Genomic DNA, 72,089 nt, shown 5'->3' on the forward strand with positions numbered 1-72,089 from the left:
TAATTCTCAATTTTATGTGGAAAAACAAAAGACCCAGGATAACCAAAACAACCCTGTTCAACAAGGTAACATCTGGAGGCATCACCATCCCTACCTTCAAACTCTATCATAGAGCTGTAGTCCTGAAAACATCTTGGTATTGGCACAAAAATATACAAGTAGACCAATGGAATCAAATTGAAAACCCTGTTATTAACCCACACACATATGAACAATGGACTTTTGACAAAAAAGCTAAAATTATACAATGGAAAAAAGAATGAATCTTCAACAAATATTGCTGGCATAACTGGATGCTGGCATGTAGAAGACTGTGGATAGATCCATGTCTATCCCCATGCACAAAACTTAAGTCCAAATGGATTAAAGATCTCAACATAAATCCAGTCACACTTAACCTCTTAGAAGAGAAAGTGGGGGCACCCTTGAACGAATCGATACAAGAGATTGCTTCCTGAAATAAAACCAGCAGCACAGACACTGAGATAGACAATTAAGAAATGGGACCTCCTGAAACTGAGAAGCTTGTGCAAGGCAAAGGACACAGTCAATAAGACAAAAAGACAACCCACAGAATGGGAAAAGATATTCATTAACCCCATCAGACAGAGGGCTGATTTCCAAAATCCAAAAAGAACAAAAGAAGCAAGTCTCCAAAGCACCAAAGGATCCAATTAAAAAGTGGTCTACAGAACTAAATAGAGGATTCTCAATAGAGGAGTTTAACATGGCTGAGAGACAATTGAGAAAGTGCTCAACATCCCTAGCAATCAGGGAATTGCAAATCAAAACAACTCTGAGATACATCTTACTCCTGTCAGAATGACTAAAATAAAAAACACCAATGACAGTTTATGCTGGAATTTGCGGAGAAAGGGGACCACTCCTCCACTGCTGGTTGGAGTGCCAACTCGTACAGCCACTATGGAAATCAGTATGGAGATTCCTCAGGAAAATAGAAATCAGTCTACCACAAGACGCAGCAATTCCACTCTTAGGCATATATCCAAAAGATGCACATTCATACAACAAGGATGTCTGTTCCACTATGTTTATAGCAGCACAATTTGTAACAGCCAGAACCTGGAAGCAACCTAGATGTCACTCAACTGAAGAGTGGATAGAGAAAATCTGGTACATTTACACAATGGAGTATTACTCAGTGGGAAAAAAACAATGGAATCTTGAAATTTGTAGGCAAATAGATGGAACTAGAAGAAACTATCCTGAGTGAGGTAACCCAGTCACAAAAAGACAAACACGGTATGTACTCATTCATATATGGAATTTAGATGTGAATCAGGGGAGTGCCAGCCTTCAATCCCACTGTCAGAGAATCTGGGATTCAGGAAGGACCGTAAAAGAGATATGCCTGGTACCCCCAGAGAAGGTAGAATGGGGCAAGATCTCCTGAGCAGATTGGGAGCATGGGGGGGAGAGGTAGCCAGGAAAAAGAGACGGAGAGAAGAGAAGGGAGAGGAAGACATGGGGAACAGATAGGTTGTGTTGGGGGAAGAGTAGAGGAGAGCAGGATGAGAGATACCATAATAGAAGGAGTCATTCTGGATTTGGCAGGATATCTGGCACTAGTGAGATTTCCAGAGGTCTACAATAATTACCCCAACTGGCAAATTTAGCAATAGTGGAGAGATTACCTTAAGTGCCCCACCCTGATAATAATTTTGACAACTACCTTATATACCATCCTAGAACCTCCATCCAGTGACAGACAGAAACAGAGGCAGACACCCACAGTGAAACACTGAACTGAACTCCTGGAACCCTGTGACAGAGAGGGAGGAGTGATGAGCAAAGGGGTCAAGACTGGACTGGTGAAATCCAGAGAAACAGCTGACCTGAACAAGGGGGAGATCTTGGACCCCAGACTGATGGCTGAGAGGTCAGCATGGGACTGATCCAGAACACCTGAATGTGGGTGTAAGTGAGGAGGCCTAGGCAATCTATGGGGCTTTGGGTAGTAGATCAGTATTTATCCCTGGCACACAAATGGGCTTTGGGTGCCCATCCCACAATGAGGGATACTCTCTCAATCTGGATACTTGAGGGAGGGCTTAGGCCCTCCCCGGAACGAAATGACAGACTCTGGAGATCCCCCATGGAGGGCCTTACCCTCCCTGGGGTATGGAGTGGGGATTGGGCAGAGGGCTGGGAGGGCTGTTGTGGGGGAGCGGGTTTGGAGGGGAGGAAGAGGAGCTGAGACTGGCATGGAAAGCAAGCTTGTTTCTAATTTAAATATATAATAAAAAGGTGTTTCAGAAAAAAGAAAGACACAGACAGAGGTAAGGAAAGAGAGAGAGGTACCAAGACAGCAAAAAGGGAGAAGAGTCAGAGAAACACACAAGAAGACTTCAGAGAGAAAGAGAGAAGCAGAGGTGATGGAGATACAGGCATGTTCTGAGAGACAGCTCCGTCCCAGTAGTTCATTTTTTCCATATAAGAACATTCTCAAAAAATAACAGCTTAAGTGATCTCTTGAACCTTGGTCACATAGGAAAACGCAATAACCCATCCGTATTACCAAAAAATTGTCATTAAATAGGCAAACACATGTACATGTACAATTAATACAAAACTCACATGATAAGCCTATAGCATGAATCTTCCTAGGAATCCTCTCCAGAAATTTGCCTCTTAGATCCTCCCTTTCTACCCTCTCTCAACTTCATTAGAACCAAATTAAACTTGAAATATTTAAAGAGCTTATGGTGACAGCTCTAAGTAAAGAGGAGACATTAGGGTGATTGTATGAGGATCAGAGTCCCTGCATCTTCTGTAATGGAACTGACAAGTGCTCACAGTGAGAAATCAGGCCCTGAGGGACCAATTAGGAAGAGCCACACTAGCTTCTGGAGCAAGAGTGGCTGGGGAAACCAAGCCTCTTCTCAGGCAACGCAGCACACACTTGGTAGGACCTGTGACTGAAGGGTTGGCTTTGTGCCCTGCTACCCAGGGACTTGCTGTCTGCCAGCATCACCAGTAGCAGCAAAAGTTAAAGGGAGCACTCGGGCAGATGAGATGTCTGTGCCTGAGCCAGTTATCTCCCCAAATCACAATTTCTTCTGGTCTAAAAGAGTCCCTCATTCCAGATAGAAGCAACTGAGAGGCCAAGGCTAGAGCAGGTTCTCAGCCCTGTTGGCTGTCCTCTGCACAGTTTGTGACTGGCCACCACACAGTTTTATCTGCTCTAAATGGATCATGTCCTCAGGCTGGTGTAGCTGTCAGAATTCTGCTCTTTGTGTCCACTTTCCTCAGGCAGTGAACAAGAACAAATGTCACCTAAGCATGATAACATCTCATCCCAGACCTGAAGTCATCCTGCCCTGAGCAAATGGTACTGCACTAGTGGTCACGTGACTTCCGTGTCTCTTCAGGGTCTCAAACCATTTTATGTTGCAACATGGCTAACTGGTTCTTCTATTGTCATGACAAACTACTGGCCTTGAGTGAACATTTGGACTCTGGTCAGGTTACCTATACCGCTTGAGTCTGGATCTTCACATAAACTCATTTTGCCTCAGTAATCAGATTCATGCCTTAACTGTAGATGGAGGTTTCTGTCCTGCCCACTAAAGATGTGAAAAGTGTAATATGTTTAAAAGACATTTAAAGATAATGCAAATTAGAATAGAAACTCATCAAGAAAAGATACATAATGGAGTATTTTCTCTGAATTTGTTAAATGCTAATGAACTAGAGATTGTTAATGAACTTATTGCCTATATACATTGCATATACTTAATGTACGTGCTATATATAGTTTTTATTTTATTAATTGTAATGATTTTTTAATTGTAGACAAAAAAGTGCATATATGATGACATCTTGCTTGTACAAATAAAGCCTGTCTGAAGGTCAGAGAATGGAGCTTGCTACTAGTTAAGCATAGTGATGGGGGTGGCCTTCTGTATATATGTTATTCTTATTGGTTGATGAATAAAACACTGTTTGACCAATAACCAGAGGCAGGAAGATAGGCATGACTAGGAGACAAAGAGAATTCTGGGAAAGATAGGCAGAGAGAAACCACGAAAGGATGCCATGTAGCTGCCAAAGAAGAGACAGGTCTGGACATTCTCTGATAAGCCAAGACCACATGGAAATACATAGATTAATAGAATTGGGTTAATAATTAAGACAGAGTTAGCCAATAAGAAGCCCTAGATATTGGCCAACAGTTCAATAATTAACATAAGTCTTTGTGTGTTTATTTGGGACTAAAGGGCAGCGGGACATGGCAGGCCAAGAAACTCCAGCACCAGCATAGCTGTCTGGAGGTCTGTACAGACAGACAGGATGTGAGATATCTGGGTGGAAACAGGATATAACTAGGGAGAAACAGGAACTCACTCTCTTGTCTGCTGATACGCTAAGGAGGTAAGGTGTGGTGGTGGCTTACTCCTTCTTCTCTCTGATCTCTCAGCATTTTTTTCTATATCTGACTCTGGATTTTTATTAATTAGACCAGTTAAGGACTCCACTTACATTTAACTGTCTTTTCTTGGATTCATGGGCACAATCACATCTCACTGAGCTGCTAATAGGAATAAGGACTGGTGTGTTAGTCCATCATTTCCACCGTCCTGCCCCCAGACCTTCCCTGCTTCTGCCTAATCCACATTCTCTACATTACCAACTATCAGTAACATGAATACATTGGATTCTGTGCCCCAACCTGTGTCCTGTCATCTATGCAGCCATGGCCCTGAACCAGGTCCCAAAGAAGCCTCAGGGAACAGTGTTGTACTTACCTCCGCCAGGTCTTCCCCACCGTACAAACCAGCATGAGGCATGGCCAGCACAGTGTAAGAGAGGCTGCATGAGTGCTGCAAGAGCTCTAGCCATTCCTTCCCAACACTCCAGCCTCCTCCTATAGCTGTGATTGAGGCTAGGACTTCAACCCCCAATACCGTGTCACTGTATGTTGAGACAAGATGCCTTGTCAGGTTCTAACCACTTCACCAAAAACCATCAACTATTTTTAACAAGACCCCAGTGCATAAGCCCATTGGGGAATTTTTTTTGTATTCATGTCATCTTCTTTTCTTTTTATTGGACAATCTCTGTCCATTCTATTTATAGGAAACCATTTGGGCATTGGCTTTTCATGACACAGTTGCATGAATGAGAGAGAAGACAGGAGATGGATTATTTAGAGTCAGCCCTAATCAATGTGAGAAGGAGATGCATCAGAAATCAGCCTTCCCTTTTCTCCTCAGCTCTCTGTGCCCAAGATGTGCCATCACCATGTCTGGGTTTTGGTTTCAAACCCACAGTTCAAACAAAACCTACTACAGTAAAAATGAAATCCACCTCTAGGTGGAGACATGTCCCTGTCACCTCCCTTGAGTATCAGTCCAGTTTGGCAGATCAAGGACCTTGCTGGGTGGGGATGATGGGGGAGTCACCCCTAGAAAGGTGGGTTAACTTAAGATAATATCCTTTCACTTTTTATGACTCTCTCCCCTAGCACAGTCCATAGGAGCTGCCATGAGGCTTGCCTGGGTCTGCCTGCCTTTCTGAGTCCTGACCCCGAGAGACAGAGCTATTCCCTTTGCTTTTTTCTGTCTTCTTCTTTCAGGTGCTTGACAGAACATAAAGACTCCCTTAAACTCCCTAGCACTTTCAGTGTTTCTCACCTCTCCTTCTCTCTCCCTCCCTCCCTCTCTTCCTCTCTCTCCCTCCCTCTCCCCAGCCCTGCTGCCCACCTCGAGGCTGTCTGCTGCCCCATGACAGGCCTTCCTTCAGGCTGATTTTCATACAATGATCATTTCCCCCTCTTTTCTTCATTCTTTACCTCCATGGAAGTCACAGATTTAGAGCCTCTTGCCCCGATTTTTTTAATTCCCTAACAATTTAGACCTTCTTCCTTTCTTTTTAAACATCCCTCTAGCCATATGGCTGGCCTACATGGTTTCTTTTGTTTGTTTGGTTGGTTGGTTGGTTGGTTGGTTGGTTTATTTCTAACAGAATGGCTCCATCCCACCTTCCCTTTTCCATTCTTTTCCAGGGAAGCTGCAAGATTTACAAATGACCTGAACCTGGGGTTTTTCTTTTAAGTTCTAGTAAGTTGGTCTTACATTTCCCTGTGGGTCAGTTCTTAAGTTAACATATTAATAAGACTTGGAACCCAAGAAGGGACCCAAATTTTCCCCATATTATATGATGACTTCACTCAGACTCTCCACAATTTCTTTACTGGCCTTTAATTATTAATCAGCTAAGAAAAATGAACCCAGAAAGCATCAAGCCTTTCATACACTTCAGAACCTAAAGAATAGCGACACCCCAAAACTCACACTATCCTCTGTGAAAACATTTTATTTATCCAGAATATACTTTGCCTCTTGAATAAGATCACTCACGTGACCCAATAAGATGGTAAAGGCCAGTTTTGAGCCTCCTAATCACATCACTATTGCTATGGTTGGAGATGCAATGTGAGAGAAAGTAAACAAGGTCTCCTGCAGTATAGCTTGACACATCCATTGCCACCCTGAAGCAGGGTGGCTTTGGTGGCCAGTTGGAGAGCTTAGTCTACAGTAATGGCAATGAAATGAACAGAACAATAGAGCATGGAGAGAGATCTGTGATGAAAGGGTTACTGACATTCTCCACTGAAGAAGAGAGATCACAAGTACTACTCTTGCCTGTCTATCTGTACAAAATCTTACAAATACTAAGGTATACAGATACTAAAATTGGCTGGGGGTGCTATTTTGATTAGTGCAGCTGCCTATAAAATCATGAATTCACCAAGTTTGACTTGACAGAAACTTTTTTGGTCTGTCAACCCTTTGAATATTTGGAATACGTAGGTGATGCTTTAACAGTTTCTTCAGAAATGTCACACCACATCTTCTGTAGCATATATTCAGTCCAGTCTACCACCATATTGCCCTCAAAATAGTCGAACTTGTCTGGTCTCAGAAACTAAAGAAGATCAGGTCTGTTAGTACTCGTGTGGGAGAGCCTACTATATAGAACAATGCATATAGTCTTGTCTTAAGGATATTACATTACATGTCATATACAGAAGAACAAAGATAAAGTAAGGTTTCTTATTAGGACAAAAAATAACAGTAAAAAGCAACAACTTTTGAGTACTGGAAGAAAAACTTGTCACCCAGATTTCTATACATAGCAAAATACCTTTCAAAAATGAAGATAAAATAGCCACAGGAAATACTGTCAGAATATCTAAATTAACCTCTGCACATTTTTTCAGGTTGCAGAAAAAACATAACCAGACTACAATAGCATAGCCATACATGTTGCATATAAAAATATGTACTTAAAATACAGAGAAACAATTATATTGAAAGTAAAATAATGAAAAATACAACACAATAACAGTCAGATAAAAGCTGGAGTAACTAACTCTTTTCATACTAGACAGTGTTAATCTCAGAGCAAAAGTTAGCAGCATGAATAAAGAAACTTATTTCATGATTTAAAAAGGGGGTTATAGCCTGGCGGTGGTGGCGCACACCTTTAATCCCAGCACTTGGGAGGCAGAGGCAGGTGGATCTCTGTGATTTTGAGGCCAGACTGGTCTGACAGCCTCCAAAACAATACAGAGAAACCCTGTCTTATAAAATCAAAAAGGGGGGGGTTTACAATAGAGCTAAAAACAGTCATTGTGACAGAAAAACCCACCTAGGAGTAGAACTTTTAATCACACAAAGGAAACATATAACTACAAGAAAGAGTAAACTAGTTTATTACAGTGGGATGTTTCAGTCCTCTCAGTAATAAACAGAACAAGGAGACAGACATCAGTGAGGACTAACAGCCTCCAGACCAGTGAGACCTTAACAGTGTAGGAGCCCCCACCCAACCACCGCAGAATGGTTTTGAGATGCTTCGGAACTTTTATCCCATACTAGGCCATAATACAAATCTCAACGAGTTTAAATGATATGATGTAAGGTGCAGAATTAAAGTCAATTGTAAGTGCCAGCGCTTATTTACTAAGCCAGGGTCTCCTGATAAGGTCAGTCAGAAATGAAAACCATGTGAGGATGGAGGAGTCTCAGCAAGACCAAGGGTGAGACAAGTTATAAAGACCAATCAAGCAATATTAGACTCTTCATTTCCTCATCAGAAACACAATACGCTGGTGGTTTCTAGGAAGAGTACAAGTGTGGTTGCAAGTTGTACAGGGTGTCTAAGACTAATTTTTCTATCAAGCTTCTATATGTTTTGCTGAATTCTAAGAAACAGAGAGACAGAAGGCAGCTTGAGTGCTTCACTGCCTGAGGGAGTGTCTTGGTTTCTCAGGAACTGAAAGACACACAGTGCCCCAGGAGTCACAGACTCTAATCTGATACACCTGTGACACAGACTTCTCAAGGCTGCTAGGCCAGACCAGCTCCATGATTCCTTGCAATCAGTGACAGAGACAGCTGGGAAATACCTAGGTATTTAGAAATAAGTCACACATAAAATAAGAAATCTGACGGGTGTTAGTAAAACTGAAAATAGAGCAGAAGCGTGGAGTTGTAGTCAGGAGGCAGTTTTCGGGCTGCCCCTCTATAGTAAAGAAAAACAGTGTGCAGACCAACCCCAAAGCCAAACATCACCCTGAGAGCAGCAAGGAACCTGTCAGGAGATATACAGGTGTTAGAAATTATTGAGCTTCAAATTCAGAGCCTCTTTCTATCAGTGGATGTAGGTGGTGGTAAAAAAAAAAAAAGCAATCAGAAATCCAATTCAGCGTTGCTTTGTGTGTGAAGGGGAAAACCTGGATGAAAACTTCATTACAAAACTCAGCAGGCACACACCTTGAAGTCCCTTCTATGCCATCACAGGCACTTACCAGAAAGAAAGAAAATCATGGAAGAGGACTTGTACACAGTTATTTACGGAAGCTGCATAATAAAATGTGTTACACCAAAAATAGAAAGGAACAAAGTACTGGTTACATATGAGAACAGGAATGAATCTTCAAAATACTGTTGTGGAGCTCAGAAGTTAGGAGCGCTTGTTTCTCTTACAGTTGATCTCAGTTCTATATACCCCCACAGTGGCTTCCAACCATTCGCATCTCCATTCCATGGGATCCAACATCCTCTTTTGACCTCAAAGGGCAACAGGCATGTTTGTAGTACACATGCATACATGAAGGCAAAGCAATCATGATCATAGAATAAAATTAATACATCAGAAACACTGTACTGTGAAAGAGGACAATGTAAAAGTGTGTGCTGTGTGATTCCATTTGTACAAAATTCTATAACACTCAAGACTCACCTATAACTAAAATATCAGAACAGTGATGACCTCCAGAGAGGTCAGTGATGACCTCTAGCCTGACAGGTTGAGCATCCCTGCGTGAAGCATCCTAGCTTGAAGGCTACCATCTCCACTCTCCATAGATGCTTGGGTTTCACAGCTCTCTCTCTCTCTCTCTCTCTCTCTCTCTCTCTGTCTCTGTGTGTGTGTGTGTGTGAGAGTGTGCGTGTGCAAACCCAGCAAATGATCAAATGATACCCTAACTCACGCATTTCACTGTCTGAAATTTTACCTCAAGAGGTCTACCTAAGCCATAAAAAACATATAAACAAATGATGGTCTCTAATATGCATATGAATGTATTTAAGGAATAGTGAGTTGATATTTGCAACTTGCTTCAAAATGCATAAAATAGATAGACAGGTGGGCAAATAAATTAGGAAACATATCGAGCAACAACTCAACAGTAGAGCCATGGTGTCAAGCACACCGGTGTCCTGCTAAATCCTGTCCAATTCACTATGCTTGAACTCTTTGGGTAAGGTGCTGTGGACATTAAAACCCTGGATACAGGGTAGAAAACACCTCTCAGGGACAAATGTGTAGGGCAGGTGAAATGGTGCAGCGGGTAAGGGCGCTTGCTGCCAAGCCTGATAACCAGAGTTCAAGTCTTAGAGCCCACTGGGTAGATGGAAAGGGCTGGTCCCTGTAACCCTGTCCTCTGATCTCCACATGAACAAGCAGTTAGCAAAGGAATAGAGGTCTTCAAAAACCAGCCACACCAATGGATTCAGAGAAGAGGCAGAGAGGCAGCTGTATATTTGGATGTTGCTACCAACAACACCAAATGATACAGGGCTTATTACATAATAGAGGAAATTGCTTGGAGGACAGAAGAGAGTCCAGAAGGATGCTGTGGACAGCAGCATTCAGAGGCCAGAGTTAGAATGTACTCCGAGTCACCCTGGAGAGGCTTCTGTCCAATCTAAGAAAGCACTGGCACCCTCTGCTATGATGGCAGAGCTTCCCAGCTGAAAAGAAATCAAGAAGTCAGCCCACCACTTCCTGGGCATCACTGGTATGGGATGCAGATTGCTTGTTCTCTCTCCTATCAGTGGTGCAGAGACCATGGAGCCACCAAACACAATTCTCCTCCAGTCCAGTATCAGAGTCTGGGTGATTTTCTCCAACACAGGATGCCAAAAACCCCTACATCAGAGACACCAGCCTATAGATACGCAGCCTGCCCCAAACCTGGATGCCCACACTCACAAAAGGAATGGCCAGTGTCTCCACCAAGAGAGGCACATTACATTTACCTCTGTCTCATTAATTGCTCCTCTGTTCTTTGCCACAGCATCAGATTCTCAGTCATATGTTCCAACTAATTCATCAACAGCTGGATTAATCCATGCCACTTCTTTCTACCTCCTCAACAGACACAAGGAAACACCTTCCTGAGAGCCACTTTGACATCTTTATTCCTCAGAGAGTAAATGAGGGGGTTCAGGGTAGGGCTGACTGCTGTGTACAATAAGGCAACCACCTTGCCATTTTCCAAGGAGGACCCGGAGCCAGGCTGCACATAGGTATAGATGACAGTGGAGTAATACAAGGTGACCACCACCAGGTGGGCAGAGCAGGTGGAGAAGGCACGCCTCTTGCCCTCAGCTGAACGGATGCGCAGGATGCTGGCGATGATGAAACTGTAGGATATCATGGTCAGCAGGAAGTTGACCACACCAAAATAAACATCTGCAATGACAATCATGATGTTGTTGAGGGTGGTTGGGCTGCAAGACAGCAGTAGCAGTGTTGGGATTTCACACAAAAAGTGACGAATTGTGTTGGGGCCACAGAAACTGAGCTGTGCCATCAGGCCAGTGTGCACAGACGTGCTGACTGCGCTGATGAGCCACACACTGCCCGCGAGTAGGACACAGACGGGCCGACTCATCAGCAGGCTGTAGCGCAGTGGGCGGCAGATGGCCACATAGCGGTCATAGGCCATGGCGGTGAGCAGCAGCAGCTCAGCCCCCAGAAACCAGGTTAGGAAGAAAAGCTGGGTCATGCATCCCTTATAAGAGATGTGGCTGCCCTTACCCACCAGACCCTCCAACAGCTTGGGAAGAACCGTGGATGTGCACACAATGTCCAGCAGGGCCAGGTTTGCAAGGAAGAAGTACATGGGCGTGTGAAGACTCGGGCTCAGGCTGATGGCCATGATGATGAGGGTGTTTCCTGCAAGAGCCAGGATATAAAAAAGGAAGAAGAAGGCCAAGAAGAAAGCCTGGAAGCCAGGATCCCCAGAGAATCCCTGCAGGACAAACTCTACCACAGATGTGAAGTTGTTCATTGCCATTTGAGAGTCAGCCACTGGGTACGGTCAAGGACACGCAGGGTGTAGAACAGCCATCATCTCATATAGGGTCTGGCCAGGTGTGACTAGGACTGCTTGTCATCGTTTCTGTTGCTGTAGAAATCACATAATTAAAATGATTACATCATCTCTCAACATAGTACAATAGTCTGAACTCGCCACACAATAGACCCAGAACAGAAGGAAACTGTGCCCGTGGTGGCAGTATCCCTCTGTAGCATCTGATAATGTCCTATGATATCCTGAGACCTGGAGCTTCTATAAGCGCATACACCAGACTGCTAAGGCATACCAAGGGCCAATCTGGACCCCAGCACAGGTGTTTTGGACCTAGAGATGACCAGCCTTAACAAGGAGTGGGGCCAGGCTTCTCAAAGGAAGACTGAAAAACAGTTCTGTAGAAACATGCTTGGATCTGGAGGGGGGTAGAACGTGAAACAGTTACAGCATGACTTACAGTTAGCACAGATAACCCTGGCTCTTGGGGAGTGGAATGGGCATATCTCTGTCCGTAACTGTCCATTTCTTCCTGGCCACCCTAAGCCACTCCTTGTGGGTGATAAACCCTGTGAGGTAAATATACATCACCCCCCTTCCCTGGACCTGGTGGAGGCTTGTGCCTGCCAGAAAAGGTATCAGGCTGTGCCAGGCCTGAAAACACAGCACAAAAGGCATGGACACACTTCAACCCAGGACCCAAATTTCTAGGCTATCACCCCTGCCCAGCCTGTCTTCCTCATGCCTCAAACACCTATCTATCCTTAGTCACCCAGGCCTCTTTAATCATATAAACCTCTCAGGCCAAGAAGCAGGTGGACTGATCAGCATGGGGTAAAGAAGCTCTGCTCTCTCTAGTGTCTCCATGGGACTGAGATGTCCCAGAGCCTTCCTGTACATTCACGAGTGGCCTGTTGACTACAAGGAAATAAAGAACTCACACCCGAGTAAGCCCTGAATAAAGAAGTGTATCCTCTTCCCTGTGAATGCATAGATCAAGGCCTTTCTTCCTGCAGGGGGAGCTTGAGAGCAGGACCTGAGCTTTTGATACCTCCCCCACCTCCTTCCACTGAAGAACCTAGCTACCCAGAGTCTCCAGGGCCAACACTTGTCCCTGAAAGAGCAAAGGTTGGTCTGTCAGCATTCCCTGCAGATGCCTGATGGCTTTGATTAGCACACAGGGCTTTTCGGTTGAGCCCCCAAATCTCCTGTCTATCTGAAGCTCTGGGCCACAGGGGACCCTGAACCCTTAACTCTGCACCAGATTCACAGGAAACCACTATGCCTCTCTGAGATCTAGATCTACCTTAGAGCTAAGCCACAGGGTGAGATTTCTGTTCAACACTGATCAATGGCCCAGACAGGTCCCAAAGCAGGCCTACAGAAGCAAGCACTTAAAGTTGCAAACTAAAACTGTGAAGAAAAGTGATTCTAGTAATGTTTTTTTAAATATTGAAATAGGTCAGGGCAAAACCAAATGTCTTTTGACAATCCCCCTTCCCCCCACAAAACGAAAAGGAAAAAGCAGAGGAGGTGAGTGCCCAAAAGGAAGAAGAGAGTAGAGGAAGAGTCAACTCACATGGAAGGGGAGCTGCTGAGTGCTCATCTAAGCCCAAGATGTCTTCAAGTCGCGGAGAACACGCAGTGTGGTCACATTAGATCCCTGTGTCTCTTTCGTTTGCTGTTGACCTTAAGGTGGGTTCTGCCCCTTGGGGTGGACACTGAGATTGCTAGGGAGTGGCCCTCAGAGAGCAATTACCCACTTTGATGTAAACAGGAGTCCCTGAGGGGCCATAGTCCCCAAACTGTGATACCAGGACCCTAAGGCACAGAGAAAGCAGGCTCCAGAGGCCACACACTCAGCTCTAGGACACTGACCCTTACATTGATTTCCACCCTGGGGATGCCCTCAAAACAGCAGTCATGTATGCTTGATCCCTGTAGGAAGACGTATTTCACATTAAGGTGCAATTCCTAAGCATAGTCTGTGGGTTTAGATTACTTAACTGTATCATCTTGGTGTGACATAGTCCTATCAATAAACCAACACTGATTGGTCCATCTGTATAGAGAGAGTGAGAATGGGCCACCTCCTTGCATTGCATGGAGAGTTCAGTCAATGGGGGGCATCACAGTTGAGGTTGGCCATGAGCGTATGCATCTTTTCATTGTAGTTTCCAAATCCTTCCTTGAGGACAGAATTTGATGTCTGTGGAGATGAAGGTCAGTTCCAATAAACAGGACATCAGTTCCACCATACATGTTCTGTGGCACTGGGTAGAAATGACAAGGCACATGAGCTCTTAGCAGCAGAGTGGCTTTCCTGTAGAGCTAGAAGGCCCACAGCAGGTGGGTGAATCATCTCTTGCAGTCATAGAACAGTGCAGAAAATAACCCATTCAGAATCAGTCATCACAAAAAAATCAAATAAGCTAAAATGATCCAAACTTCGCAAACCAAATGACCACGTGCCACCTTAAGTTCCAAATCCTCCAAAATCCTGAAATTTTGTCAATTTTGGAGTTTGCTCTTATTTATTATTTAAATTAAAAACAATCTTTTAAAAAATGTATTTAAATTAGAAACAAGCCTGCCTCATATGCCAATTCCAGCTCCCTCTCCCTCCCCTACCCCCGCCAGCCCCCCAACCCATCTTCCCTCCGCTCCCCAGGGAGGGTGAGGCACTCCATGGGGGCCCTCCCCCATGTGTCCAGGCCGAGAGCACATCCCTCCATGTGGAATACAAAGTCCATTTGTATGCCAGGAATAAATACTGATCTACTATCCGAGGCCCCATAGATTGCCTAGGCCTCCTCACTGACATCCACAAACCACAGGTCTGGATCAGACCCACGCTGGCCTCTTAGCCATATCTGGGGTCCATGAACTCCCTTTTGTTCAGGTCAGCTGCTTATGTGGGCTTCACCAGCCTGGTCTTGACCCCCTTGCCCATCACTCCTCCTTCTCTGCAACTGGGTTCCTGGAGTTCAGTTCAGTGTTTAGCTGTGGGCATCTGCCTCTGCTTCCATCAGCCACTGGAAAAAGACTCTAGGGTGGCATATAATGTAGTTATCAATCTCATTGTAGGGGAAGGGGATTTATATGCACATTCTTAATCCTTCACAAAACTTCACCTACTTAACAGCAAACACAACAGTCTCAGCACAACTCAAGATTTGAGCAATTGCTGATGTCATCAGAGAGGTCTTCATTGTTAGTTGATGGGAACAGATGTAGACATCCACAGCCAAATATTAGGCAGAGACTGAGCCCAAACTGGAGATCTCCATCAGGTCCCTCCCTTTGGGTCTCAGGGAACCCCAAGGATGAGGGGGAGGAAGAACTGTAGGAACCAGGGGGAGACAAAAACACCAGGAGAGCATGGCTCACAGGATGAACTAAGCAGAGCTCATAGGGGCTCATGGAGACTGAAGCAATCATGGGTCCTGCACGGATTTGCACTCGGTCCTCTGCATGTGTTACAGTTGTTAGCTTGGCTTTTTTTGTGTGACTCCTAACAGTAGGAGTGGGGGCTGCTCTTGAGACCCCTTTTCTCCTACTGGATTGCTTTGCCAAGCTTTGATATGGGGGTTTGTGCCTAGTCTTACTGTATTTTGTTAGCCATGTTTGACTGACATCCCTGGAAATCATTCTAAAGGGAAACAGGAGTGGATCTAGGGGAGAGGTATTGGAGGTATTGGAAGGAGTGAAGGGGGGGGGGGAGGAACTACAGTTGGGATGTATTAAAAAAAAATAAGAAAAAATAAATAAATTATAAAAATGTAAGGCATGATACGAGTTTCAACTACATCTGATCTTTCTAGTCAATTTTCCATAAAGGGACAATACTGGGTTATAAAGCTAATAAGCAGTTAAAGGCTCTCACAACACTGGCAGAAGGAAATCTCATGTTCCAAAACAAGTGACTGTGTTTGTACCACATAAGCATCAAAACTGGGGCTAATCAGTTAATAAGAAACTGATGGGCATCTGCCCCTCATTGACCTGGAGCAGAAGTCATCCCCAGAGCAGGGCATCCAGGCAGTCCAGCAATGAGGTGTGGCAATGTGGCCACGGACCTAGCAACTGCACATGATGGGGACTCTGTTACATCCGTGGAAAAAGTCTTGGTGGTTGGTCTGCTGTGACGGTCACACTCAGTGGAGGTCATTAACAGGTACAAAACAAGCAGCAGGCCTATAGAGTCAGTAACTTGAGTGGGATGGATAGCCCTGCATCTGGTTTGTCCTCTGCCCCTTGAAACTGGCCCACCCACTCCATCTCAGGAATGGCAGCACAGAATACAGGAAGCTTTGACTCTTGAAGATGAGAAGGCACAACAGGCCATGTTTTTATTTCTATTTCAGAGGCAACTGTAAGGCTGTCTCCTATCCCACCACACACAGGAGAGAGGGCTCAGAAGACGGCCAAGGGGAAGCAGGTCACATTCAATGGGCCTCTGCAGAACACACAGCAGCAGCATGTCCTTATCCATAACACATCCAGTACACTAAAACGACTGGTGTTACACACAGCATGTGTGTAGGAGTCCCTGCTGGTCACCCTCTGGGTCATGGGAGTATGAACATTCATCATGGAGTCAGGTAGGTCTCTCTGGGCTACATCTGAGGAGAACTGTGTTTGGAAAGTCTGGGTGGCTGCCTTCTCACGTGAATTGAATAAGAACTGATCTGAAGACAACCTTGAACCCTCCTTGTTCAGTGGGACAGGATAGTCAAGTGTTGGCTTTTCCCTTTGCTCGTGGTATGCAGGAGTTCCACTTGTTGATGTCCTGGAGCTGCCAAGGGGCTGGCGCACATGGGGCTATTCAGTGCCAGGTTTCAATCACTGGGGTCCAATTTGTTCTCTCTGTATTTGATGCTTTCCCATGCAGCAGTTTGGACATAAAGAACTCCTGGGACCCCACTTAGTTATGATCTCTGAAGACAAATGTGTTAATATTTTCAACACACCTATGTAAATCTGGTTGCATGCGCTAAGCTTACTCCACAGCTCCAGAGAGACAGGCATCAGATTCTGACAGCAATCCCACATCCATGCACGGCTCCAGTGGCCATCCTGTTTTACAGCTTTACTGGAATTTCCAAAGCAGGGATATCCCCCTTGTGTGCCGCTCCAATGGCTTGTCTACCTGTCTCATTTCATTGGCCTGGGAGGCTGGCTCACATGGGCAAAATCCTGAACTCCCTCCCAAGGACCCCTCTCTGGAGAAGTCCTTGTTTCTTCCTCTGGGTCCAGCCAGACTCCACTCAGCCCAGGTGCTCTCTGTGACTCTAGTTGTGGACTTGTTTTGTTCCTGTCTTTTTTTTTTCATTTTTCAAGACAGGGTCATACTGTGTAGTTCAGGTTGACCTTTAACTCCAGATCCTCTTTCCTTAGCCTCTGAAGTGCTGGGAGCATAGGTGTGTTCCACTGTACCTGACTTACCCACAAATTTGTGTTTGCTGGAAGCGAAGGAAAACATCAACAAAGATATCAGAAGAGTAAGTGTGTTATAAAATCACAGTGCAGTGCAAGTGTTTGTCTGGTTCATGCTATCATCTACTCCTAAGTATGCCATTGTTGTTCTGGCTTTCCACCCATGAACTGTGCTAGCCTCAGCATCCTGCCTTCTCTGGCCTGAACATCCAGCAAGAGCACCCTGCCTATAACAGAGTAAAACTAACCCTCCCTCTTTCATGTGCATCACTGAGGCCAACATTTTTGATAGAGCTTCTAGGAAAACAAAAACCCAAATGCCGCTTCAGGAGAGTTACTTAAAGGCTAGGAGTGTCAAATGCAATCTCAGACTCTAGAGGAAGCAGGTCTTTGCTGACCTGGGACCAGGCAGGGACAGATGGTGTATTGATGTGAGTGACAAATGACTCCATAAGCTTAGGTATTTGAACATTTGGTTGCCAGCTAACGCCACTGTTTGGGGAGGCTTAGGATGTGTAGCCCTGCTGGTGGGAGTACATGACTGAAGGCAAGCATTGAGAGCTTTATAGCCTTGCTGCACTGTAGATGGAATTTTTATACTGTACCTCCACTTTGTGCTCATGGTTAACGATGTAATCTCTCAGCTTTCTGTTCCGGCCACTTGCTGCCATTACTGCTCCTTGAGGCTGTGCATTCCTACTAGGATGGACTCTTACCCTTCTGAAATGGTAAGCCCCAAACAGACTCGTCTTTAAACTGCCTTGGACATGGTATTTTATCACAACAACAGAAGAGTAACTAATTCAGATGGGGAGGACCCTCATCACCGGAGAATGGAGCAGCAGTGGCCTAGACACCACTTGATATAAAACCAGACCCCAACAATGTTCCCCATTGACTCACCCTGCCTCCACAGAATGCAGCAATGCTCCCCTGTGGCTCAGCCTCACCTATGGAGCCCTCTTCACTGTGACTTTTCCCTTGACATATCAGCAAACATTTCCCGTTACAATGTATGGAACTCATCCTGTTGGTCCAGGAGCATCTCTGACCACTAACCATGAAGTGTTCTGAGTACTCTGAGTCACCACTCCTTCCATTAACACAAGTAATTCTTACTCAGAGCCATAGTGACTGATATGGTATAGCTGTCTCATCCTAGATTCAAACATTCCATCTTGCAAGAAACTGCTTAAGTCCAAAAGATGAGAAGGAAATCAAAATAGCTTCAGTAAGTCCTTGCAACTAGTCACATGCACTGGGCTCCTCCCATCCAAGAATAAACAAAGGCTGATGAGAGTCACTCTGAGACAAGCCAAGCTGCAAAGAAGATTCTGAGACCAGAATAGCTGCCTGGAAGAGGTTTAGACCAACTGAGTCCCATGGAAAGGACACTCCCCAACCTGCTGAGCTGCCTGCAGGCTGTGCAAAGTGTTCTAGGTCCCCAGCTTTGTGAACTGTCACCCATGCTGGGATGAGCTTTGCTGTCTGGGAAAAATTTCTGCTCCTCTAAGTAACTCCTCTCCCATACTCCTGTAAGTAACCCTAATACATGACATAAGATTGGTTGATTGATTGATTGATTGATAAGTAGATGATAAATAGAAGATAGGCAGATAGATAGATAATAGACAGTAAAAACAGATTTTTTTAAAAAGCCATTAACATAAAATGAGAACACATCTGGAAAAGGTGACATAAGGGAAGATTTGGTGACAGAATAATAAGCTAGCTTCCAAAGATTTCTCCCAACACTATCTCACTCTGTTCCATGGAAAAGCAAACTAATACCAATGAGAAATCAGTATACATGCATAAGAGCAACTGCCTTGAGGAAGACTGATGCATACAACACTGATGAGGATGTAAACCAAGGAAGCATGTAGTCTCTGCTAGACACAGAAGAGATGGTGTCACTGTGGAGTGTGACACAGCATTCTGTATGAAACCAACTACTATCGCCACAGTGTCCATGCACAAAGGAAATTTTGAAACTTGCCCTAAAAATATTTGCATGTTTATTATAGAGCTATAGCCCTGAAAACAGCTTGGTATTGGCACAAAAATAGACAGGTAGACCAATGAAATCAAATTGAAAACCCTGCTATTTACCCACACACCTATGAACACCTGATTTTTGACAAACAAGCTAAAATTATACAATGGGAAAAAAGAAAGTATCTTCAACAAATAGAGCTAGCAGAACTGGATGCTGGCATGTAGAAGACTGCAGATAGATCCATGTCTATCACCATGCACAAAGCTTAAATCCAAATGGATTAAAGACCTCAACATAAATCCAGCCACACTGAACCTCTTAGAAGAGAAGGTAGGTGGTACCCTCAAACAAATTGGTACATGAGACAGCTTCCTGAACATACCACCAGTAGCACAGACACTGAGATTGACAATTAAGAAATGGAACTGCCTGAAACTGAGAAGCTTTTGTAAGTCAAAGGATTCAGTCAACAACACAAAATTGCAAGTCCCACATTTGACAGAGGGATGATCTCCAACATATACAAAGAACTCAAGAAGCTAGTCACCAAAACACCAAATAATCCAATTAAAATGTGTGGTGCAGAACTAAATAGAGAATTCTCAACACAGGAATCTAAAATGTCTGAGAGACACTTAAGAAAGTGCTCAATATCCTTAGCCATGAGGGAAATGCTAATCAAGACAACTCTGAGATACCATCTTACTCCTGTCAGAATGGCTAAAATCAAAAACATCAATGACAATTTATGCTGGAGAGGATGTGGAGAAATGGGAACACTCTTCCACTGTTGGTGGGAGTGCCAACTTGTATAGCCACTTTGGAAATCAGTATGGCGGTTCCTCAGGAAAATGGGAATCAGTCTACCACAAGATCCAGCAATCCCACTCTTAGGCATATACCCAATTATATGCATTCATACAACAAGGACATATTCAACCATGTTCATAGCAGCACTATTTGTACTAACCAGAACCTGGAAGCAGCCTAGATGCCCCTCAACTGAAGAATGGATAGAGAAAATGTGGTACATATACACAATGGAGTACTACTCAGTGGGAAAAAAGAATGGAATCTTGAAATTCACAGGCAAATGGATTGAACTAGAAGAAACCATCCTGAGCAAGGTAACCCAGTCACAAAAAGACAAAAATGGTATGTACTCAAGCATAGATGAAGTTTAGATACAGCAAAAGAGTACCAGCCTACAATCCACACCACTAGAGAAGTTAGAAAATAAGGAGGACCCTAAGAGAGACAGACAGACATTGACCCCCAGAGAAGGGGAAAGGGACAAGATCTCCTGAGCGAATTGGGAGCATGGGGGAGGGGAGAGGGAGTTAGAATAAAGAGAAGGGGAGAAGAGGAGGGGAGAAGAGGGCAGGAGAGAGCATGAAGATCCAGTCAGGGGAAGAATAGAGGAGAGCAAGAAAAGAGATACCATAATAGAGGGAGCTGATATAGGTTTAAAGAGAAATCTGGCACTAGGAAAACTTACAGAGATCTACAAGGTTAACCCAAACTAACAACCTAAGCAATAGTTGAGAGGCTACCTTACATACCCTTCTCCAATAATGAGATTGATGACTACCTTATATGCCATCATAGAACCTTCCTTCATCCAGTAGCTGATGGAAGCAGAAGTAGACACCCACAATTAAACACTGAGCTGAACTCTGGAATCCAGTTGCAGAGAGGGAGGAGTGATTAGTAAAGAGGTCAAGACCAGGCTGGAGAAACCCACAGAAACAGCTGACCTGAACAAGGGGGAGCACACGAACCCCAGACTGATAGCTGGGAAACCAGCATAGGACTCTTCCAGACACCCTGAATGAGGATGTCAGTTTGGAGGTCTGATTAATCTATGAGGCCTCTGGTTGTGGACCAGTATTTATCTCTAATATATGAATGAACTTTGGGAGCCCAATCCACACACTGGGGAGGGTCTAGGTCCTGCTCCAAATGATATGACAGACTTTGAAGATCCCCCATTGAAGGCCTCATCCTCCCTGAGGAGCAGAAGGCAGATGGGATAGGGGGTCAGTGGGCAACAGAGGAGGATGGGAGGGAGAGAGAACTGGAATTGACATGTAAAAGAAGTTTGTTTCTAACTTAAATTTAAAAAGGGGGGAAAGTATTTGCATGATAGTGTTCTGAGCAGCTTCATCCATGACACCCCCAGAGAGCTACCCAGCTGTCTTTCAGAAAGAGCAAAAAAGCAAAAGGGGGCACAGAGCAGAGCCCAGCAATGTAAATAAGCAGAAAAAAGACACACTACAATGAGGCTCCACAAGACCATGCTAAGTGAGTGAAGTCTTACACATAATACATACATGTTACCCCTTACCTCGTATAGCTGCAGTTACAAGGGGAAGGGTAGTAAGGGACAGAAGTAAACCTTCTGGGATAGGTGCAATATTCTCAGTTGTATGGTGATTTATTTGCACTAAAAAGCTTCAAACTTTTGTCAAATTCAGGGAATATATGCATAAGAGGTTGATATATGTCACTCACATGTCTAAAGAAAAGGCAAGCACTGAATTGTAGCAAGTAACTGCTGAAGACTGCAGGAGGAAGTCACTCATGCCAAAATGCACTTTGAAGTGCATGCAGAAATAATCCCCTTCTTCATCTGCAAACCCACCAGCCTAGCTCTAGATCTGACGCTCGGCCCACAAAACCCCTTTGTACGTGAGCAACCTTTTTCTGGCAAGTAATTTTTCCCTTTGCTTTTCTTTCCCCAACTCATCACCATCTGAAAATCCACAAGCTTGTTTCAAGACCTGTGTCTCTGACCCTCATCATTCTTTTTTCCCTCTCCAGTTTTTTTTGTTTTCATTTTTATTAAAAATATACTTTTTTCATACAATATATTCTAATGATGGTTCCCCTCCTTCCACTCCTCCCAGTTCCTCCTCTTCTCCCATCTAGATCCATATCCTTTCTGTATTTCATTAGAAAACAGTCACCTTAGGAATAATAAAAATACAATACAATAAGATAAATAAAAAACAAATGAGAATATGAAAAGACTACAAAATAAGAAAAAGAGCCCAAGAAAAAGCACAAGAAAACCATATAGACACAGACACACACATGTAGTGATATATTATGTATGATTTATTAAAGCTTGCCTGAGGATTCAGAAAGCAAAGTCACCACAAGCCATAGAAGCCAGGCACACACCAGCAGCCAGAAGCTAGGAGGTGCTGGTACACACCTTTAATCCTAGGACTCAGGATTAAGAGATAGACAGATCTCTGTGAATCTAAAGTCACCCAGATCTACACAACAGTGAATCTGTCTAAAAGAGAATTATAGCTCACACCTTTAATCCCAACATTAGCGCAGTATATAAGACAGAAGCAAGGTCTTAGAGAGGCATTTGTTCTCCAGCCACACTGAGGAGAGGCAGCAGTTTGAGATTTGGTGAAGAGCTCCTGCATGGATCAGCCCTTTCAGTCTGAACTAGAGGTGAGAGCTAGTGGCCGGCTCCTTTGTTTTTCTGATATTCAGCTTGAAACCCAATATCGGTGTCCGGGTCTTTCATTTTCCGTGTTGAACACGCACATAAGAATCCCATAAAAACCCAAAACTGGAAGCCATGATATATATATAGACTATCTGTGAGGTTAAAACAAACAAACAACAAAACCCAAACAAACAAAAATACCCCGACTTAGTATTATGAGATACTGAACCTCCAAAGATGCCATTGAGTTTGTTTTGTGTTGGCCATCTACTGCTGGGCATGAGACCTACCCATGTGCCTTGTTTTTCTAGTCAGACTCCCCCTGGAGAAAACTAATTTTCCATTTGAAAGTTGCTATCGACTGGAGACAGCTTCTGTGTTAATGATGGGAAATGTGTCCACTTCTCTTTTCAGCTCTAGGACTCCATCTGGTGCAGACCCATGCAGACCTGTCCTGTGCATGCTGCCTCAGTTTCTGAGTGTGTAGGTATGCCAGCCATGTTGTATCAAGAAGGCTTTGATTTCTCCATTCCCTCTGGCTCTTAGACTTTTGCCACCTCCTCTTCCACAGTTCCCTGAGCCTTAAGGAGAGGGATATGATGGAGACATCCTTTTTAGGGCCAGGTGTTCCAAAGGCTCTTACTCTCTACATATTGTCTGGCTGTAGGTCTCTGTATTTGTCCCATCTACTACAGTAGGAAACTTGTATGATGATGGTTGAGCAAGCCACTTACCTATGAGTATATTAGAATATTGTTAGGAGTCAACTTATTGCTACATTCCTTCAGAAAAATAGTAGTATTAAATTTTCCCTTGGACCCTTGGCCACCCAAGTGGCCTTGGATAAGTGTTTCATCTCATGGAGTGGACCTTAACTCAAATCAGATATTGTCTGGTTGCTCCCACAAGCTTTTTGCTGTTATTGCACCAGCGTATCTTAGAGGGAGGTCACTCTTGTAGATCCAAGGATTTGTAGATGGGTTGGTATTCACCTTTCTCCATTGGTAGTGTGCAGTGTACCTTCAAAAAGCATGAATACTTGCCCATAGGGGTTAAGGCTCTAAGTAGGCACCAGTCATGAATAAAAATGACCCAAATAGGCTCATATATTTGAATGCTTAGTCACTGGGGAGTGGCGCTATTTGAGAAGGATTAGGAGGTAAGAACTTGTTGGAATAGGTGTGGCCTTGTTGAAAGAAATGTGCCACTGGAGATGGGTTTTGAGGTTTCAAAAATCCCACACCAGGCCCAGTGTTTCTTCCTCTCTGCCTACTGCCTATGGATCAGGATTTAGCTCTCAGCTGTTGCTATAGCACTTTCCATGCTGTCATGCTCCCTATCATGACAATAGACTAAGCCTCTGAAACTGTAAATGCCTTGGTCATGATGTCTATTCACAGCGATAAACACCCTAACTTAGTCACCTGGTACTGGAAACCTAGCCAACTTCTTGGGGCTAGTGAAATCATGAATCTTAGAGAAGAATCTGCTACCACTCGCTTGCTAGACCAGATAATTCCCTACTATATCCAAATTCATATTCTCATACCAACAGATAAGTGTAATTATGGAGGGGGAAAAAACCAATGAATATTCTAATGTATTTTAAAAGCTTGAAATGCATACAGATCAACAATCCAAGAGTTGGGGAAATGATTTTAGTGGGATTTTAAAAATACTTAGAACTGAATGTTGAGGTAATTCTCTGTATCAGAACATACAGGATTCCATGAAAACATTCTGAGTGCAGCTCGCTGCTTTGAAACTGCTATGGAAAGTAACTGCCGAAAATAAGGGAATGAACTGAAGTTTTAATTGAAAAAGGAACTACAATAAACCACACAAAATATAAGTGATAGAAAAGAAAAGAGTTTAAGTCAAGAATGTAAAAGTATGAACCTTCAATTTGGAGGATTCACACACAAATCCTTAGCAAGATTGATGAGAAAAAAAGTTAAGAACTGACACAGAAGAGAGTGCCATGACTCACTTCAAGCTGAGACTGAATGACTAACGTTCTAGATAAATAGAACCCTGAGTGACTGTGCACTCACCAAGGAAAGTAAAGCTTTGTCTCAATTTTTACCTCAAAATTAGCAGCAGTCCACACTATTTTACAGGTGATCTTTCCAAATTTTAAAATTTCTTGTGAGATGGGTTTTTTTATTGAAAGAAAGTTTATTCGACAATAAATTCTGATTCCACTTTCTCTACTCCCCACTGACCCAACTCCACACCCTTTCTCTTTTTTCCTTTAAAAAGCAAATAAGCAAAAAAAGAAAAACCAGAAACACCCCCAAAAGCCCCCACAAAAATAGCAAGCAAAAAGACCAGTAAGAAAAAAAAAGTCCAAAGAAAGCAATATGAGGCCAAAAAAAGTCTGTAATGATACCACTGAGTTCATTTTGTGTTGATTAACAACGCCTGGGGTGTGGGGCCCACCATAAAGTGTGATTAGTATACCAGAGAGGATTAATCACAGACAGTTTCTTGGTTAAGAGTGGCAGCCCTTGTCCACTTCCTCACCTCAGCAATAGGATCCCATCTGTCTTGACCTGTGTGTGAGCTTCAGCCTGCTGTGTCTAGAAAGCAATGTTCCCTGGAGCCGTCCATCACTTCCGGCTCTTACAAACTGAGAATGTAAGTTGACTGTGATAACTCTATTGTGATACCGCAGATAAATTTTGTCTTGCTGTGGAAATTGGCAGTAACTGTAAGGGCAAACTTAAGAATAACAGTTCCAGGAAGAAAAGCAACTCAAGGATGTGGACTCTTGGCAAATATTTTTGTAATCTTTTGTAACTATCTGCTTGACTTGTAGTAGTAGGTAAAGAATCCTGGGGCTCTCCAGCCAGGATGTGGTTTTCTCACTTAAATATGGACCCTGATCAGAAGGGCTGTGGACTAGTCTCGGCCCTGATTACCGAGGTGTAGTCACTAGCTGGCTGGATTAAATATTTTCAATTGGCTCTTAGACTGTGTCTGCGTGGTCTTCTCTGCTGGGAGTCTCAAAAGAAAACTTTCCACCTCCTGTTCAACATAGCTCCCTGTGCACTGAGGGCAGGGGTCTGATTAAGGCATCCCATTTAGGACTGAGTGTTCCACAGTCTCTCATTCTCTGCACATTGCAGTGGTGGGTCTCTGTGTTAGTTCCCATTTATGGCAAGAGGGTGCTTCATTTATGATGTCTGTGCAAGACACTTACTGTGAGTACAGTAGAATGTCCATAGGAGTCACTTTATTGTTAGGTTCCTGTACTTGATTTTTGTTTGTTTGTTTGTTTGTTTGTTTTTACACACTTTGGGGACCTGCTACCCAGCTCCCAAATAAATACCTGGAGACTTATTCTTTCTTATGAATGCCTGGCCTTAGCTTGGCTTTTTCCTAGCCAGCTATTCTTAAATTATTCTGTATACCTTTTGCATCTGGGCCATTACCTTTATCTATTCTATATAGCTCCCTTGACTTCTTACTCTATGGCTGGGTGGGTGGCCCCTGGTGTCCTCCTCTCCTTCCCTTTTTCTCGTTCCTCCCTCTTCTTTCCTTCTCTTTATTTATTCTCTCTGCCTACCAGCCACACCTATCCCTCTCCTGCCTAGCTATTGACTGCTCGGCTCTTTATTAGACCTCTTTTAGTCAGGCAAAGTAACACAGATTCACAGAGTTAAACAAATGCAACATAAAAAAATGCAACACATCTTTGCATCATCAAACAAATGTTCCACAGCATAAAAGAGTGTAACATATTTTTTAATAAAGAAAAATCTCTTTAATGAAGGTATGCATCCATCTCTAGCTAATGCTCAAAGTGGAGTCAGCTTAAACATACTTGCATTCCACATATGCCATCATCCTTAAGTGTCTTTTAGGTTCATGCTCCAGGAGTGTAACATATCTTTAATATTCCACAACAGTTTCCTTTAGCAGAACAATTGTATTTGGTTTTCCCCTAGTCTCTTGGCCTATCTAGTCTCAGGTTCTTTCAATTGCTGTGAGGAACTGCGATGGAATTTTGAGGGAGATTTTATTCAATCAATTGTTTTTGGTAGGGTGACCATTTTCACAACAGTGGGTATGAGCAATCTTCAGTTTCTTTCTTCAGTGTCCTTTATTATACAAGTCTTTCACTTACTTGGCTAGAGTTATCCAAAGATATTTCCTTCCTTCCTTTCTTTTTCAAGGCAATTATGAAAGGAACTATGTCTCAGTCACTGCTCTATTGCTGTGACCAGACATATCATAAACAAGACAACTCTTTTTTAATAAAAATTCTTTGGATTTATTTATAGTTTAAAATATTATTAATTAAATTTATTTACTTATTTTACATGTTGACCACAGTTTTCCCTCCCTCTTATCCTCCCATTCCCTCCCATATATTCTCTCTGCACCCCCCCATCCACTCCTCCTCTGTTTCTGTTCAGAAAGGGCAGGCCTCCCATGGGTACCAACAAAGCACGGCCTATCAAGTCAAGGTAGGACTAAGCACCCCCCCCCTCGTATTTAGGCTGGGCAAGGCAACCCAGTATGAGGAATGAGTTCCCAAAAGCCAGGCAAAGCATTAGGGACAGCCCCTGCTCCCACTGTCAGGAGTCCACAATAGACCAAACTACACAACTGTCACATATATGTAAAGGGTCTAGGTGTAAGTCCCATGCAGGCTCCCTGGCTGTCTGTTCAGATTCTGTGAACTTCTATGAGTTCAGGTTAGTTGTTTCTATAGGTTTTCTTGTGATGCCCTTGACCCCCAGGTGCCCTCACCAGCAGGGCACAATGGGGGTTGAGCCCACGGGAACCTGGAATGACAGGACAAGAGATAAGAGTAGTTGACAGCAAGACAACATGGCTGATCAAGCTGCATTTAATGAGAATTTTGTACAGGCTTAAATAGGGGAAATGAGGTAGGGGGATAGGGCAAAGGAATGCAGGACAATGAGGGAGGGCTCGTTGCCTTGTAATCAGTCCGAGGAGTGTTCTTGGTCATGTACCAAAGAGTGTTCTTGGTCATGTACCAAAGAGTGTTCTTGGTCAGGTACCAAAGAGTGTTCTTGGTCAAGTACCAAGGAATGCTTTCGGTCACATACTGAGGGTTGTTGATAGTTGCAGACCACCACCAAGGCTGAGCAGCAGGAATCAAGGTGTTAATAGGGTAGAGGTCACCAGGTGAGACCTGAATAGCCTAATTGCAGGGAGGAGGGTTATTAAGTAATCTAACTGCAGATTGCTATCAGCTATTCCTGTAAGCCCATGTTCTTCTATCAGGAGGTCACTCAGCTTCCACAGGATATTCTTTCTCTAAGCTGTCTTCCTGTGAGGGAAGGCTGAATGGGCTGTTTGCATAGGCTCTTGTCAGCCTTTAAAGTTTCTATAACGATTGCTCCTGGCACCCTGGCTCTTACAATTCCAAGGCAACTCTATGAAAAAATCAAAAGCATTTAATTGGACGCTCGCTTACAGTTTCAGAGGGTTAGTGCATTATCATCATGGTAGGGAGCATGGTGGCATGCAGGCAGGTGCTGGAGCAGTAGCTGAGAGTTGCATTCTGATCTGCAGGCAGCCAGAGTGACTCTTGACATGGACTTAAGATCAAAGCCCACTTCCAGTGACACATATCCTCTAACAAGGCTACATCTCTTAAGCCTTCCAATCTTTTCAAATAGTGCCACTCTCTGATAACCAAGCACACAAATATATGAGTCTATGGGGGGTTCTTATTCAAAACACCACACGCTGTTTCCCTGACTTCTTTCTCAGTGTGCTTGTGATTTACGTATAGGAAGGCTGCTTATTTTTTGTGTGTTAATTTTTTACCCTGATACTTGGCTGAAAGTATTTATTACATGTGGAGCTTTGCTGGTGGAGTCTTTGGGGAATCATTATATAATTTGTATAAAAATTGCATCATTGGCAAATAGAGATGCCTTGACTTCTGCTTTTCCTGTTTGTACCCCATTGATCTCCTTCAGCTATCTTATTGCCTCTAACTAAAACTTAAAGTACTATTTTGGAGAGAGTGGACATCCTTGTCTTGTTCTGATTTTAGTGAAAGTACTTTGAGTTTCTCTCCATTTAGGTTAGTGTTGGTGGTGTTCTTGCTGTAAATCATCTTATTTTGATAAAATATGTCCTTGTGTCCCTATCTCTCCAGGACTCTCATCATGAAGGGAAGTTGGATTATGTCAAAGGCCTTTTCTGTATCCAGAGAGATGATTGGTTGACTTTTGCTTCTCAGTCTGATTATGTGCTTGGTTATGTTTATTAATTTATACATGTTGAACTCCATGCATCTCTTAGATGAACCTAACTTGATCATGGTGAATAATCTTTTTGGTGTGTTCTTGAATTCAGTGTGCAAATATTTTAAAGAGAATTTTGTATCTATGTTCATAAGGGAAATTGGCCTGTAATATTCTTTTTATTAGCCCTTTCTGTGGTTTTGACATATAATAAATATGGCTTTGTAAAAAGAATTAGGAAATGTTCCTTTGGTTTCTATTTTACAGAATAATTTGAGATTTATTGGCATGAATTTTTCTTTGAAGGTCTGGTAGGATTTTGCTCTGAATCCATAAGGCCCTGAGCTTTTTTTTTTTGGTTGACAGGCTTTAAATTGCTGTTTTTATTTCACTATTGGCTATGGGTCTGTTTAAATTTTTCATTTGAACTTAATTTAACTTTGGTAAGTTGTATATATCAAGAAATTTGACCAGTTTGATGGAGTACTAGATTTCCTCTAGCTATTGTAATGTTCCCCTTTTCAGCACTAATCTTATTTATTTGGATCTTCTCTCTGAGTCTTCTAGTTAACTTGGCTAAGGGTTTGTCAGTCTTATTTATTTTCTCAAAGAGCCAGCCCTTCATTTCATTCATTCTTTGTATTGTTCTTTGTTTGCTTGTTTGTTTCTTTTTTCATTAATTTCAGCCCTGGGCTTGCTTTTTTTCCTGCCATCGACTCTATTGGGATATTATATCTTCTTGTTGTCCTAGAACTCTCAAGTGTGCTACTGTTAATAATAAGAAAGAACCTTGAGGCCCTCTCTTGGATCCCCTGACTTGGGGACTGCTGCCAGGTCCACTCCCCCCCACCCCCCACCTCCCCACCCCCCACCTGGGAAAGACAACCAATCAACCAGGAGCCTGAGAGAGAGCTGGTCCACTTCTGCCCACACTCAGGGCAGAGGACAGAGGACAGACAGCAGAGGCCAGAGAATATTGGATTTGCTTACACAAACCAAAAGGGAACCCTGGTCACCTACACACTAGGAGAGGAAGAGACTCTTTCTATACCCACTTGAAGAAGTGATGGGGAAGAGGCAATATAAGAACATACTCAGCAACAGAAAAACAAATATGACACCACCAGAGTCTAGAGATTCTACACCAGTAAGACCTGAACACCCCAATGCAGATGAAACAGAAGGGAATGACCTTAAAAACACCTTCATGAAAATGATAGAGGCCCTCAAAGAGGATGTGAGAAAACCCCTTAAAGAAATGGAAGAAAAACCTAACCAAAACATGCAAGAAATAGAAAAAAAAAAAAACCAAACCAAAAAATCCAACAAATGCAAGAAAGGAAGGAAAACACAATGAAAAATTACAAGAAACATTTCAAACAGTGCAAGGGTTGAAAGCTGACATGGAGACAATAAAAAAACAACAGTCTGAAGTAAAGCTGGAAATAGAAAAACTGGGGAAATGGTCAGGTACTACAGATACAAGCATAACCAACAGAATACAAGAGATGGAAAAGAGAATCTCAGGTGTTGAAGACATACTAGAAGAAATAGATTCGACAATCAAAGAAAATTTAAGATTTTCCAACAAATCCCTAACACAAAATATTCAGGAAATATGGAACACTGTGAAAAGACCAAACCTAAGAATAATAGGTATAGAAGAAGGTGAAGAAATCCAACTCAAAGGGGCAGAAGACATATTCAACAAAATCATAGAAGAAAACTTTCCCAACCTAAAGAAAGACATATCAATGAAGGTACAAGAAACTTACAGAACACAGAATAGAGTGGATCACAAAAAAACTCCCAGACTACTATACCCAGCAAAGCTTTCAATCACTATAGATGGAGAAAACAAGATATTCCATGGCAAAACCAGATGTAAGCAATTCATATCCACTAACCCAGCCCTACAGAAAGTTTTGGAAGGAAAACTCCAGTCCAAGGAAGTTAACTACAAACAGACAAATGTAGGCAATTGATAATCCCACTTTACCAACACCCAAAAGAGAAAAGGGATGGAAATCCATATATAATTCCACCAAGAACAACCATTGCAAATCAAACCAGAACGAACAATCAAAGGTCATTAATATCCCTCAATATTAATGGTCTTAACTCGCTCATATAAAGGCACAGGCTGACAGAATGGATTCAAAGACAGAACCCATCTTTCTGCTGCATAAAAGAAACACATCTCAGCCTCAAAGACAGACATTGCCTCAGAGTTAAGGGTTGGAAAAAGATTTTCCAATCAAATGGACCCAAGAAACAGGTAGGGGGTAGCAATCCTAATATCTAACAAACTAGACTTTAAACTGATATCAATCAAAAGAGATGAAGGAAGTCATTTCATATTCCACACAGGAAAAATATACCAAGATGAAGTCTTGATTCTGAACATGTATGCCCTAAATACAAAGGCATCTACATTCGTAAAAGAAACAATACTAAAACTCGAACCTCATGAAACCTCACACACTTATAGTGGGAGATTTCAACACCCCACTGTCACCAGTAGACAGGACTATAAGACAGAAACTTAACAAAGAAACAAAGGAACTAATAGAATTTATGACCCAATTGGATTTGACAGACATCTATAGAACATCCCATCCACACACAAAATAATATACCTTCTCCTCAGCACCACATGGGACCGTCTCAAAAAAATTGACCACATACTTGGCAACATAGCAAACCTCAACAAGTACAAAAAAATTGGAATAACTCCATGTATCTTATCAGACCACCATGCTTTAAAGTTAGAGTTCAACAACAACACAAACTGCAGGAACCCTACAAACTCATGGAAACTGAATAATGCGCTATTGCACCACTCCTGGGTCAATGAAGAAATAAAAAAAGAAATTAAAGACTTCCTAGAATGCAATGAGAATGAAGACACAACATACCCAAACTTATGGGACACTTTGAAAGCAATGCTAAGAGGAAAGTTCATAGCAATAAGTGCCCACATGAAGAATCTGGAGAATAGTCACACTAGAGAATTGACAGAACACCTGAAAGCTCTAAACACAAAGAAGCAAACTCACCAAGGAGGAGTAGACACCAGGAAATAATCAAATTGAGGGCTGAAATCAATAAAGCAGAAACTAGTAAAACAATACAAAGAATCAATGTAAAAAAGAGTTGGTTCTTTGAGAGAATCAACAAGATAGACAAATCTTTATCCAACCTCACCAAACAGCAGAATGAGAGCATGCAAATTAACAAAATCAGAAATGAAAAGAGGGACATAACAACGGACACTGAAGAAATCCACAGAATCACAAGGTCACACTTTAAAAACCTGTACTCCACAAAATTCAAAAATGTAAAGGAAATGGAAGACTTCCAGGATAGATATCACCTACCAAAATTAAATCAAGAACAGATAAACAATTTAAATAGACCTATAACACCTAAGGAAATACAAACAGTCATAAAAAGTCTCCCAACCAAAAAAGCCCAGGGTCAGATGGCTTCAGTGCAGAATTTTACCAGAAATTCAAAGAACAGCTTATACCAATTCTCCTCAAAGTATTTCACGCAATAGAAGCAGAAGGGTCTTTGTCAAACTCTTTTTACGAGGCTTCAATAACATGGATAACCAAGTCACACGAAGACAGAACTAAGAAAGAGAACTTCAGACCAATTTCCCTCATGAACATTGATGCTAAAATACTCAATAAAATACTGGCAAATCGAATCCACGAACACATCAGAAAACTCATACACCATGATCAAGTAGGCTTCATTCCAGGGACGCAGGGATGATTCAACATATGAAAATCTATCAATGTAATCCACCATATAAACAAGCTGAGAAACAAAAATCACATGATCATCTCACTAGATGCTGAAAAAGCCTTTGACAAAATCCAACACCCCTTCATGATAAAGGTCTTGGAGAGATCTGGGATAACAAGAACATTCCTAAACATAATAAAAGCTATATACAGCAAACCAACAGCCAACATCAAACTACATGGACAGAAACTCAAGGCAATTCCACTAAAATCAGGCTCAAAACAAGGCTGTTCCCTCTCCCAATATTGTACTTGATGTTCCAGCTAGAGCAATAAGACAACAAAAGGAGATCAAGGGGATACAAACTGGAAAGGAAGAGGTCAGACTTTCACTGTTTGCAGATGATATGGTGGTTTACATAAGTGACCCAAAGAACTCTACCAGGGAACTCTTACAGCTGATTAACACCTTCAGCAAAGTGGCAGGATACAAAATCAACTCAAGAAAATCAGTAGCCCTACTATATACAGACGAGAAGAGGGCTGAGAAAGAAATCAGAGAAACATCACCATTTACAATTGCCAAACACAACATAAAATACCTTGAGGTAATGCTAACCAAACAAGTGAAAGACCTGTATCGCAAGAACTTCGAGTCTTTAAAGAAAGAAATTAAAGAAGCCACCAGAAAATGGAAAGATCTCCCATGCTCTTGAATAGGTAGGATCAATGTAGTAAAAATGGCAATCCTGCCAAAAGCAATCTACAGACTCAATGCAATCCCCATCAAAATTCCAGCACAATTCTTCACAGACATTAAAAGAACAATTCTCAACTTTATACGGTAAAACAAAAGACCCAGGATAGCCAAAACAACCTTACTCAACAAAGCAACATCTGGAGGCATCATCATCCTCACTTCAAGCTCTATTATAGAGCTATAGTCCTGAAAACAACTTGGTATTGGCTCAAAAATAGACAAGTAGACCAATGAAATCAAATTGAACACTCTGAGATTAATTCACAAACCATGACAAAGAAGCTAAAATTATGCAATGGAAAAAAGATACCATCTTCAACAAATGGTGCTGGCATAACTGGATATTGGTATGTAGAAGACTGCAGATAGATCCATGTCTATCGTCATGCACAAAGCTTAAATCCAAATGGATCAAAGACCTCAACATAAATCCAGCCACATTGAACCTTGCAAGTTTTGTTGATACCTTGAACAACAAAAAAGTGGATGGTACCCTTGAACAAATTGGTACAGGAGACAGCTTCCTGAACATAACACCAGTAGTACAGACAGTGAGGTCAACAATTAATAAATGGGACCTCTTGAAACTGAGAAGCTTCTGTAAGGCAAAGGACACAGTCAAAAAGACAAAAAGGCAATCCACAGAATGGGAAAAGATATTCACTAACCCCGCATCTGACAGAGGGCTGATCTTAAAAATTTACAAAGAACTCAAGAAGCAAGTTTCCAAAACACCAAAGGATACAATTAAAAAGTGGGCTGCAAAACTAAATAGAGAATTCTCAATAGAGGAGTCTAAAATGGCTGAGAGACACTTGAGAAAGTGCTCAACATCCTTAGCCATCCAGAAAATGTAAATCAAAACAACTCTGAGATACCATCTTACTCCTGTCAGAATGGCTAAAATCAAAAACACCACAGACAATTTATGCTGGAGAGGATGTGGAGAGAGGGAACACTCCTCCACTTCTGGTGGGAGTGCCAACTCGTACAGCCACTTTGGAAAGCAGTATGGAGATTCCTCAGGAAAATGGGAATCAATCTACCACTAGACCCAGCAATTCCACTCTTAGGCACATATCCAAAAGAGGCAAATTTATACAACAAGGGCATCTGCTCCACTATGTTCATAACAGCATTATTTGTAATAGCCAGAACCTGGAAGCAACCTAAATGCCCCTAAACTGAAGAATGGATAGAGAAAATGCGATACATTTACACAATGGAGTATTACTCAGCAGAAAAAAACAATGGAATCTTGAAATTCGCAGGGAAATGGATAGCACTGGAAGAAACCATCATGAGTGAGGTAACCCAGTCACAAAAAGACAAACATGGTATGTACTCACTCATATATGGATTTTAGATATGGATCAGGATAGTGCCAGTCTGCACTTCCACAGATAGAGAGTCTGGGAAACAGGAAAGAACCTAAAAGATATGCATATATGCATAGTACCCAAGAGAAGAGGATGGAGACAAGATCCTCTGAATGGATGGGGAACAGGGCGAGGGGGGGTAGTGGGACCTGGGAAGAATAGAGGGGGTAAAGAGGAAGGGAGTTGGTCATGGGGGAACAGGAAGTTGAGGGGGTGGGGGTAGAATAGGGGGAAGAGGGAATCATAGGATCGAAGACAGATCAGGCACCAGAGTGACCTCGAGTGATCTAAAGGTATAACATCAATTGGCAAGCTAAGCAATAGTGGAAGGACCACCTCGAATGCCCATTCCTGATAATGAACTTGATGTCTATAACTATCCGGGTGCCTTCATCCTGGGACTGATGGAAGCAGAGGCAAACACACAACTAAGCACTGAACTGAACCCAAGGAACCCAGTGACAGAGAGAGAGGAATGATGAGCAAATTGGCAAAGAATGGGCTGGCAAAACCAGCAGAGACAGCTGATCTGAACAGGGGAGTGCTCTTGGACCCCAGACCGACAGGGGGGAGGCCAGAATGGGACTGATCTGGACCCCCCAAATGTGAGTGTCAGTGAGAAGGCCTGGACAACCTATGGGGCTCTGAACTGTGGATCAGTGTCTATCCCTGGTATACAATCTGTCTTCATGTGCCTATAGCACAAAGAGAGATGCTCTCTCAGCCTGGACTCTTAGGGGAGTGCCTTGACCCTACCAAGAGTAAAATGATAGACTCTAGACATCCCCTATGTGGAAGGATTTGGCAATAGGGTGGGAGGGTGGAAGGGGAGTGCGGGAGGAGGGGAGGGAGAGGGAACTGGGATTGACATGTAAAACAAGCTATTTAAAATAAAAAAAAAGAAAACAAAAAAAATAAATAAATAAAAGAAAAAAAAGGAAAAAAAAGAAATTCGCAGGTAAATGGATGGCACTGGAAGAAACCATCCTGAGTGAGGTAACCCAGTCACAAAATGACAAAAATGGTATGTAGTCACTCATATATGGATTTTAGACATGGATCAGGATAGTGTCAGTCTGCACTTCCACTGATAGAGAGTCTGGGAAACAGGAAAGAGCCTAAAAGATATGCATAGTACCCAAGAGAAGAGGAATGAGGCAAGATCCTCTGAACAGATGGGGAACACGGCGAGGGTTGGGGGGGAGTGGGAGCTGGGAAGAAGAGAAGGGGAGAAGAGAAAGAGAGAGTAGGTCATGAGGGAACAGGAAGGTGGAGTGGGGGTAGAATAGGAGGAAGAGGGAGTCTTAGGTTAGAAGACAGATCAGGCACCAGTGTGACCTCTAGTGATCTAAAGGGAGGACACCAATTGGCAAGCTAAGCAATAGTGGAGAGACCACCTCGAATGCCCATTCCTGATAATGAACTTGATGTCTATAACCATCCGGGAGCCTTCATCCAGTGACTGATGGAAGCAGAGGCAAACACCCACAGTTAAACACTGAACTGAACCCAAGGAACCCAGTGACAGAGAGAGAGGCGTGATGAGCAAATTGGCAAAGAATGGGCTGGCAAAACCAGCAGAGACAGCTGATCCGAACAGGGGAGAGCTCTTGGACCCCAGACCGACAGTGGGGAGGCTGGCATGGGACTGATCTGGACCCCCCCGAATGTGAGTGTCAGTGAGTTGGCCTGGGCAATATGGGGCCCTGAGCAGTGGATCAGTCTTTATCCCTGGCATGCAAACAGACATTGTGTGTCCATAGCACAAAAAGGGATGTTCTCTCTGCCTGGACTCTTAGGGGGTGCCTGGATCCTACCCTAAGTGAAATGACAGACTCTGGATATCCCCTATGTGGAAGGAATTGGCAATGAGGTGGGAGGCTGGGGGGGCATGGGAGGAGGGGAGGGAGAGGGAACTGGGATTGACATGTAAAACAAGCTATTTAAAATTAAAATAAAAAATGATAAAAGAAAAAATATATCCCCTGGGGCAGAACTGTAGGCTATACCCTTAGATTTCTGAAGAGGTGTAGATCCTAAGTGCAGAAGAGAGCCTGAGGCAAAATGCACCAGTTGCCTATAATTTTAGTTGTGTTGTCTTGGAGAAAGGATTCAAATGGCTGTGATATTCTATTCTTTAACTCTTGATGCACATAATAAAAATTTAAAAAATAAAAAAATTTAAAAAGATATTTTTGAGCTATGATGGTGTTTGGAAGGTGAGATGATTTAATATAAATTCAGTGCCTAGAACAAGTCAGAAAAATATTAACCAATTTAATTTGTTTATTGATAGCAATGAGTTTAACACCATCACTTTACATAGGCATGGAATATTTCTATTTAGAGGAGGATTTGGAAGGAATTTTTCCAGTAATGCAAACTTTACAAAAGTATTTTTGTATTGATTAATAATGTCGGTGCATTTTATACTTTTACTTTTATAGAAAATAGATTCTTTTCTCATACAGTGTATCCTGATTATAGTTTCTCCTCCCTCCAATCCTCCCAGTTTCTCCCCATCTTCTCTCCCCCATCCAAAAATATATAAAGAACTCAAGAAACTAGATATCAAAACAAAACAAATAACCAATTAAAATGGAGTACATATCTAAACACTTATCAATAGAGGCAACACAAATGGCTGAAAAACACTAAAAGAAATGTTCAACATCCTTAGCCATCAGGGAAATAAAAATCAAAACTACTTTGTTTGAGATTCCATCTTGAATCTATCAGAATGGCTAAGATCAAAAATATAGATGACAGCTCATGCTGGCAATGATGTGGAGCAAGGATAACATTCCTCCATTGTTAGAAGGAGTGCAAACTTGTATAGCCACTATGAAAATTAATATGTCAGTTCTTCAGAAAATTCAGAATCAATATACCTCAAGACCCAGCTATACCACTCTTGGGCATATAGCCAAAGGATGCTCCATCCTACTACAGGACACTTGCTCAGCCACATTCTTTGCAACTTTATTCACAAAATTATACCTCCAAGTAAAAAAGTTGACACACCCCTCAAAAAAATTAACAAAATTCAAAACTTTAGCTCCTGTAAATGAAGATAAGTCACAGACAGAGGCCCAGGATGGTAGCCCAGAAACAGAGTCCCCAGGCCTTGGGAGCAGATACAGGAGCAGGAACACCAAGAGCACAGGAAGATCAAGGCCACTGCTTCCAAAGCTTGCTGTAGGGACCTGCTCTCATGACTCAGATACTTCATGTTTGAGTCAGTTGTGTTTTATATTCATTTTTCACTTTTTCTGTAGATTGTAAGTAAGTCAAAGATAGTTAAGAATGACAAGAGACCATGTCTTTTGCCTTACAGAAGCTTCTCAGTTTCAAGTGGTTCCATTTATTAATTGTTGATCTTAGTGTCTGTGCTACTGATGTAATAATCAGAAAGTGGTCTCCTGTGCCAATTCATTCAAGGGTAACTCCCACTTTCTCTTCTAAGCGGTTCAGTGTAACTGGATTTATGTTGATGCCTTTGATCCATTTGGACTTAAGTTTTGTGCATGGTGATAGATATGGACCTATCTACAGTCTTCTACACGTCTGCATCCACTTATGCCAGTACAATTTGTTGATTATTCCTTTTTTCCATTATATAGTTTTAGCTTCTTTGTCAAAAATCAGGTGTCCATGGGTGTGTGGGTTAATATCAGGGTCTTCAATTTGATTCCATTGGTCTACCTGTTGTTTTTTGTGCCAATACAAAGCTGTTTTCTTTAATATAGCTCTATAGTGGAGCTTAAAGTCAGGGATGGTGATGCCTCCAGAAGTTCCTTTATTGTACAGGGTTGTTCTGGCTATCCTGGGTTTTTTGTTTTTCCATATAAGGTTGAGTATTATCTTGTCGGCAAGACAAAACGGCAGCCCACAGAATGAGAAAAGATATTCACCAACCCCATATCTGACAGAGGGATGATTTCCAAAGTATACAAAGAACTCAAGAAGCTAGTCACCAAAACACCAAATGATTCAATTATAAAGAGAGGTATATGTCACATGTAGTCTTCCCACCAGCCATTTTGTCCTGCTGCTGTCTCAGCCCTCAAATAGCACACAGGACGTGATATTAATTATGAAGCTGTTGGCCATTTGCTATGGTCTCTAATCAGCTAGTTCTGACTTAATTATTAACCCATAATTACTAATATATATTTTATGAGGCTTATCTTTCCAAGGATGCCATTGTGATGCATCCTGTTCTCCTGGGATCACATGGTGGGGACTCTCTTCACTACATTTCCCAGAATCCTCCTAGACTCCTAGTCCCGCCTATCTTGCCTCCCTATTGGCCAACAGTGCTTTATTTACATATACACAGAAGTACTTCCCCCATCATCTCCTCTTATCTGTTTAAATAAAAAGAAAGGTTTTAATTTTAACATAGTCAAATTACATATAGCATAACAGTTATCAAGCAAGAACTATAGTTATAATATTTTGGCCATTAACATTTAGTAATATTTAAAGAAAATGTCATCTATCCTATCTTTGTGAGTCTAAAGTCTTATATGTAACTTATCTTTTATCATAACTTAGGAAAACTATAATTATAACTGTCTGTCTTCAACTCCATCAAAGACCACAGAAGGATAATATATAAACACTAGAATTGGCAGAGGCATCTTGCTACCTGGACAGTCACCCAAAGTTCCTCTGTAACATTGGGGCATGCATCTTCAGCCCAGGTCACAGTGTGTCTGGAAGACTTCTTAACAAAGCAGGAAATTTTAAACTGACCGCCTGCATTGGCAGTCTGTCAGTCATTTTTCTGTGCCCTGCAGAATGTCTGACAGACTCTTCCATAAAGCAGGAAGCCTGTAGAACTGTTCAATCGCAGCAGTCACTTTCCTGTGGGTCCTGCGTGTCCAGTTTGTACAGCAAAAGCCAAACAGTTCAGGCAAGAGCAGTTTCTTGCCCAAATGGCTAATCTTGCCATGTTGAAAGCAAACTCCATAACGAGTTTCTTCGATGCCCATCTTCCTCTCAGACGTAATTGGTGATGCCAGGAGCAGATATTTTTCATTGTCAAGAAAACCCCTAAACCATTTTAAATGTCATTTTCTGAAGGTCTTTGAAAGGCTTGAAGACTATATATCTCAAATATATCTCTGTATATCTAGAAAAACTAAGTAATCTAACTATAATTTTTGACTATTATAGGTAACTATCTATAATCTGTATTTAATTATACATTACATTTTTAAAAGATCAGTATAAAAATAATACTTAAACAAGAGGAGAAATACATATCACAAGATAGATCTTAAATTTGTATCAATAAATGAAAATCCATACCAATACAAAGTATTCATTTCTATATCATATTCACTTTTTCCCCTTTATAAAGAAATTGACTATGATCATTACCATTTATAAGCAACCCCATTTAAATGAAAAGAAAAATGTGTAAAAAATATTTAGAAATTTAGGCGTTATTCATTCCAAACTGCTTCCTGCTTGTTGCGGGCACTGTACATACCATGGGGATCATGACAAAACACAGAAACCTGGCTAAGTCCTTGTTTTTATGGTCTGTATGGCTGTACCGTCCCAGCTGTTTCAGATGCTGGACTGCCTGGAACACTGTTTCAGGAGGTCTTGCTTCATCAAACCATATTAGTCTGGAAGGAATCCACAGCTCTGCATTTTCTGTGGAAACACAAATAAAATCTCTTTTCCAAAGTAACATATCCTTATACTTAAACTTTGAAGTCAAAGCATTTTTAAAATATGTAAGTTGGATTAAATTAGCAGCATTTATGCTCAAGTATGTTTCAGCAGTTGTTCCTTCCGTAGCAATTGAACAACTGAAAAACACAATAGCATACAGTATCCAGACTCTCTGTGTATTTTCCATCTTTACATGGCCTTTTTATTTATCTATTATTGTTACTCTATTTCTTTTACTTTTATTTATTTATTAATTTTTTCTCTGAGACAGGGTTTCTCTGTGGAAATCTTCCTGACTCTGCCTCTGGAGTGCTGAGATTAAAGGCGTGTACCACCATATCCAGCTACTCGCTTTGTTTATGGTTTTTTTTTACTATCCTATTTATTTTTCTCTCCCAAGCCTATGTATGTTTTTAAACACACTATAAACCTTTCAGGGGTTTTACTTCATCTGAATCTGACTTTACTGTAAATTTTTATGTTTTTCTGGCCACGTGTCTATTATCTGCTAAACAACATGTCAGAAGCTGGAACAGGAACCAGACTCCAGAAGCCACCCCAGAAGTGACTGCTCTTCCTTGGTAGAACACCATGTGCCCCACTGGCTCCAGACACACACAGGCTCCCCTACCATTGAAATGCATCCAGCAAACAGACAGTTCCCCCAAAGATTGTCCAGAGCAGTAGAATTACAGGTAAGGGAATACCCAGATTAACCTTCCTCCTGTATCAGATATGGATCATAAACAAGCTCTTCGTGGTAGAAAAAATATTGTAAGGCACTACAGAAAACAGGTGTCAAACATATAGACTCTACAGAAACAAGATGCTAGTGCCACACCTACAGAGAAACCAAAAACACTACCCTTAAAATGACTAACAAATGAACCTGTCTGGGTAGGGCAATGGCCTATGACCTCTGAGAAGCTAGAGGCTTTAGAAAAGCTGGTTCAGGAACAGTTAAATGCTGGACATACTGAAGAATCCAACAGTATGTGGAATTCTGTATTTATTATTGAAAAGAAGTCTGGTAATGGAGAATGCTCCCTGATCTGAGAGCTACTAATAAAGTTATTCAGCCTATGGGCTCTCTACAGCCTGGGATGCCATTGCCTTCTCTGATACCTAAAGGCTGGCCTATTATAGTAACTGATCTAAAACACTGCTTCTTCACTATACCTTTACAAGAAAAAGATAGAGAAAAATTTGCCTTCACAGTGCCTACCTATAACAATTCTCAACCAGTTATGAGATTTCAATGGAAGGTTTTGCCACAGGGAATGTTCAATATCCTACTTTGTGCCAATATTTTGTGCAAAAATCCTTTGGAAATAATTTGCAAACAATTTTTGTAATCCATAATTTACCATTATATGGATGATACACTGTTGGCTGATTCGAAAGAAGGAACGTTGGAAAAGATGTTTGAGGCAGTAAAGGAAATTTTACCTTTCTGGGGATTATAGAGTGCTCCTGAAAAATTACAAAGAGGAGATTCTATTAATTATTTAGGTTATAAAATAGATCTACAGATAATTAGACCACAAAAAGTAGAGATCAGGAGAGATCATTACCAGACTCTTAATGATGTTCAAAAACTACTAGAAGAAATTTCTCAACTTCATAAAATTATTGGAGTAGAAAGGCATGATTTAAAACACCTACAAATGGCCCTAAAAGGAGACAAGGATTTAAATAGTCCATGAATATTATCAGCTGAAGCTGAAAAAGAATTAGAATGAGTAGAAAAGAGAATACTAGAAGCATATGTGGACCGTGTGGATCCAAAACTAGATTGTATTCTGGTTATTTTACCATCGAGAGAATACCCCTCAGGAATTTTAATGCAGAGGGAAGATATCTTTCTAGAATGGGTATTTCTGCCACATAAACAGAATAAAAATTGAAGACATATATAGAAAAGATCTCTGATTTGATATTAGAAGGTAAGTTAAGGCTTTGTCAACTGACTGGAAGGGACCCAGCAGAGATTATTGTACCTTTAACAAATGAGGAAATTTACTCCTTACATAAGGATAATGAATATTGGCAAAGGGTTTGCAGTAACTTTTTGGGAATGATTAGTAACAACTATCCCAAAACAGAGAGAATCAAATTCATAAAGAAAACAATTTGGATCCTTCCACTTTTGTAAGAAAAATGCCAATCTCTGGAGTCCTACATTCTACATTGATGCAAACAAGTCGGGTAAAGCAGATTATAAGTCAGGAAATATAAGTAAAGTAGTTCAAAGCCCTTATAACTCTGTACAAAGTACACCATTCTCATGGTACTTAAAGACTTTACAGATCCTCTCAATATAGTTACAGATTCTCAGTGTGCGGAGAGTCATCACCATGTGATTGCGGGGAGAGGACACATGAGGCTGCGTCCTTGGAAAGATAAGTCCTTATAAAAATACATTAGTAATTATGGATCAATATTTAAGTCAGAGCTAGCCAGTGAGAATCAATAATAAATGGCCAACAGCTTTGTAATTAATATATATAGCGTCCTGTGTATTATTTGGGGGCTGAGACAGCAGCGGGACCCAAGGAACTGGCAGGAAGAATACACATTACACAATGACGCCAACGTGAGGCACTAGCCCATGACCCTGAGATTAAGAGTCTCATGCTCTATTGACTGAGCTCTCACAGCCACATTCTCCCTTACTGGCGACCTGCTGAACTAGGCCCCTTCCTCCCTGCAGGTCCCCACAATTTGCGTGAGGCTCTTTTCCCTTCCTTTTAACAAAAGCCTGCTTGCTAAATTTCTGTAAAAGCTACTTAGAATTTTTCAGATTCCACTGGGAAAATACTGAACACCTACGATACAACTATGTTTAGTGGTACGGCTGAGCCACCTACTGGCCAAACACAGTTAATGCAAGTAAAAAATCTACATCCCGGCCCGAAATTGCTGAAGGTAAACTTTGTATTCTGGTAGTATATAAACTGGTAATAAGATTAACTACTCTATACATATGGCAGATAGCATTACAATGCAGGACTATCCAAATTTTCTTGTTTCTTGTATGGATGAGATACCGGAAGGGGTTGAGGACCTACCTGGAATATACTTTCTATCTGCTGTAGTGTTTATTAGTTTGGTAATCCATATAATTTCATTAAAGAAATGGTTTGAGAATAGGACAAAAAATGACAAACTCATACAAATCATATGGTTATCACAGGATGGTTATGAAAACCTAGTACAAATGATTCAGACACTAGAAAATTCCTTACAGAATAGTAAGGAAGGTTTTGTTTAAAAAAAAAGATTCAGAATATTCAAAATGATAATGAAGATCTGACAAAGAGGTTGAAAAATAAAGGACATAACATTAAATTACTTTCAGGAAAAATACGTTCCATATCTATTGATTCATCAGACAGAATAGAAAAAGTGGAACATAATGTTGAAATACTTAAACAAAAAATCTGTTCCATGTCTGATGATTTTGCTAACAAAATACAAAGACTAGAACATATGATAGAACTACTAACAAAAAGGATTTGTTCCATGTCTGAGAGTAATGACAAACTAGCAGATAGAAAACTGTTTCTGGAAGGCAACTTACATGCCATTTAGATAATATCTAAGAATGAGAATATTAAATGTTTGGAATCACATATAAATGATGAATCAAAAAATGACTGATTCTATGAAGTCCTTAGAAATTTATTTGACCCAAGAAATTCAAGAGCTCAGGGAAACAATTATAAATAGATTGCAGGTCTCAGAAGACCTCCAATCTGATACGTCAGAATCAGACATACAAGTATTACAGGTCATGACAAAGGTTTACCTACACCTCTCAGATGCTGGGAATAACTTCCTAAGGTTGTTATGCCCTCTCCTATGATCTTCCCAGTATCCATGACAGAAAAGCCTGCAACGAAGAAACACCCAAATGGTTTCATTGCTTATCAATGGAAACAGATGAAGGAACTAAAAAGAATCAAAGATGCCATTGTTTTGCATGGTCTTCATTCTCCTGAACTGATGGGCAACCACAAATATAGTGACCTCTAAGTTTTGGAGCCAACTGGCCTCAGAGGTACTCGGAAATTCATCTCAAATGCAATGGAGAGCTTCATAGAGGAAATAGGCAAAAGCCCTGGGGTTTCAAGGATTAAAGAAAGGCTATGAAGTTTCCCAAGAAAAGATTCTTGGAGAGGGTGCTTATGCTGATCCACAGGCTCAGGCTGAGTATGATGAACACATCTTGTCTTTATGCCATACAGTAGCTCTGAATGCTTTGTATAAGGTTCATGAACCAGGAGAGAGAATACAACCCTATACCAAAGTGGTATAGAGTCTAAGAGAAAGGTTCACTGAGTTCTTGGAAAGATTGTCCAGAGCAGTAGAATTACAGGTAACAGATTCAGCTTCTAGGTGAATACTTACAGAATTTTTAGCTTATGAGAATGCAAATCCATAATGCAAACAGGTACTTTGGCCATTAAAAATAAGATCAGTACCTTTGGAGGAATGGGTCCTATATACAGATAACCTTGTGTATGAAGATCAAGATACAGAAGCTTGAGTAGGAGAAGCAATTTCTAAAGGTTTGAAGAGGCACCAAGATGCCAAATGCCTTAACCGTGATGGTATAGATGCTTGGGTAGGAGAGGTAACCTCCAGAGGTTTTAAAAGACATCGAAATACTAAATGCTTTAACTGTGGAAGAATAGGACATCTAAGAAGGACTTGTAGACAAGGCACTCCTTTGAATAATGCTCTTCCTAGGAATTATTCTAACAGAAGGCCTCATCCTTCTGGATTATGTAGGAGATGTGGCAAAGGCCATCAGTGCTTTATTTACATACACATAGAAGGACTTCCCCCATCAGGTACAGAGCTAATCAGAGAATTCTCAATAGAGAAATCTAAAATGGCTGATAAACACTTAACAAATTGCTCAACATCCTTAGCCATCAGGGAAACACAAATAAAAAAGCTCTGAGATACCATCTTACTCATGTCAAAAACACCAATGACAGTCTATGCTGGAGAGGATGTGGAGATAGGGGAATGCTCCTCCATTGTGGATGGGAGTGCAAACTTGTACAGCCACTTTGGAAATCAGTATGGAGTTTTCTCTGGAAAATGGAAATCAGTCTACCTCCAGATCTAGCAATTCCATTCTTAGGCATATACCCAAAGGACACACATTCATACAAGGACATCTGTTCAACTATGTTCACAGCAGCATTATTTGTAATAACCACAACCTGGAAGCAGCCTGGATGCCCATCAACTAAAGAATGAATAAAGAAAATGTGGTACATTTACACAATGGAGTACTACGCAGTGGAAAAAAAAACAATGGAATCTTGAAATTTGCAGGCAAATGGATGGAACTAGAAGAATCCATCCTGAGTGAGGTAACCCAGTCACAGAAAGACAAATATGGTGTGTACTCACTCATATACAGATATTAGACATAGAGTAAAAGATTACCAGACTACAATCCACACACCTCCAGAGAAGCTAGGAAACAAGGAGGACTGTAAGAAAGGCACAAATGATCCCATGGTAAAGTGGAAGGGACAAGACTTTCTGAACAAACTGGAAGCATGGGGCAGGGGAAGAGGTAGGAGAAAGAAGAGGGGAAAAGAGGAAGGGGGAGAAGAACATGAGAGATCAGGAAGATTGAGTCAGGAGATGAATAGAGGAAAGCAAGAAAAGAGACACATAAATAGAGGGAGCCACTATTGGTTTAAAGAAATATCTGGCATGAGAGAATTATACAGAGATCCACAAGGATGACCCCACTAGGATTCTAAGCATTAAATGCCCTTCCCCTATAATGAGAATGATGATTACCTTATCCTATCCTAGAGCCTTTATCCAGTAGCTGATTTCTTTCTTAGCCCATTTATCATCTACATATAGTAGGACTACTGATTTTTTTAGTTACTCTTGTATCCTGACACTTTGCTGAAGGTATTTATCAACTGTAGGAGTTCCCTGGAAGAGTTTTTTTGGTCACTTATGTAGACTATCATATCATCTGCAAATAGTGAAAGCTTGACCTCTTCCTTTCCAATTTGTATCCCCTTGGTCTCCTTTTGTTGTCTTATCACTCTAGATAGAATTTCCCTAAACTAAAGAAGAACATGCCTATGAAAGTACAAAACCTAAACAGTGTGCTGAACACCTGGAACCCAGTTGCAGAGAGGGAGGAATGATGGGAAAAGGGGGTCAAGACCAGGCTGGTGAAGCCCCAGAAGCAGCTGACCTGAACAAGGTGGACCTCATGGACCCCAGACTGATGGCTGAGAGGCCAGCATGGGACTGATCCAGACCCCCAGAATGTGGATGTCAGTGAGGAGATCTTGGCAATCTCTGGGGCCTCTGGTAGTAGATCAATATTTATCCCTGGCATAGGAATGGACTTTGGGATCGCATTTCACATTTAGGGATGCTCTCTCAGCCTGGACACATGGGGGAGGGCCTGGGCCCTGCCTCAGATGATTTGACAGACTTTGGGTATCCCTCATGGAGTGCCTCACCCTCGTTGGGAAGCAGTAGGAAGATGGGATGGGGGGGTTGGTGGAGGGCAGGGGAGGAGGGGGGCGAGGGAGTTGTGATTGGCACATGAAACAGCCTTCTTTCTAATTTAAATTAAAAAATTTATAAAGAAAGTACAAAAGCTTACAGAACACCAACAAGACTGGGCCACAAAAAATCCCTTCACCACATAATAATCAAAACACCAAACATACAGAATAAAGATTAAGAGCAGAAAAAATATTACAAACAGCAAAGAAAAAAGGACAAGTAACATATAAAGGCAGACCTATTAGAATTACACCCGACTTCTCAGTGAAAATCCTAAAAGCCATAAGGTCCTGGATAGATATTCTACACCCACTAAGAGACTACTATATCCAGCAAAGTTTTCAATAACTGTAGATGGAGAAAGCAAGATATTCCATGTCAAAACCAGATTTAAACAATAAATATCCACATATCCAGCCCTAAAGAAAGTTCTAAAAGGAAAACTCCAATCCTACCAAGTAAACTACACTCACAAAAACATAGGCAATAGTTAATCCCACTATACCAAAAGCCAAAAGAAAAAGGGGGTCGGGAATCCACACACAATACCAACAACAACAACAAACCCAAAACAAGCAAGAATTGACAATCAATGGTCATTAGCATCCCTCAATATTAATGGTCTTAAATCACCTATAAAAAGACATAGGATAAGAGAATGGATAGGAAGACAGAATCCATCCTTCTGCTGTATACAAAAAACATACCTCAACTTCAAAGACAGACGTTACCTCAGAGTTAAGGGTGGGGAAAAGATTTTCCAATCAAATGGATCCAACAAACAAGCTGGTATAGCAATCCTAATATCTAACAAATTAGACTTCAAAAAAATCAATCAAAAAGAGATGAAGAAGGTCATTTCATATTCATCACAGGAAAAGTCTCAGTTCTGAACGTCTATGCCCCAAATACAGAGGCATCCATGTTGATAAAAGAGACATTACTAAAGGTCAAATCACACATAAAATATTACACACTTATAGTGGGAGACTTCAACACCCCACTGTCACCACTGGAAAGGACCACTAGACAGAAACATAACAAGGAAACAAAGGAACTAACAGAAGTTATGACCCAATTGGGTTTAACAGACATCTATAGACTATTCCATCCAAACAAAAAGAATATACCTTCTTCTCAGCACCATATGGAACCCTCTCTAAAATTGAACACATGCTCGGCAACATAGCAAACCTCAACAGATACAAAAAATTGGAATAACTCCATATATCTTATCAAGCCACCATGTTCTAAAGTTAGAATTCAACAACAATACAAATTGCAGAAAGCCTACAAATTCATGGAAATTGAACAATGCCCAATTGCACCATTCCTGGGTCAAGGAAGGAGTAAAAAGAGAAATTAAAGACTTCCTAAAATTCAATGAGAATGAAGACACAACATACTGAAACTTAGGAGACACTTAGAAGAGGAAAGTTCATAGCACTAAGTGCCCACATGAAGAAATTGGAGAATAGTCACACGAGAGACTTAACAGCACAACTAAACACTCTAGCACAAAAAGAAGCAAACTCACCCAAAAGGAGTAGACTCCAAGAAATAATCAAATTGAGGACTAAACTCAATAAAATAGAAACAAAGAAAACAATACAAAGAATCAGAGAAAAAAAGAGTTGGTTCCTCAAGAAAATCAACAAAATAGACAAAGCTTTATCCAAAGTAACCCAAAGAGAGAGAGAGCATGCAGATTAGCAAAATCGAAAATGAAAAGGAGGACATAACAATGGGGGACATAAAATTCAAAAATTTAAAGGAAATGAACAAATTTCTGGAGAGATATATGTACCAAAATTAAATGAAGAACAGATAAGCAATTTAAACAGACCTATAACCTGTAATAAAATCGAAGCAGTCATTAAAAGTTTCCCAACCCCCCCCAAAAAAAGCCCAGGGTCAGATGGTTTCAGTGCAGAATTCTACAAAAATTCAAAGAAGAGCTAATACCAATACTCCTCAAAATGATCCACACAATAGAAGCAGAAGGGTCATTGTCACACTCTTTTTACAAGGCTACAATTACCTTGGTACACAAGTCACACAAAAACGCAACTAAGAAAGAGAACTACAGACCAATATCCCTTGTGAACATTGATGCAAAAACACTCAATAAAATATTGGTGAATCGCACATACTAATTATAAAAAAAGGATGTTTCTAAGGTCATTTAAAATCTTTTATGCTTTCTTTTCTATGCACTTTTCCAAGTTCCTCCTATTTGCTTAAGATATCTTTCTGTCAAGAGAATTCTCCCAGTGCCTGATGATCTTTCAACTCCCAGTACAGAACAATAAAAACTCATCAGGCACCAGAGTGACCTCGAGTGATCTAAAGGTATAACATCAATTGGCAAACTAAGCAATAGTGGAAGGACCACCTCGAATGCCCATTCCTGATAATGAACTTGATGTCTATAACTATCCAGGAGCCTTCATCCTGGGACTGATGGAAGCAGAGGCAAACACACAACTAAGCACTGAACTGAACCCAAGGAACCCAGTGACAGAGAGAGAGGAATGATGAGCAAATTGGCAAAGAATGGGCTGGCAAAACCAGCAGAGACAGCTGATCTGAACAGGGGAGTGCTCTTGGACCCCAGACCGACAGTGGGGAGGCCAGAATGGGACTGATCTGGACCCCCCCAAATGTGAGTGTCAGTGAGAAGGCCTGGACAACCTATGGGGCTCTGAGCTGTGGATCAGTGTCTATCCCTGGTATACAATCTGTCTTCATGTGCCTATAGCACAAAGAGAGATGCTCTCTCAGCCTGGACTCTTAGGGGAGTGCCTTGACCCTACCAAGAGTAAAATGATAGACTCTAGACATCCCCTATGTGGAAGGATTTGGCAATAGGGTGGGAGGGAGGGTGGAAGGGGAGTGCAGGAGGAGGGGGTAGAGGGAACTGGGATTGACATGTAAAACAAGCTATTTAAAATTAAAATTAAAAAAATTAAAAAAAATTTTTGATAAAAAAAAATTGGTGAATTGAATCCATGATACATCAGAGAAATCATCTACCATGATAAAGTAGGCTTAATCCCATGGATGCAGGAATGGTTCAATATATGAAAATCTATCAATGTAATTCACCATATAAACAAACTGCAAAAGAAAAACCACATGATCATCTCACTAGAGACTGAAAAAGTCTTTGACAAAATCCATCACCCTTTCATGATAAAGGTCCTAGAGATATTAGGGATAATAGTAACAAACCTAAACATAATAAAAGCTGTATACAACAAACCAACAGCCAACATCAAACTAAATGGACAGAAACTCAACACCATTCCTCTAGAAATCAGGAACAAGACAAGGCTGTCCCCTCTCTATATATCTCTTCAATATTGTACTTGAAGTTCTATCTAGAGCGATAAGACAACAAAAGGAGACCAAGGAGATACAAATTGGAAAGGAAGAGGTCAAGCTTTCACTAATTGCAGATGCTATGATAGTCTACAAAAGTGATCCCAAAAAACTCTACCAGGGAACTCCTACAGTTGATAAACACCTGCATCAAAGTGGCAGGATACAAGATTAACTCAAAAAAATCAGTAGTCCTACTATATATAGATAATAAATGGGCTAAGAAAGAAATCAGAGAAACATCATCCATTACAATAGTGATTGGGTTACCTCATTCAGGATGGTTTCTTCTAGTTCCATCCATTTGCCTGCAAATTTCAAGATTCCATTGTTTTTTTCCACTGCATAGTACTCCATTGTGTAAATGTACCACATTTTCTTTATTCATTCTTTGGTTGAGGGGTATCCAGGCTGCTTCCAGGTTGTGGCTATTACAAATAATGCTGCTATGAACATAGCTGAACAGATGTCCTTGTTGTATGAACGTGTGTCCTTTGGGTATATGCCTAAGAATGGAATTGCTGGATCTGGAGGTAGACTGATTCCCATTTTCCAGAGAAACCTCCATACTGATTTCCAAAGTGGCTGTACAAGTTTACACTCCCACCCACAATGGAGGAGCATTCCCCTATTTCCACATCCTCTCCAGCATAGACTGTCATTGGTGTTTTTGATATTCACCAACCCCATATCAGAGAAAGGGCTGATTTGCAAAAATGTACAAAGAACACAAGGAATTAGTCACAAAAACACCAAACCAATTAAAAAGTGGGGTACAGAACTAAATAGAGAAATCTCAATAGAGGAATCTAAAATGGCTGAAAGACACTTAAGAAAGTGCTCAACAACCTTAGCCATCAGGGTAATGCAAATCAAAACAACTCTAAGTTACCATGTTGCTCTTGTCAGAATAGTTAAAATCAAAAACACCAATCATAGCCTATGCTGGAGATGATGTATAGACAGGGGAACACTCCTCCATTGCTGGTGGGAGTGAAAACTTGTGTGGCCACTTTAGAAATCAGTTTCACATTTTCTCAGGAAAATGGGAATCAGTCTACCTCAAGATCCAGCAATTCCACTCTTGGGCATATACCCAAATGATTAGCATTCATACAACAAGGACATTGTTCAACTGTGTTCATAGCAGCATTGTTTGTGATAGCTACAACCTGGAAGCAACCTAGATAGAGAAAATGTGGTACATTTACACAATGGAATACTATGCAGTGAAAAAAAAACAATGGAATCTTGACATTTGCAGGCAAATGGATGGAACTGGAAGAAACCATCCTGAGTGAAGTAACCCAGTCACAGAAAGATAAGCATAGTATGTACTCACTGACATATGGGTATTAAACATAGAGCAAAGGTCTACCAACCTACATCCACACCTCCAGAGAAACTAGGAAACAAGGAGGACCCTAAAAGAGAAATACATTTTCCCTAGAAAAAGGGAAAAGGGACAAGAACTCCTGAGCAAATTGGGAGTATGGGGGGAGAGGAGAAGGAGGTAGGTAAAAGAAAAGGGGAGACGTGGAGGGGGAAGGAGAACAGGAGGGATCAGGAAGACTGAGACAGGGGAGAGCAAGAAAAGAGACACCATAATAGTGGGAGCCAGTATAGGTTTAAAGAGAAATCTGGCATGAGGGAATTGTACAGAGATCCACTAAGATGACTCCAACTAAGAATCTGGCAGTAGTGGGAGAGGCTGCCTTTGATGCCCTTCCCCTATAATGAGATTGATGATTACTTTAATTTCCATCCTAGAGCCTTCATCCAGTACTGAAGGAAGCAGAAGCAGACACCTACAGCTAGGCACTGAGCCATACTCCTGGAATCCAGTTGTTGAGAGCAAGGGGCGATGAGCAAATCAGTCAAGACTGTGTTGGAGAAACCTACAGAAACAGCTGACCTGACCTACTGAGAGCTCATGGACTCCAGTCACAAAGATGAGGACCCAGCATTAGACTGAAACACGCCTTCTAAATGTGGGTGCCAGGCAGGAAGCCTGTGCTGTCTATGTGGAACAAGTGTTTATCCTTAGTGCACTAATGGACTTTGGGAGCCCATTCCCTGTAGAGGGATACTATTTCAGCCCAGATACATGAAGGATGGCATAGCCCCTCCCCCAAATGATGTGACAAACTTTGATGATCACCCATGGAAAGCCTCACTATCCTTAGGGAGTAGGTAGGGGGTGAGTTAGAGGGTCAGTGGGGGGGGTGTTGGAAGGATGGGAGGGAGAGGGAACAGGAGGATTGACATGTAAAATAAGATTGTTCCTAAATTTAAAAAAATATATATTTAAAAAAATCAAAAAAAGTCTAACTCTCCAAGAATTTGAATTTTGCAAGCATACAAGGAAACGACCTCAAAAATTTTGTGGGTGCTCAAAACTGACGGAAATGCAGCTGGTAGGAGATTTTAACACATATGTCAGCAAGTTATACCACAATCACAGAAAAAAATCAGTGGAGAGATCAAAACATTTGATCAACAAGACTAACAAAATTGCAAAGAGACGTTGGCTGTGGTCACTGCATCTGGCAGCCACAAACACATCTGCCCTTGATTATGAAGACATAGTCTCACATGCTCACCACATCAGTCCTGCAAGCCCACAGCCTCAAACTAATCTTCAGCCTTAAAATCATGCAGGAGAAAACCTCCAAGTGCAGTGAGACCCAGGGGGGACAGGAGGAACAGTGTTCCTGTTCACAAATGTGTAGCTCAGGCAGTTCAGTGCTTCACAGCGGGAATGTGTCTGAATACACACCAGGGTTCACGCTGTTCTTGTCCCTTGTTTGTTTCAGAACATTCCTGCTCAGGTTTCAAAACGTCTCCCCCATTTTGTGTTTGCTTTTTCAGGATTCTCTGTGGCTTCTACTTGTCTGTTGAGGTCCCAGTTCCGTCTCAAACTCATTCTGCATATGGAGTAAGATAGAGAGTGGGATTCTTGATCAAGAGTGGATTTTTAACACTGCTATCTTTCCCTTCCCTGGTTAGGATATTTTTGCCCTTTGGCTCAATCAGCTGAGTATGTAGGAGTATTTCTGGAGTCCCCATGTGTTCTATTCATCTGCTTTTCTATCTTTATACCCATGCCTCACTGCTATTCTTATTGCAACTCTAAGCATTAAGACAAAATAGTCTATGTCTTAGCTAGGCAGTTGTGGTTCAGGCCTTTGATTCCAGCACTTAGGAGGCAGATGTAGGTGGATCTCTGTGAGTTCGAAGTCAGCCTTGTCTACACTCCCAGCAGAGAAACCCTGTCTTGAAAAACAAAGGCAAATAAATCTACATTTCGACACTTTGTTCTTTTTCATCATTCTGTGGTCATCTAGGTCCTTTCCATGTCTGCATAAAATAGACATTCTGCATAATTAAGCCCAGGATTGCTGGGGCTGGAGCTCAGTAGTAAAGCACATGTCTACCATATGTGAGGCCCTAGGTTTAAGCCCCAATACTGAAAAAATGCAAAATAATTACTGTATTTTTTAAATGGATATGTGTTTTACATCATACGGTATCTCAGTTGAATTCTGTTTGCTTCCCCCTGCCTCTTTGCCCATTGAATCCAGAACTGAGACAGGGCTTGTCCAGGTCACCAGAATTCAACCAACAGGTTCCTAAGCCACACTCTCCAGTGGACTTCCCCAAACGCACGCTGATGTCTCTAACCAGAGCTATGCTTCTTAGCACTTTACAGCATTGCGTCTAAAGACGGGGTGTGCAGAGAGTCCAGGCAGAATGTTAATGGTTTTGAAAACTGTCAGTGACTGTGGAACATAGGCTGTGACAATGACCCTGAAGCACTTTTCAATCACCCCCTTCTATAACAGTCACAGAAACATGGATCCATCAAGTAATGATGAATTATGCTGATGGCTTTTTATTTAATTTAATTTATTGGAAGTATTACACACACAGTGAATAGATGTCAGAGGACAGCCTTCAGGAATCTGTTTTCTCCTTACACCATGGGTTCCAGGAATCTAACCCAGCAGGGTTTCAGGCTAAGTGTTTTTACCAGCTGAGATAATGTTAAACTTATTTCATTCTTGGGAAAAATGAAATTTACGATGTGTTGTCATTTTATAGATTGCTAAGATTTTGTTAGAAATTCTCTGTTCACAGAGGATATTGCTCTGTAAATCTATTTTCTCAACGCAATTTGATAACAAGATTATGCTGGCCATGACACACTCTCTCTCTCTCTCTCTCTCTCTCTCTCTCTCTCTCTCTCTCTCTCTCATTTCACATTTTCACATTATGTGTCCTTGGATGTTTGATACATTTCACCAGTAAAGTTCTTTGGACTTGAACTTTTCTTTGTGCAATTTTTGTTTGGCAGTTATCTAATGAATTCTAGTCATTTTCACACGCATACACTCTCTCTCTCTCTCTCTCTCTCTCTCTCTTTATCATCTCTCTCTTCCCTTCACTCTCCCTCTTGAGAACTTCTCAGTAAATCTCCCTTACACTTCCAAGCCTTCTTTTTGTGTGTGACCACAGAGTTTAATTAGAGCTTCATGGGTGGGATGTTACCTCCTGGAGCAAGGACAAATTACCACTGCCCACACAGAAGAAAAGGACATACACACCAACACAGCAACAATCATTAGTTGTCAATAGTCCCTCATGGGGGGGATGGGCCTCATGGGTCCCTCTGCCATCTGCGATGAAATTTTGAGGAACTAAATTTTGTCCAGGTCTTTGCAGATAACTGCATCTGCAGTGAGGTCATGAATGCAATGGTTACGTGGTATCCAGAAGACTCCTCTTGCTATGTGCTTCCTCATCCTCTTGCTCTTGAATTCTTTCTGCCCCTTCTTCCTTGACATTCCCTGAGCATTAGAGAGGGTAATACAGCAGTTCCCTTCACATCCCCCAACACTCCACCACTGCTTATTTTTGGCATTTTGGTCAGTTGTGGTATCATGAGTTAACCACAACCTCCCACAGTAAGAATCTTCTCTGGAGAAGGCTGGATACAGCACTAACCTGTGGGTATAAACGTGAGTGTTTAGAAGTCAGTTAGTCAACATGACCATAGAGCAAAACAATAGCAATAGGTTCCTCCCAGGACCTATGGCCTCCCCAGTCACAGACTCTTGTGTATGGAGTAGATCTCAGCTCCAATTAGAAAATGATTGGTTAAGACCATTACAGTCCAGCAACCATTCTACCAGAGGGCATACTTTGTCTGACAGGTCATTATTGTAGCTCACATGGTACTCAACTAGGTAAAACTATGATGACTTGTCTCCCCCGGGAGCCTGCTCAGCATCTTCTGGCAATGTGGAAGCTAGCCAGTGGGAAGGATGCTTCATCTTGATTTGTTTATGTTCTATGAACATGTGGTGCCTTCAGCTATAGGACCTTATCATCAAGTTCTAGTGGACAACCAAGAGAAATAACAATCACCTATACTGTTTTAAGGGTCTCTGGGACCTCCTTTGATGGTACTGGGATTTTCCTTTAATAACACATGACTTCTTAGAAAAGCATTATCTATCCATAGAGCGTCTCCATTCAAACATGGGTGTTAGGAACCAAACTCAGGTTCTCTGGAAGAGCAACAACAACTGCTCTTCAAAGCTGAGCCACCTCTCCATCCCAGTATCCTTAGTCCCAATTGCTTCTTCCTCTCCCCTACCCACTTTTACCTACACCTCTCACCCCTCCCAGCTTAGACTCTTCTATCCTCAGTAACCTCCCTCCATGTTCATGCTCAATGTTTTCATGTGGGAAATTTTAAAATAGTTATTGACATATTCATTGCACACAGTACTTGGTTTAATGAAGATACTTTCATAGAAGTAATATGAAATACAAGCCATATTCTGCCTCAGTCTCTCCATTTTCTCCATCCCCTGCTGGCTAGTCACCATCATTCTGCAGTCTCACTTCTGTTTTCATGTCTTTTTTTTTTTTGGTTTTACGAGACAGGGTTTCTCTGTATTGTTTTGGAGGCTGTCGGCCTGCCTCTGCCTCCCGAGTGCTGGGATTAAAGGTGTGCGCCACCACCGCCCGGCCTCATGTCATTTATTCATGAATAATTTGCCATGGACAGTCCAGAATCCACAAGTGAAAGAAAACATGTTTGTCTGAGTCTGATTTATTTCATGAAATATTATGGTCTCCAGCTGCATCCATTTTCCTGCAAGAACACAATTTTGCTCTTCTTCATAGCTGGATAAAACTATTTTTTGTATGTTTCCTATCCTTATCCCCAGCTTGCACCACTGCAGGAAACTGATATGCAAGCATTTCTGTGAAATGATGACTCAGAGGCCTTCATGTGAGCACTCAGGGGTGGTGCAGCTGAGCCACACGCAAGTTCTCTTTTTGGTTTTTTTGAGGAACCTCCATAGTGGGAAGTGTTTATTATCAATTTAATTTCTTTGATGAATAACAAAATATTCCAGTAATCTATTTGTGATTATATCAGTGTTTCTGAGTGTATAAATTTAATCCCTATTGATGAATTTATTGTAGTAAGATTATCTGTAGATTTCTTGTATTACTTTTAATCATAAATGAAATCCCTCCTCAATCTCTCAACTCCTACTGATAGTCTGTGGGCTTTCTCTTTTTATCTTAGCTAATCTTAATAAGGCAGACTTCACTTTATTAACATTTTATCCAGTTGACCTCCAGGCTTATTGATAGTCCATATTTTGTAGCATTTGGTTTTTTTTCATTATTGCTTTCTTCGTACAGCTTAAATTTGACGTGTTCTTTTCCCAGTTTCTTAGATGGAATCTCTGACTCTCATGTTTGCCTTCCATTCAAATGAATGCCTCAAGGCTAAGACTTTCCCTTCAGGCACTGCATTAACTATATCCCCAGAATAATATATTTCATCTTCATCATTACTCACCTTGAGTGCTTTGAGGGAAGACAGCCTGGGAGCATAATAAATTAAACATGCACCCACCACCTGCCACATTATTTTACTTTTAGGTTTTTACATAAATTTAGTTAAAACACTGGGGTATGAAATTAAAACAGTGGGGGTATGAAAAAGACTATCCATGAGTGTTCATGACCCAATTGCTCATAACTGAGACATCTCCGGTGTCTACCCACTGGCATGAGAGTTCATCACCCACGGGTTATGGAAAATGGTCATGAAGTTTTCCAGAGTGTTGCAGGTGTGTGCAACATAGACAATCAAAGCCTCGGACTTTTTGCAGTTCTAGGAAATGCAAACTAGGCTTTAGCACCAGGAGACACCAGTGGTCTCCCAGAGGAGAAAGGAGGAAAGTGTGCAGCCTTGAGGTACTCACTATCTGGATTGCAGGGAGGATTCCATGGGTGTGTTCTTAAGTCAAACTCACCAAACTGTATACTCTAGCTGTGTGTGGTTATCAAATGTCAACAAACCTGTTTAAAACCTTTTAAGGAGAGAAAAGGTCCTACCCAAAGGAAACTCCAGACACAGTATCACAAGGCAGCAACACCCAGCTGCTCCCTCTGACCAGCACTGGGGAAAAGCTGACACAAGTAACCAGTCACTGTTAATTTGCCATGTTGTAAAAACCTCACTGGAAAATCATGTTGCCATCTTAAGAGGTACAAAAAATACATAAAATCAATGGCCATTTATAAGTAAGCACGACCAGGTGTTTGCAAACCAGAGGGCAGAGGGAAGCCTTCACTGGTATCTAGCAACATCAGACCCACCCATATGGACATCGTGCTTCTTTCTCTTACAGAGCTAACAGACTCAGCACCAAGAGCTGGAAACCTGCACAGGAAGATGAGCAAAACACATACCAGAGGGTTAGGCAGTGAGTCATGTCAGAAGAACATGCATGAAAGCCAGATGTCACCACAGAGTTCAGCCTACAGAAGAGCAAACAAAGGAAGCCAGCTACGTGTCTTCCAATGAGCCACACAGAAAATGAGTTCCAAGGGGTACACTTGTAGAAGCAACAAGGATATTCAGTATGTGGGACCTGATCCCATGAAGTAGGTGAGGTACTAAAGGGAACGTAAATAAATGTGGAAATGAACCATGGCAATGGGCTGGAAGTCTCAAGCTCACAAAATTACAAAGATGTTTAATTATGGGAGGCACAGACAGGATCCACAAACTGACCACCGGTACACATGAGAATTTACATGTGCAGGGATAACCTCTGGGCCTAAGGAGCTAAGTGTGAAAGGATGTTTGAAATTTGGTGTGTTCAGTGGGGTCTTCCCAGAAGTGGGGAGGACAGGGAGCAGAGAAAAGGTTAGGGAGGGCCTCTCCTTGCCTTCCTGAGTATTCCCCTAACACGGGCATGATGAAGAAAGATATGCAAGTGTAGACTCTTGAAAGGGACCAAGATAGACAGAAGGCAGATCCTGGAGCTGGGTCTTCAGCAGACAGAGGGGAGAGCTGTTTCAGTGCTGATGTTAGAAGCCAAGAAGGAACTGCGGGCAAGAAGAGCAGGAAAGAGTTTGGATGCTAGAGAGAACTGGGAAGGGCCAAGACACCGTGCAAAGCTGCAGGGGGCCTCAGGATGCCTGTTGGCACAGATGAGGTCACTGGAATCAGAAGCTGCTCCCCCACCTTGTGGCTGCTTTCTGAGAAGTGGGGTTGGCTAAGAGTGAGAGAGCATGTTGGTGCAGGCCTAGAGACTGGGGCAGTGGTGGGAAAGGGACAATAGGGCACTGGAGGTTGTACCTTGAGTCTTGAGTTCTCAGTGGGAGGGGTCTCCATTGGGGAGAATGGGCTGAGGATTCGGCTGTACCCTCATCTCTACACATCCTGGACTCATTCCAAACAGCCCCTACTTGCACCCTCCTCCTACCATAAAACTACCCTTTATCAAAACCATTGACACCTCATCCTGACACCCCCGAAGAAACCAAAAATGTGCTGGATCAGGGATCCACAGATATATCTGAGGAGAAAATAAGTAACATCTGCAAGATGATTTTGAGGCACACATTATGGAGCCAAGGATGCTTGATAGTCCCCAGGGTTTGGACTGTATCAGCTATCAGACCCCACGACCATGAGATAAATGGCAAGAACCCTAGCCACAGGAAGCTGGTCCACTACCCTCTGCGATTGGAACGGCCCCTCTTCTGCCTGTACATGCCAAGGCTGAAGTCCCCTTGTCAGACCCAGACACCTTCCCCTCACTACCCTCTGAGCTTACATACAATATCACCGATGAGCTTCAAGCCAAAGCTACCCACGGGACACATTTGGAAAGATTCCCTGCCATTTCTGTCATGGTAAACGGCAGGGATAGGGCCCTGCAGCCCCCAGCGAGGATGGAGCCATGAATGTGGTCCTCTCGGGGCCCTAGTGCTAATCCAGAGGGTCCTATGGCTCATTTAATAGCTCACCCCACCCTGTAATCCTCAAAATAGACTTCCCAGGGATCAGGAAAGTGGCAATGGGACATAACGGCTCTGAGCAGGCATTATGCACTTGTACACCCCAGCTCCGTACCCATGGTCCTAAAGCCATGACCCTGAGCCTAAAGCGGAACAGAAGGGCAAGGGGCCCAGGGACCCCCCCCAGGTGATTTGCTCTTTTCGTCCCACACTAAGTGTTAAGTGATCTGTTTCCCATGTCATGCCGTGCCTCCCATGCTTGCCCTGCAAGTGTCCATCTTCTCCTGGTACAGCCAGTCTGGCTGACAAGCAAGGTCTCAGGGGGCCACATGAGGATAAGGTGAGAGCAACCTACCAGAAACCACCCAGGGACCGGCGTGGGGAGTGGCCTCTGCTCCTTCCTCCTAGCTGAAGCCCTCTGCAAAGCTCCAGTTAGGCAAGACCTCTCCTGTTGGTTGCTCTGCCAGGAGTCAGAAGGCTTTCCCAAACACACGCGGAAAAAGAGAAAAGAACCTTCTCTGGGGCAGGATGAGGCTTCCCAGCTCTCGGCTGCCTTCCCCATGCTGAGGGTGTATGGCAAGGGGGGACCTTAGACCACAGGGTCCCAATTCCCACCCGTGTGGAGTGACAGGATGCTGGGGGAGCTCCTGTTTCATCTTTGGCCTTTGATACTTGTCTCTGATGTGAGGTGCCTCTTTTATTGAGTGGGGTCACCTGTGCAGCCAAACTCTGGGTTTGCATCTTCCTTGTTCTGATCTTGTTGCAACAGACTAAACAGAGACAGAGAAGCCCTCCAAGGACAAAACCCCCTCCCTCTTCTGGAGTGCAGTGCTGGGCCTGGTTTCACTGAGATTCAGGGGGTCCAGGGAGCCTACCGTCAGACACCCATCATCTCTACCAGTCCTGGTCCCCATCTCCATCCAGAGCCATGAGCCACCATCTCTCACACTGAGCTCCTCTGCAACTTCAAGGGTAAGGTCCCAGAAGCAACAGTGACTCTTCAGGAAATCCTAAGCAAAGCCATGAAGTCCTTGACACCTTCTTAATGGGCTGGCAGTCAGAACAGATTCAAACCCTCAGATCCACCACTTAAACCCCCCACCCAAAGCAGGTGAGAGCTTGGAGCCGGGGTGTACAAGTACGTGTGTTTGTGAGTCTATGTGCAACCCTGTGCATGCTCATGAGGATCTGTGTGTGCTTGCATATTGCTGTGTGTATGTATCTGTGTGTGTTTATATATGTGCCTGAGAACGCACCTGTATGTGTGCCTTCATGTGTCTATGAGCATCTGTATGTGTGTGTCTGTGCATCTGTCTATGTGTACACCTGCATGTGTACCTGTATATGTCTACGTGTGCATCTGCATGAACCTGTACAAATGCCTCGGACATTTGCATATTCCTCACGCTGCGTATACACCTGCATGCACATACATGTGTGAATGTGTGTGTTTCTCTGTGAGTGTATATGTGTGTGTGTGTGTGTCCATACCTGCACATGCCTGTATGAGTCTGAGCCATAGCCTAGCTGAGCAGTAGGCCTGGGACTGCTTTCTGGTGACCATGCTCCTCCCCAGCAGATGTCCACATGAAGGTACAACATGTTTTTAAGATCATCACTGTTTGAAAGCTGTGCTTGTCCATTGGCTTCTGTGGGAAGTGATGGTAGACAGTGGTATTGAGGCTGGTAGCTTGGTGTTTATCCCCTGGGCCATCTGTGTGTATCAGAGGTAGATTTGCCTGGGGGTATGTCTGTCTATGTGACAGGAGTCTGCTATTCTTGTGAGGCCCTGTGCTCAGCATGTGTATATGTGACATGAAAGTAAGCCTAGACACCCTGTAAACGGACCTAAGTTTAACTACAGGGATTATGGTTAGGGGTTAGATTTGAAGGAACATATATGCTACGTATATAACTTCTGGGTACCCGCCCATGGTGTGTCCAAATCCACGGCAGGAAGCTCTACCTCCAGGGTCAGCAGCCCTGTGTCCTCTGCAGCCCTCAGTTTGTCTACACCTGTCTGAGTGGCAAAACTTAGGTTTGCTGCCATGAATCCAGCGATGCTTCCCGTCACATAAAGGAACAGCTGCTCCTTCTTTCAGAGAAAGAAACGGCAAGAAAAGGGAGATATTTGTGCCATGTCCACAGCTGATGGGTAATAGATCTAAGCAGAAAGCAGTTGTGGGTCACAGGGGCTGCATCAGGGAAAGGCCTGGCTTTTCCTAGCTCAGCTCCCAAACAGGCCACTCAGAGATAGCAGTATCCATGATACAGATATGCAAAAGAAGGGTCTCTGTACCAGCACGACCACCGTACCTGACCTTCTAAGATCTTCCCAGACAACCAGGCCTTCCCAGACAATCAGGGAAGGTAACCTGTGTGGCACCCTATTCTTAGAGCATGCCTTCCACCCATTCTATGAGCAAATGTGGCAGGGATGGTTCTGCTGTGGCTGTCCTGGTAGCCCAGGGAGTCCTGCCATAACCCTGATTGGCAGATGAGTGTGGGGCTTGTGGGAAGAAGACGTCCTGTCCAAAGTCACAGCCCAAGAAAAGGGTGAGATGTGAGCCCAGCTCCTGTCCTAGAATTCAGCTACATCTGTGGACTCTGGGAGAAAAAGCACACATCAGTGCCCCTCCTTGCTCAGGCACTGAGGAACATGCTGAGAAATGTTAGAGGCATAAAATTCTTGGAGCAGTGGAGAGGGTACCTAGGAAGCCCTAGGCAAGGCTGAGAAGCCACCCTCCCAGGAGCCCATCATGCATTCTTTTTTTTTAGATTTTTATTTAAATTAGAAACAAGGTTGCTTCACAGGTCAATCCCAGTTCCCTCTCCCTTCCCTCTTCCCATGCCCTCTCACCAACCCCCAAGCCTCCCAGCCCTCCACCCAATTCCCACTCCATTCCCCAGGGAGGGTGAGGCCCTCCATGGGGGATCTCCAGAGTCTGTCATTTCATTCAGGGCAGGGCCTAGGCCCTCCCCCAAAAGTCCAGGCTGAGAGAGCATCCCTCATTGTGGGATGGGCACCCAAAGTCTATTTATATGGACTGATCTACTACTCAAGGCCCCATAGATTGCCTAGACCTCCTCACTGACACCCACATCATGCATTCTTACTCCAAAGGCTGCTTCATGGGATGGAGGACAGAGTAGCTGCCCTGGGAGGGTCTGTTTGTTGACTTGTATCAGAGGCTTCTCCAGCAGCATCCTCTCTACCCCAGGTCCAGTCCTGAGGCTTAGCTTGGGCCCTAGTCTGAGAACACCTTCCCAGGACACTTGGGAACTAAAGAGTGGGGAGAGGCTGGGTTCTGTGCTGGTCACTGGCTGTATTTATTAACAGCATTCTAAGTCAGAATGAAAATGGAAAAAAAAAGTCTGGAGGTTGATTCTCAGCTACATCTGGTCTAATGTGTTCTCTGTGAAATGAGCCTGTGTGTTAGGCAAACTAGCTGGACTGCCCTGTGCAGTCATGTGAGGATGCAGCAAGGACACCAAGACGCTAACCATGGAAACAAGCAGGAATCTCCCACCCACTCCAAGTGACTAGGTCTGCTTGTGTATGTGTATTTTATTCCCTGCGTGTGCATGTTCGTGTGTGTGAGTGCAGGCACATACACGCTGTGGCACACACATAAGCATCAGAGGGCAGCCTCAGGCTCTCCTTCCACCTCGTCTGAGACCGGTTCCTCTTCACTACTGCACACACCAGGCTAGCTGACCTGTGAACTTCCAGGGAGCCAATCTCTGCCTCCCGTCTCTCCACAGGTATACGTCCAGTTTCGCATGCAATCTGGGGAACCATACTCAAGAGTCTCATGTCTGTGCAACAAGCATTTTACTCACTGAACTGTCTCCCCAGCCCCCAAATACTTTTATTTTTCCGTAAGTGCAAAGGCCCTGACTAAATGTAACCACGTTTCAGAAGGCCTAGGTTAGTGTAGGAAGCCCCTGAGCCAGCAAAGAGGAAGGATCCCACTCCTCAGCAAGGCAGAAAAGGAAGCCGACTTCTAACTTCAGTGTGACTGTCTGTCTAGCAATTCCACCCTCTGCAGGGTTCTCTGAGTGCCAGAAATGCCACAAGGCAGAGCTTAACCCCATGGGGCAAATCTTGCTGAGCCACCATCACTCTGGCCAGGCCTGACCCTTTCCACTGACCACAATTCCCTCTGGTGACCCCAGGGCTCCCTCATTGTTACCTTTCCTCAAGCCTGGCCAGTTGCTCCAAGACAGCCCAAGCCCCTTCTCCTGATATTGAGCCCCTGCTCACTCATTCCTGAGCCTCAAGTGACCCCAGCCATAGCCTCTCCTTAATTCAGGGGATGTGGCCTGAGCCTAGAAAAGCCATCCTGGAGTTAGAGAGTGTCCCAGGCCACTACACAAGTTTTTTATTTGCTACTTTCTATAGCCAGGCCTCAGAGATATACTTGCAGTGCCAGGATACGACCTCCAGGATGGACAGTGTCTGATATGTGCTGAGCTGAATTTTCAACCCCAAGAAACAAGCCTGGATGCCACAGCCAATGTGAACCAAGCTGTAGGCAGTAGGGGTGGGGATCTGTGGCATTTGGGGATGAGGTCTCTTCTGTACCCAAGGGAACTCAGCTCAGGGGGCTGTTGGCCTCTCTCACACCTAAGTCTTCTTCCTCTGCTCCCTCAGGTGGAGTTGTGTCCACCATGTCTGCCAGAAGCAATAGCTCAGATGTGACTGAGTTCATCCTGGTAGGGTTCTCAGGCTCCCTGGGGCTCCACTTAACCCTTCTATGGCTATTCCTGCTGGCCTACATGCTGACCATCACAGAGAACCTGGTCATCGTCACAGTGATCTACACCAGTCCCTCACTGCACAAACCTATGTACCTCTTCCTCAGCAACCTGTCCTTCCTAGAGGTATGGTACATCTCTGTCACAGTGCCCAAAATGCTGCTCAGTTTGGTGTCACCCAAGTTCCAGCGCATCTCCTTCACAGGCTGCATGGCACAACTCTATTTCTTCCTGGCGCTGGCCTGCACAGAGTGCACACTCTTGGGTGTCATGGCCTACGACCGCTATGTGGCCGTCTGCAACCCCCTTCGCTACCCAGCCATCATGAGCCCTGGTCTCTGCAGCTTACTGGCTGGTGGTTCCTGGCTCTCCGGCTTCACCATTTCCCTGGGGAAGGTCTTCTTTATTTCTCGCCTGGGTTACTGTGGCCCCAACATCATGAACCACTTCTTCTGCGATGTGTCCCCACTACTGAACCTCGCCTGCTCTGACATGTCAGTTGCAGAGCTCGTCGACTTCCTCCTGGCACTGCTCATCCTGCTGGGGCCACTGGTGTTAACCGTCTTCTCCTACACAGCCATCCTCAGCACTGTGCTACGCATGCCATCCGCTGGTGGCAGACAGAAGGCCTTCTCCACCTGTGCCTCGCACCTGGCTGTCGTAGTCATCTTCTACTCTGCCTCGCTCTTCATCTATGCCCGGCCACGTGCCATTTACTCCTTTGACTACAACAAGCTTGTATCAGTTGTCTACACAGTGCTCACGCCCCTAATCAACCCCATCATCTACTGCCTGCGAAACCAGGAGGTCAAGCAGGCACTGCGCAAGGCGATACAGAGAGCAGCCCAGGCTCTGGGAGCCTCCTCCTAAGAAGAATCACGCTTCTGCAGACCTGGACCTGCTAATCAGTTCGCCAGAATGGAGTTGGATGAGCAAACAGATAGGCACGCCCTCCCGCCCATCCCTGAATCCTGCTTAGGACCACACAGCCAGCTGCCACAACATGGCTCCCCTTGCCTGGACCCATGCAAAGGCTGTGCTCATGTGAGGGCTCTTTCCAACCAAACATGATCAATGCATAGCTGCAGCGTCTCTCACCTGAGGAGAGCAGAGCAGACCATGGCACATCGTGTCCCAGAGGAAGACATCAATACACACAGATCTTCTAGTTCTGCATGCCATGCAGGGATGGCAACAACCAGCAGCAGCCTTGACCCTCCCAACACACATACACACACACACACACACACACACACACACACACACACACTCCTATTGCAGTGACTTCTCCTGGGAGGTTTGTCTTGCATGAGAAGGGGCCTCACAGTTGCAGAGGGTAGGAAATAGGAGAGGGGAGCAAACGACTTGGGAAAGAAGATAAAGTAAGTAGGCCTGGAGAGACTGAGAAAACTGCTAAGCAGAGGCAGCCTGTCAACCACCTGATGAGCACCAGTCAGCCTCCAGCTCTGCCAGAAGCCTGTGGAGTAAAACCAAAGCCAGGGCAGGAAGGGGACCCAGGACACACACCTCTGGACACTGACAAAAGGCAGGAGTTGGGGAATGACCATTCCACCGAGATTTGAACTCAGTATCCCGACATTCAAACCATCCCTGAAGCCCGCCACCCAACAGATGGAAGCACCTACTACCCTTAAAGGGCTGGAGTGCCTGCTCCAGGGCAGGTGTCGTCAGAAGACCCTGACCCCTGCCAGGGTCCCGCCATTAGTGTTCATGCTGATTACAGACCGGACTCAAGGGGCTGACCAGGGATCCCAGCACTTCAGTCTCTGTTGGAGGAGACCTTGGTCTGCTCCTCTTGGGGGCTAAGGACAGTGAGGACCCCAGACCACATCTGTCACACAGCTCCAGATTCCACCAAATGTGCAAAGGACTCCAGGCAATGGGTACCTTTTACTGCCACCGTATTTCACAGGGATCAGGGATTCTGAGGACTCGTGCCATCCTCACCTCAGCCCTCAGCCCAGCTGTCTGTGGGTCAGAAGTTGTATGGAATTCTGTGTTTTTTTTCTGATGATGATTTCCAGCAGTGCTGGCAAAGGCACAGAAACCTAGGAGGTCCCCTTGAGCTACAGACACTTGAAAGCCCTGTGTGTCATTCTCAAGACCATCACAAAGCACACAAGACAAACCAAAACTTCAATTGGCACCTAGGTACTGTGCTTGGCTGTGTAGATCAGGCATGCTAAATGACAGCCAACTCATGGAGCAGCGGACTCACAGAGTCACAGATACATGGAGTGTGGGCATATGCGGACAGAGTCCTCCAAGTCCTGGGAAGGTGGTCTCAACTTCTCTGGAGGTGATACATGGCCTGAGAGTCTGGGATGCTGTTTGTCTATAAGGGAGATTTGAACAAGAGAAGAGGAAGGGGAGCAAAGCCAGGAAAATTAGGCACTTTCCCTAAGTCCTCTGCTGGTCACTACCTGGCTGGTGAAAGAACCATCTCTGTATTTACAATAGGGGGATAAGGGCCCTGTCCCCACATATCCAGGCACAGGCAGCTTGCCCTAAAGACTGATAAATGAATGCCTCTGCACCAAAATTTCTAAGTACACCCTCTTCCAAATACCTGTAAACTAGTCTTCCAAATGTGCAGAGTGGAAACCGGCTTGCTGATTCAACATTTCGTTAGTAAAGTATGTGAAGTATCAGTCCTGTCTGGGTACTGTCCAACCCCACAGAGACCAGAGAATCTGGCAGCCCACAGCCTGTCTCCAACACTGAAAGCCAGAGCCTGATACCTGCCTTCAGTAGGATCTTCTGAGTGCCAGTACCCTGGCTGGGACCTGTGTTCTTAGGGATGGACAGGTGTTTGTGAAGCAGTGCAGGTCCTCTGACCCATAAAGGGGACAATGCCAATCCCAAAGCCAAAAGTCCTTGGGTTCCTGCTGACCTAATTTCTCACTGAATACAGAGTCACCAAATTACTCTGGGCAGAGCAAGGACATGGTCAAGTTTTCGTTCTAGAAAAACATAGGAGGTCTGGTTAATCTATGGGGCCTCTGGTAGTGGATCGGTATTTGTCCCTAGTACATGAATGGACTTTGGAGCCCATTACACATAGAGGGATATTCTCTCAACCTACAGGGGGAGGATCTAGGCCCTGATCCAAGTGATATGACAGACTTTGAAGAGCCCCCATGAAAGGCCTCACCCTCCCTGGGGAACAGAAAGGGGCCAGTGGGGGGGGGGGAGGTAGGGAAGGAGAGGAGGGAGAGGGAAATGGGGTTGACATGTAAAAGAAGTTTGTTTCTAACTTAAATTTAAAAAGGGGAAAAAACACAGGAGGGAGGGGAGGGAAGGTTGACTGTTGAGAGGAAGTAAAAATTAAAATCTATAGGCCATGTATGATAATGGTCACCTTTAATTCCAGCACTTAAGAGGCAGAGGCAAATGAATCTCTGAGTTCAAAGCCAGTCTGCTCTACAAAGTGCGTTCCAGAAGAGAATAGGTAGGGCTACCCAATGAGAACTTGTTCCAACAAAAAAAAAAAAAAACAAAAAGAGAGAGGATTAAGTTTTATGAATGACACGCAAAGAATCAACTCAGCAAGAGGTGGCAGGGAGCCCTGGTTAGGGAGATGATGATGTTAGCTCACTCCCTGTGATTCGGGGAGCAGCTGAAAATGGAAGGACGGGTCAGGGCAGGCCTGAGAAGCTAAGGGCTCTTGGAGACAAGCTGGCATTCCTAACCCAGACCCACCCTGGAGTCAGACCCTGGGGCTTCTCTGACTATGTCTCAACCTACAGTTCATCAGTCACAGAGCCCAAATGATGGTCACCAACCATCACTGGTCGCACACACACTGAAACCCCACCTGGTGCTCACAGACTCTCTGGTCTTCCTCAACTAATGACACCCCATACCCTGGCCCCTTCTGAGATACCCTCTTCTCTGCCCCAAACCACCACTGGATTGAAAGTCCTACTCCTCACCTGCCTATTTACTCCCCACAGCATAACCCACCATGGACTGTTAGGGCTCTGACTGTGCACAGGATGAACCCTACAACTCTTATCCAGACCATTTATCCCAACCCTCCTTTGGGTTCCCCATATGGCATACATCACTCACTGGGCATCAGTCTGGCCCATCTGCTTCTGTTGTCCCCCCCTACCCACACCTGAGGATCCTTCACTTGGATCCCCTCCCACCAACTTGTTTCAAACGGCATGACAAGATGAACCCCATAAACCAGCCTGACTCCAGTGAGTATCAGGTCTACCAGACTGTCAGAAGTCATGAGCTTCTCTGGCAACACTCATCCTTGTTCACCTGCTGTCCAGGATGGATATGCTCAACAGAAAGCAGACCCCTGTGAGGATGGGGAAATGGGTGCTGGGAGCCCATGGTGTAGACAGAGAAGAGAGACTGGTGAATGGCAGGGGTATCTGGTTGTCCTGGGAGCTTCTCAGAGAATGGAGGAGAATGGCAGGGGTATCTGGCTGTCCTGGGAGCTTCTCAGAGAATGGAGGAGAATGGCAGGGGTATCTGGCTATCCTGGGAGCTTATCAGAGAATGGAAGACATGGCTGCTGCCCCTTCTTCATCTGAGAACCTGGAAAAGCCCAACCCTGACCCAAGTAAGCCTCAAAGGCAGTGAACCAGGATCCAGGACAACTTTAGATCACTGGCTCGAACATCAAGGTGCACAATTATGACCTGAAATCACATAAGTAGACTTGTGTCACACGTCTAGGGTCTCTATGTGGCTGGCAGGTTCTGCATCCACAAGTGTTGGGTCCTGGGTTGCTCATCTTTCATCCTAATGATAACTACATATTCTTTGTGGTATTCATGGAGCATTTACCAAAATAAACCCATATTTTAAGCCGTGAAATAAATCCCAAATCTAAAACAATTAGTAGTTCATGGTGTGTTTTCTAACAACCATAGAATCAAATTTTTAAAAAAAATCAACGAAAGAGAAATCTTTCTAGAAATTTTCCAAAATATGTTCTTAAGCAAGAAGTAAAAAAAAAGAAATCAAAATATCATTTGAGATTACAATTAAAAAATGGAGCATGTGAAGGGGATGAACCTGTAGATACAAAACAGCAGAATCTCTATAACACAGGACAGCAATATGACATCCAAAAGGAGCAAGCCCCAGTGAGAGCCCAGTACTGGTGGAGCAGCAGAAACCAGGGGTTTTGAACCAGACCAATGACTCGTGGCAAGGAACATCTGCAAGTAAAGATGAATGAACTAAAGGGTAAGCAGTGTGACTCAGTGGGCCACACTACAGCTTCCACAAGATTCTCCTCCTCCAACTCCTCCTCTTCCTCCTCCTCCTCCGCCTTCTCCTCCTCCTTCTTATTCTGTGTGTGTGTGTGTGTGTGTGTGTGTGTGTGTGTGTGTGTGTGTGTTATTTCTTTGTTTTGGTTTGGTTTTTCTTTTTAATTTGGTTTTGATTTGGGAGGAAAGTTGCAAGGACAGAGGGAGGATGCAAGGAGATGGAAAGACTAGTGAGATCAGAATGTGTGACGTGAAATCCACAGAGTCAATAAAGGTTAAAAGAAAAAAGAAAGGCAAGAAGGAAGGAAGAAAGGAAGGAAAAGAAAGAAAGAAAGACAGAGAAAGAAAGAAAGGTTATGAAATGGGAAGCTGAGAGAAGGCTCAGCAGAGGTCCCTGGTTCAATTCCTAGCACACACAGCAGCAGTTACTATCTGTAACTCCAGTTCCAGGGGATCTGACTCCCTCTTCTGGCCTCCATGGGTAATGTTACATGCACATGGTGCAGATATGCAGGCAGGCAAAAGCAACTGCCTTACTTTACACATAAAGTAAAAATCAATAGATCTTTTAAAAGTTTTTAATTAATGAGATACTACAAAAGCAGTACCTAAAGGAAGAATCATAACACTACAGACCTGTAGAAAGTGAAGAACCCTTAAATCAGTGAGCTCAGCCTCTGCTGTAAGAACAATATCAACAAAAGATGAGAAAAATGAAGGACTAAGAGTTAGCACAAAAAGCAACTAAATATAAAACAGAAATGGCAATATACCAAATTAATTAATACCAACAACATGTTTACTGATAATGTCAGTAACACCAATAAATGTCTACCCAGGCTAATTGGACTGGGGAGTGGGGGATGATGAGATTGCACATGAATGGCTGGGGATGAGGTTGACAAAGTGACATCACCACAGACCCCATGGACTTTAGAGGGATTCTAAGGAAATATTATAAAGGACTTTATGCCAATGAACTAACAACTTAGATTAAGTAAGCAAACCGCTTGAAAACACAAATATAAAATCTAAAGCTCTTAAATTTGTAAACAAATGAATTTCCCCCTCAGAAAATACTTCAGAAGTAGCTTTGCTAGTTAATCCTACAAAGTACCCAGGAAATAATAACACACCAACATTTTGAGATAATTGAAGGAAATACTTCTCCAGCCATCCTAAGGAAGCATTGCTTTGATTCAAAAGCAAAAGAATTGCAAAGTAAACTATAAATCATATTTATCATCACTATAGATGCAAGACCTCTAGATAAATTTTGTCTTCAAAATCCACGGGTAGAAACAAATGATAATACACCCTGATCAAGTAAAGTTTGTGCTAGGCGTGCTAGGTTGAATTAACATTTAAAAAGCAATCAGTGGTTATACACAGTGCTGTGTACCTTTGATCCCAGGACTTAGGAGGCAGAGGCAGGCAGATCTCTGTGAGTTCAAGTTCTACCTGGTGAGTACACAGTATGTACTCACTTATAAGTGGATATTAGATGTAAAGCAAAGGATAATCAGCTACAGTCCATGACATGTGGGAATGGGAAGATCGAGATGGGAAAAGGACAGAGAGGGAGAGCAAGGAAAGAAACATCCTGATTGAGGGAGCTATTATGGGGCTACTGAGAAACCTGACACTAGGGAGATTGCCAGGAGTCCACAAGAATGATCCCAGCTAAGACCCTAAGCATTAGTGGAGAGGATGCCTGAACTTGCCCTCTCCTCTAATCAGATTGATGACTATCTGAATTATCATTGTAGAATCTTCATCCAGCAACGGATGGAAGCAGATGCAGAGATCCACTACTAAGCACTGGGCAGAGCTCTCACAGTACAGTCAAAGAGATGGAGGAGCGATAATATGAGCAAAAGAAGCAAGACCATTTTGGGGATACCCACAGAAACAGCTGACCTGAGCCAGTGGAGACTCACTGACTCTGGACTGACAGACAGGGAACCTGTATAGGATCAAACTAGGCCCTCTGAATGTGGGTGACAGTTGTGTGGCTTGGGCAGTTTGTGGGGCTGCTGGCAGTGGGACCAGGACTTATCCCTACTACATGAACTAGCTTTTTGGAGCCCATTCTCTTTGGAGGGATACCTTGCTCAGCCTAGATATAGGGAGGAGGGCCTTGGTCCTTCCTCAAAGTGATGTGACAGACTTTGTTGACTCCCCATGGGAAGCCTTCCTTATCCTCTCTAAAGAGTGGAAGGGGGTGGGGTGGGGGAGAAGGTGTGAGGAGCCTGAGAAGGGGAGGGAATGGGAACTTGGATTGGTATGTAAAATGAGAAAAGATTGTCTTAAAATAAAAATGATTTAAAAAGTGATCTAAATGTAAATGTAAAATCCAAACTTCCAATAGAAAATATGCATGAAAAAAGATTCTAATT

The 72,089-nt window shown here is 43.0% G+C and overlaps 2 protein-coding genes across 2 annotated transcripts; one reads left to right on the plus strand and one right to left on the minus strand.

Annotated features, from left to right (window-relative positions):
- Positions 1 to 10,687: 10,687 nt before the first annotated feature.
- Positions 10,688 to 14,052, minus strand: LOC101844240 (olfactory receptor 13A1). The gene is made up of 2 exons (XM_005064238.3): positions 13,212 to 14,052; positions 10,688 to 11,728 (listed from the first exon to the last, which is right to left on the minus strand). Exon 2 carries the CDS (start codon positions 11,615 to 11,617, stop codon positions 10,688 to 10,690), a length of 930 nt encoding a protein of 309 aa, XP_005064295.1. The 5' UTR covers positions 11,618 to 11,728; positions 13,212 to 14,052.
- Positions 14,053 to 64,152: 50,100 nt separating this feature from the next.
- On the plus strand, positions 64,153 to 65,302 carry LOC101844506 (olfactory receptor 226-like). The gene has a single exon (XM_005064239.4). The coding sequence runs from the start codon at positions 64,346 to 64,348 to the stop codon at positions 65,300 to 65,302; it is 957 nt and encodes a 318-aa protein (XP_005064296.1). The 5' UTR covers positions 64,153 to 64,345.
- Positions 65,303 to 72,089: the final 6,787 nt, after the last annotated feature.

This window comes from Mesocricetus auratus, unplaced genomic scaffold, assembly GCF_017639785.1.
Source record: "Mesocricetus auratus isolate SY011 unplaced genomic scaffold, BCM_Maur_2.0 Super-Scaffold_4256, whole genome shotgun sequence".
NCBI classification, from domain to species: Eukaryota; Metazoa; Chordata; class Mammalia; order Rodentia; family Cricetidae; genus Mesocricetus; species Mesocricetus auratus.

Excerpts from the sequence above, each read along its gene's own strand:
- LOC101844240 (XM_005064238.3), bottom strand. The coding sequence starts at position 11,617 with ATGGCAATGAACAACTTCACATCTGTGGTAGAGTTTGTCCTGCAGGGA.
- LOC101844506 (XM_005064239.4), top strand. The coding sequence starts at position 64,346 with ATGTCTGCCAGAAGCAATAGCTCAGATGTGACTGAGTTCATCCTGGTA.